Genomic DNA, 52225 nt, shown 5'->3' with positions numbered 1-52225 from the left:
CAACCCCCTGCTAAAGCAGGTTCACCTTGAGCGGGCTGCACAGCATGCGGTTCACATTTAGAGTAACATATAGGTGAGAACATCCCACAAAGGCAGGTGGTGTGTTTGGTGGTTTTGTTTGTGCCAAGAATAGTTACAGAACTATTAGCACCAGCGGGTTTTGGATCCAACAGGAGAAGCCATTGCATATAATTTACACTGGTGAAGTTTGGAACATTAGTTCACTGAATGTTGCTCTGGACTACTTTGCTCTCTGGAGACCTTTGCTTGCTTATTTAACCTCTTTAATACTCAAAGTGTATTTAATTGGAAGAGTGGTTAGTTACTACAGCAACTGAGAAGACAGCTCTATTACCTCAACTCTTGCATGCAAATCTGTTTTTAGGAAAAATATACAAGCTTTTACAACAGAAAAAATAGTACGCAACTACAACATACTGAGTAATTTCAGCTTTCATTAAATTTGACTGAAGGCTGAATGAACACTTCCTGGGGTTATAAATACCAAAACTAGTAACTGAATGAAATATAATTACAAGGAAAACTCAATTAAAAATAAGTATCTGACTAACCAGAACAAAGGCTTACAGGTTAACCAGGGAGAAATCACTGAAGCACTGCTTGGGTGAGTCACACAAATAAAGGTGAAATAAGTTTTAGGCTTTGTAAGAGTATAGCAAATGTTTACAGTAATTGTACTTCCAAGTACTTTTATCTGTATCACTTATTCCAGTAACCAGGAGTTCTAGCAAAATCTAAGCTGTATCTGAAAATGCATATTTCAAGTAAGAAGATAATGTAGTTTCTACCTGGAACACATAGCTATTTTAACAGCATGACTTATGATGTCTTTGAAAAATTTGAGAAATCTGTCTCTCTTCCACTTGGTGGCTTTGAAAAGTATAAAGTTGGAATATGTATTTTTGGAACTACAAAAGAGCAGTTTCCGTTTGTTTAGTAGCACCTGATTATTGGTTATCGAATCACAATCTTCATCTCATTCCAATTATGGCAGATCAAACCAGTTAAAAAAAAGTCCTGAAGGATATTGACAAGAGAAAATAGACAAAGATCTTGGAATCCAGGAGGAATGAATAACTTCAGAAATCCTTTTAAATTACTTAAATGCCCTGGCATGTAGCAATTTTATCTGCCTAAGTTTGCTAAAGGTGACCTGGAAGGACTGTGGTGGGTTTGGTTTAGTTTGGGTTGGTTTGAGCTTTTTGCTGGTTTGGGTTGGTTTGCTTTTGTTTTTGTTTTTCCTCCTGTTCTGTGAGGTTTGGTTTCTTTTATTTTTGTTTATTTTCATTTCAGTTTTTCAGATTTTTTCAACTGACTTAAATAATGTATGAAAGACTTTTTTGGTGTTGTTTTTTTCTTTGCTTATTTTGCTTTCACTGCTAGGTTTTTCACACAAGGAAAACAAATATCCAATTTCTCATTTTTCCATTCTACCTCGCAAAACCACTTCTGGGTATCTGGGAGCATAGCACAATCATACCTTTCTGGCAACAAGACTGAATTGAAAACTTCTTTCTTGACTTGCAGTACTTCACTGCCCAGTCAGAAGTGCTAATGTAACTGATCCTTGGGCTACAATGATGTAGTCAATCCAGTTTTATACCACAGTCATACAGAGGGTTGTATTTGCACACCTGAGGAGGAAAGGAGGAAGCAAGTGGCAAAGGAGAGGGGAGGGATTTTTTTCATAGCAGTTTTTTTTAATGCCTTAGTGACACTTGCTTGTTCTGAATTTTTTTTCAAGCTATGCTAAGTCTTTAAGAATACCTTTTTTTTTTTTTTTCAGTCATTGAAATTAAGGGTTAAGAACAAGTAAAAAATTTCAATTTCCTGATTACAATTAACTTCCTTTAGTTGCTTTACTTTAACTTTCCTTTTTATGGTGTCCTGACTTTTATATTTTTACCTAGTCAACTAATCCAGATAGGACTAGAATTTTTATTGATAAGAGAAGCGTGTGAAGAAAAAGAAGAACCAAGCAGAAGATTTTAAAAAGTTACATTTTAAGAAAGAAAAATTTTAGGCCTCCTTTTTGTAAAGAGAGAGAAAAAGGGACACAAGCCCAACTTTTTCTCCTTTGCAGGTCACCTTTAATGAAAAGGAACTGCTTCAAACTCCCAAGTGACAACAAGAAGGGTCAACAGCCCTTGTGTTGTAACTTCATTTCTCAGAAGATACTTGCTTTAAGAAACAACATGATCCAGAAGAATAAGCACAGCACTGGGAATCTGAAACTCCTCTATGTTCAGATTCCAGTTCTGTCAGTAACTTGCTATATGGCCTAAGGCAAGTTTTGTGCCGATTTTCCTCTTTTTCTTGAAGGGGAAACTGGGACATAGTTCTACATATATATTATCTGTCTGCATAGGATGTAAATACTTGCTTCCTCTTTAACTCAATCTATATTTATCTTGCTGGATTTGTTTTTTAAGGAAGCTTAAAATGAAACGAAAATCTGAACTTTTCTCCTTTTTGCTTATGCTAGCAGAATTCTATCACTGTGGTCTGTAGTATATAGCAATATTCAGACATCTTGAGGCTGTTGTTTGTGACAGTGCCAAACAGTGATAGAAGTGGATGGCAGTTACCTAAACAAGCATCTGCATAAGCATGTTCATTGTTTTTAACACCAAACAACCCTTGGAAGGTATGACTACCGAGACCTTGTAGAGGAGGAGTTAACAATGATATCACATTGGGAACATGTGAAGTGGTGTTGTCCATCATTCATAGCTTTTAACCTGTTGTTCAAATTGTGGATCCATAGGAATTTTTTCTTTTGTGTGTATTGACTCCATGCAGAGTGGTTTTGGTCTGCTATCAGGTTTGCTTTCCTTAATGTTTTTTTTTTTCTAGATCTCTTGTGTATATTCCAAAGAGTCCCAGGAATTAACAGGCCACAGTTTGAAAATTAGTGTGCATTGGTTGTATGTCTGTTCTGGGGTAGCTTAACTGGAATGTTATCTTTGAGTGGTGATGCAGAGGTTCTTGAGAAGAGCCCTGCTGCTCAACGCTTCGTGCGCTTCCTGAAACTCTAAGTGGGTGAACAGAAACTAAAATTAAAGCTTCTGTGTTAACTGAGGGAGGCTTCTAAAATCAGAGCAGTACTGATCGTGTTCTGTCTTTAGTAAATATTTCACAAAAGTCTGTAGTAAAGATTTTATAGCTTCTGAGTGTTGGGCAGAAAGTAATGGTTTGACTTTTATCGTGTCAAGTAAAGGTTTTAGAGTAACACTGACAAAATGACCACTTTCTTTGAAAAGTCACATTCAGTTACTTTTATGCAGTTATTTATAGTGGTCCTCTACCTCAGGCTGTTTTCCATCCTCATTTCACTGTTTTCAGAAAGCTGTAAAAGTGCACTGAAGGTATATGAACAATAGCTTGTATGTATATTCCATATTTATTTTAATAGCTACCTTTTCTTCCATACTTATTTTAATAGCTACCTTTTCTTCCTCATGTCAGGTCTGCACAAGCTGTGAAGACAATGCAGAAGCTAATGGGTTTTGTGTGGAATGTGTAGAATGGTTGTGCAAGACCTGCATTGGAGCTCACCAGAGAGTTAAAATCACAAAGGATCACACTGTAAGACAAAAAGAGGAAGTACCTCCAGGTAACACACTTGATTTAAAATTTCACCAAAGCATGTATGTCTGCATTGGAAAACTATTAGATCACCACATTTCTTTTTGAAGTGATAAATTTTAAAAATTGTGTTACTTAATCCTACTAAATGTAAAAAGACAGGTACGTTATGATATAACTCTTTGGTGTATATGAATGAGTGGAAGGAACCATGTTATTTTTCTAGTTGGTAATGGATATGTTTTAGTAGTTGCATACCTCCCAGTCACCTATTTCAATTTCTTTGCTGAAAGCTGCAACCGTTTGAATGAATTCTGGTGTTTCTTTGGCTGCACTCCATTTAAGTGGATCTCTTGAGTGATCCAGCTAACAAAAGAGAAAACTTTTATTTTAAGGATTAGATGCATTACAGGGGAGCTACTGACAGAGGGAGACTTTGTCATGGTTAGGAGTATGACAGCCATTTTTCTGTCAGATAAGCTGCGCAGTAAGAAACACTACAGGTAGGTTTTTCATATGATTTTTATGCAAAGTGTTTTAAAACTATAGATACACATATATTCTATCTTTCACCCCAAATGCTTGCAAATTATTGTCTAAATGTAGTGATCAGCTGCAATCATTTCCTTCTTTATACATTTTCTTCCTCTAGTTTTTCTAGAGGTCTACCTAATGGTTTATATGAACTTTATTGTTGTGTACTGCAGCAAAAGGAACACTAAAAGATCATACTTTTTCAGAACTCTGATAATAAAGTTTGCTCTGTTGGCAATAAAGCATGCCAGAATTCATGTTTTAGCTAAGTGTATTTTAAGTTTTAAATGTTTTACCATAGAAATTAAAGGAAAGTATGTTATGAAGTGGCATGGATTTCCTCTAGCAGGGTCTATGATAATTCAGGTTAGAAGGGACCTCAGGAGATCATCTAGTCCAGCCTCCAGCTTAAAGCAGTCAGCTCTGAAATCAGATCAAGTTGTTCAGGGCAACCATTTTGGCCTTGAGAACCAGCAAGGATGGTTGTGGTGTACAGTACTGCCTCTCTGAGAAATCTTGACTAGTCTCGTGATAAAATAGGTTGTTCTTTTATTCATTGAGAACCATTTTTGTTTCTGTCTATGTCCATTGTATCTTGTCTTTTGTGACATCATAGGACAATTATAAACAAACATGCTGACAAACATTCTTCTGACTCTACTAAGTCCATTAGACTTGCATGTTTTGTCTTGTAAAACAATAAAATATATAAATGTGAATATTAAAAATACATAAATTTATATATATAAAATATATAAAAATAAAATATAAAAATTGTTTGAATTATGAATTATAATATGTATTTCTTTAAATTCCACCATATCTAGCCCTGCAAATTTTATATATAATGTGGGCTTTCACTTCTCTAATCTTTGTTGTTTAAAGGGTAGCTTCCAGTATGATACTTCAGAGCTATACACTAGATTTTATATCCCACTTTCAGATACTAAGTGTACTTTCAGAAGGGGTCAAAAGTAGTAGGTCTGTTATGCTGTTATGTAGTGTCTGTTATGCTGGACACAATTTGGTGGTAGGAATGCTGTCTGAGCATCCAGGCCTTCTCCCAGTTTGCCCTGGTGAGTTTCAAAGAATTTTGACTGAAGGATACAGATCTGAAAATAACTTCTTCCAGGTTTCACGAAAATACTTAAAAGAATGGGTATGGAAAAGAGACCTTATTGGGCGGCAGTGTGAAGTCTATTTTCATTACAGGACATCTAATCCTCATTAAGTCAGTGTCCAACCTAACTAACAAGAAATTAGGCTTTGTTGGTTAAATTGTTTAAAAAATTGATTTTATTTCTGTCATCTGGTGGTACTTTTTTTCTGTGCTTTTTTTTCTATACTTTTTGGTATTTACTGACTGGAAACTGAAGGTGAGACCTCTTACCTGTTTAGAATCAGGTCCTGAAGGGACCTTAGTAATTTCTGGTTATTGTTTTCTGTATGCTTTACACTTTTAAATACCTGTGTTTTGATATCCCCAAACCTCCTGTCACCCACTGGACCGAGAATTTACCATTTAAGAAAGGAATTTGCTGGTTGTGCAATGTCATTTGCAACTGCTACAGTACTGGCTACTCCTTTTGTAAATAGTTTTGTGAAACCATAAAAGTTATAGTAAAATAGGTTCTAGACATTTTCCATGAGAAAGTGTGTTAGCTCTATGCCTGGATCAGTAGTGAGACATTGCTAGTTGAGCTTATGGCTGTTATGTTCTTGATTAGGTGGCCTGATACACACTTAGAATCATAGAGTTGTGTAGGTTGGAAGAAGACCTTTGAGATCATCAAGTCCTACCGTTAACCTGGCACTGCCAAGTCCACCACTAAACCATGTCCCTAAGCAATATATCTACACATTTTTTAAATACTTCCAGGGATGATGTCTCCATCACTTCTGTGGGCAGCCCGTTCCAGGGCTTGACAACCCTTTCAGTGAAGAAATTTTTCCTGATGTCCAATCTCAACCTCCCCTGGTGCAGCTTGAGGCCATTTCCTCCTGCCCTGTTTGTTACCTGGGAGAAGAGAACAGCACCCACCTCATTACAACCTCCTTTCAGGTAGTTGTAGAGTGTGATAAAGTCTCCCCTGAGCCTCCTTTTCTCCAAAATAAAGAACCTCAGTTCCCTCAGCCATTCCTCATAGGACTTGTTCTCTAGACCCTTCACCAGCCTTGTTGCCCTTCTTTGGACATGCTCCAGCACCTCGGAAGCAGGGCAACAAGAGAACTGTGCAGTCTTAAGGAATAACACCCCCTCCTTCATGTCTGTTTAATTGATTTGAGGGGTAGACAAGCATAGTCTTCTACATACATACATTTGATGATGCTAAACAAAAACTTTCAGACTTCTAGCATCTAGGTGAGGAAGACAGTAAAGAAAAATGGGAGAATGCAACTCAAATAATTTCAGGAGACTGGACTGACATCTTCTTTTATTCCACAGAGGCAGTTGGTGTGACCAGTCAGCGACCTGTGTTTTGCCCTTACCACAAAAAGGAGCAGTTGAAGTTGTATTGTGAAACCTGTGACAAGTTGACCTGCCGAGACTGTCAGTTACTGGAACACAAAGAGCACAGGTATTGGAACAAAGTGTATGTTTTATGCAGCTCACTTACAGGAAGAGAGCTTGAAGTTGATTGTAGCTCAAGCTGCATGGAATACAGTCAGGTGAAAAATGTGCAAAATAAAATTTTCTGCTCAAAAATGAAGTCCACAAATAAACAGAGACTGTATCCAAAGGAGGATGACTAATGAATGTTTGATAGTTTAGAATAAAATCTACTTCTTCCAGTTGATAATCTTGTGACTTAAGCACAAGACCTTTCTCTACTCTCAAGTGATTTGGATAGACTCAGTTGCTATGCAGCTCTTCAGACTCCTTAGAAAGTACAGGGGCTGTGTTATGCAACTGTACACTTACGTGTCATTTCGCCGTTTGTCCTTCAAGATGATGATTATATAACAGAAAACTACCAAACAATTTCAGAACCAAGAAAATGGGCATTTTTTTCTGTGATGAGCCTTTTAAAAGGAAGAGTAAACCTAAAGTTTGGCTACACTGTACTTTAACAACACTATTTATAACACTCAAGTCTTTGGGTTGCTGTTCTTTGGTCATCTTTTACCGGCCACAGAAGTTAAAAGGAGGATTACATATAACTTCTGAGTACAGTACAATGATCTTGCAGGGTAAGGAGTACAGTAGTGGCCTGGGACAGATATAGTCTTATGTTAAATATTAATACTGTTGCTATACCTGATGCAGCCACCCAAAGAACTTGCTTGCCTGGCCAGGGGAACAGCAGTAGGTGAAGAAATGTTGGCCACTGTTGCTCCTTGGTACAGACTAAACCTTGCTTTTGCAGAGTTGCAGCCTTCTTCAATTCTCCCTTTCTTAGGATTTATATCCCTTTCAGAATGTGCACCTCTTTATTTTTCTCGAATTGTTGATGATTTCACTTCCTTGATTTAAAACATTGGTGACTTATACTGACTCAGCAATTTCTCTTATTTCTTCTGTTTCTACATCCTTATCTTGCATGAAGTAATAGCATGCACTTTCACTTACAAAGTGATGAGTATGGCACAACATGAATTTTCCTTTTGCTAAAACTGGGCTATGGTAATGCAATATCCCTTCATATTTATGAAAATCATAAATTCTAAAAAAAATTTACAGGAAATACAGTATAAATTCAAATATATTATAAATAAAATATATCAGCATTGGCTGACATATGCTTCCATTATGACAGTTTAATTTTGTACTTGAGCAACATCTTTCTCCAATTAAAGAAATATTTTGTAAGGCACTTTGCTTTTTCATGACTGTGTCACACCTTTTGCATGTGTAAATACTCACTGTTTTTTACTACAGGTACCAGTTTATAGAAGAAGCTTTTCAGAACCAGAAAGTAATCATTGAGACATTAATCACCAAACTGATGGAGAAGACTAAGTACATAAAATACACAGGGAAGCAAATACAAAACAGGTATGTATCAGACTGTGAGGCTAAAACTGATGCAGAGGGCAATTTGGTATACACCGCAATGTCTTGAAATAATTAGATTAGTACATTTTGTACCTGTCTCCTTTTGTTCTTTCAGAGAGAGAAATTCTAAAATCTTGTTTGCCATAATGACAGTTGCCTGTTTAATGTGCTTGGTTGTGTTAGGTAACTCCTCTGCTCAACCTGTGAAATAAATGGGCAGCAATAGCTTGCAATTAGCAACAACTTATGCAATAAAGACTGTAGAAGGCAGTCTTCTATTATTCCCCACAATCAGCACACTTACTTCTTTACTGTAGAACCCTCTTAGAAAGTGAAAGGTTATGATTCATGTTTTAATAATGCTTGTGACACATGTTTGAAGATTTATGTAATGCTTTCATGCTTGGGGCTTTTTTTTTCACTTGGCACTACAAACCTAGAAGAAAAATAAATCTGCAAAACACGTGCTGCAGTAGGCCTTTGTAGCTGTTCCTTCAGCAGAGTTCAAAGGCCATACACAGGAAGATTCAGCACAGTATGGCATGCTGAGTACAACTTGAACTCTTCCTCTCTCTTTGCTTGTCTTTGAGAATGGTGGAGTTTCCAAATCCTGTTGGTAAAAAAACCAGCAAAGACCCTTCTCTTCTTTTGCTGCATCTAAGTGGTTATTCTCCCTTGCATCTTCGCAGTAGTGGTTTTAAAAATATAAGATTATGCTTTGCTGTTATGAGCTTAAGCAGTATTGTTGAAATAGCTAAAGTACAAAATTTATTTATTGGTCTGTTTCCAGAGTGTGATTCTACCTTAGATGAAAATTAAACAGTTTTGATTGCCATGGACCATTCCAGAAATGTGCTCGGCAATTAAAAAATCAAGAATTTCAATTACAATGAAGATGAAATTTTTATCAGTGGCAGGTGTCAGTAATTTTACAGACTTACTGCTTTAAATTTGCCACCAGTTAATTAATTTTGTCATAGGTCACTGCTACTTGCTTATTCTATTTTTCCCAGTAATTTTCCTGGCTATAGGTATCTGATAGTATATGTGTTAGTTGGTGCACATGATCAAGAAGTATTGTAGTCTCAGCAACAGAGTAGAGGTGGTTTTTTTTCACACTGTTTAGAAGGTTGCTTTGTGAGTCAAAGAACACAATTTTCTCTACTGTCTACTTACAGAATTCTTGAAGTGAATCAGAATCAAAAGCAGGTGGAACAGGATATTAAAGTTGCCATATTTACACTGATGGTAGAAATAAACAAAAAGGGAAAAGCTTTGCTGCATCAGTTGGAGGTAATTTCATTTATATCATAAGAAACAAAACTGTCAGTCTTTTTTTATGTGGGCTCATAATAAAATAAAATCCATTTCTAGCATTAGCCACCTGTCCTATCACAATTCCAAAGTGGAGAGATGTCCCACACAAGCCATTTGAGCAAGGGTTTGGTGTGGTTTGTAGTCGTTTTGCTTTGTTTGTTTGGGGTGGGGGAGGAGGAGGGGAGTCTGGATTTTGGGGGGTTGTTGTTGTTTTGTTAGCAATTATTATTTATCTATATACCCTGCTTTGTGAATCAGGGCTGTCTCCAAGCCTAATTTCTTTCTCTGTGCTTTTGAAAGTCATAATTTTATGAATGAAAAGTCTTTCCATCAGACTTTTTTAATAAATTCAGCAATTCAATAGCAAATCAAAGGAGAAAGAATAGTCTAGAATGGATACCTGGAAAAATTTTACCTCCCATTGTGTTTTAAAATGTGTGTGTGTAGAGAGAGGAACACATATATATGAGAATGTCTCATAAAAGAAAATGGGAATTTGCACAGAACATCCTGATATCTTGAATAAATGTATACTGACTTTGATAGCTGCAATCAGGGAGCAGGGCTGCTTTTTGGAAGAGCTACCTGAAACCACTTGATCATTGTGAATTACAAATAGGAAAGCTAATGACTGTTAACTGTAAATTGAACCCTTTGACTGGAACTGTTTTCTACTTGTAGACTCTGGCAAAAGAGCATCGGATGAAGCTTCTGCAGCAACAACAGGAAGTGGCAGGTCTCTCTAAACAGCTGGAACACGTCATGAATTTTTCCAAATGGGCCGTTTCCAGTGGGAGCAGCACAGCACTACTGTACAGTAAACGCTTGGTAAGGTTAGGAAGATGGCTCTCTGTTTACTTAGAGACTATAGTTAAGGCAGATGCACACATACATGCATGTCAGTAATTCTAGAGAATTGGACTTTTTAATTACTTTCTACTAATTTGGATATTTGTATATCATTTTTCATGTTTTTCTCTTAAATGTAAATGCACAATGTTTCTAATAATTTAGCTCTCCAGTCATGACTCTCTCCTGTTACACTGTCTAGAATTCTTGTAGATCTACAGAATCAGGAACAACTCCTTTTCTCTGAAATGAAAACCATAAAGATGGTGAAACAATGGGGGAAATGTTGCGTGTCCTACATCATCACTGAGGTTCTTTTCAGTACTTGCTACAGCTTCTGAGTTCAGAGACAGATGTATTTATATATTGTGAGTCTGATATCCAGCATTTTAGTGTAAAAACTAATTTATTGCTTTGTTCTGTCAGACTTATCCTCCAGTAAAAGTCTTCAAAAAATGATAAAAATGAAGCTGAGGCTTTTGCTTGTCCATGTCCATGCAAACAGTTATGAAGCTAAATATTGCAGTGCTATAATGACATTTAAGATCTGAGTGCATGTGGTCTCATTAAGCTGGCTGCTTATGGTGAACAGAAATCCTGAAAGACTTGAAATAAAAAAAAGGTGACAGAGATTTGTCCAGAGGTTACTAGATTGTACTAGCCTGATGACAGATAATATTTGACAATGTTGAGGAAAGATGTTAGATCCTTTTTTTGCAATTCCTATAACTGTATCACAGAGGGGTTTGTTTTTTTGTTTTGATTTTCTCACTGCTTATTTGAGAACCTATTGGGGTTTTTGTGGGTTTCATTTGTTGATGAAACTTAGTTTGATCAACTTACTTCAAGTAGTTATATTCCTTCAGCTTGCCATACACTCCCTCAGCAAGTCATATTTTTTTAATTGAATAGAAAAAAAAGGACATCAAACTGAGTCATGTTGTTTATAATTGCTTAGCTTTTCCACAGAGACTTCTGCTGTTTGAGTTAGAGAACAAGTTATATTGCAGGCGTCTTAATCTTGTAAACATTATGCAGTTGAAGAAAAAGACCATCTAGCCTCAGTGAATGAGAAATATTTTTCAAAAGAACAGATGAGCTTTAGGGTCCTGATATTTTGCTGGAAGCTGATACTATTTGGGAACTGGGTAGCTAACCTGTCTGTAGGCATCTGGAAAATCTGTTCCTGAACAGTGATGCATTGAGGAACACATGAGACCTCTGCTCCAGCATATCCAGCCACTTGAAACTAGGAGGAAGGAATGCCCAGCAGTCTTAAATGCAGTGTTACAGCTAGGAGGCAATGTCTGTACTTCAGGGAAACAGCACACTAAACCATTTGCAGGAAGCCATAAGTTTCCCAGCTCAGTCCTCTAGCATGAGCAGAACACTGCAAGCTGCCACTATTACTGATGGGAAGTAACTGGTCTAGTCATAAGTTTACAATATATGTGTGTGCACAATAAGAGGAATATATGGAGCAAAGAGCAAACTATGACAAAAACTGTCTGCAATCAGTATTGCTGACAGGACAAAAGACTAGAATTTCTATAGTGTAGTGATTCTGATAGCATACATAGAAATCCTAGGAGATCTATATTCAAAATAGTAGTGCATTTAAAATTTTCCATTGTTATTAAAACTGCTTAAGTCTTGCTCAATGTTTTTTTCTTAATCTGGTCTAAAACTCACCTGCCTAAAATTGAAAGAAAAAACTTGTGAGAAGTGCTAATAAAATTTCTGTGTAAAAGCTATCTTTTTAAACAGGTAAGATGATGTTACCCGCTGTGTCTCTTGAACTTTTCCCGGAAATAATCTATTATAAAAGAAAAACAAGCATTGAACTCTTAAGTTTTTTTTTCTGTATCTGCTCTGCGTTATTCTAGAATTAGTGCCTGTGTAAGATATTTGTGGTGAAAAAAATGAAAGAAAACTCTTTCCAGGAACTAGATAAATACTGAGCATTTTATCGAGCTTGTGTAATGTAATCATAGTCAAGTCTTTTGAAATCAAGAGGCTGGAAGAGTCTGAAAATATCTGTGAATCTCAGAGTTTTCAGAGGTGGAGTTTATAAAATCTGTTCTTTGATTCTCTGAAGAAAGCTTAAATTTATTACAAATAAAAACTCCCTGTTTGTTGCCAAAACGATGTGATACTTTGATAGAAAAATGAACGGACTAACACAGGGGTTTTTTTTGAATGGTTATTTGAATCTGTACTTTCATCTCAATTTTCTAGGGGCTTGTTCAGGGTTTCTTTTGTTGATGGTATTTTGGGGGGGGGTATGATTTTTTTTTTTTTTTAAGGCTTTTTATGCTGTTCAGATACATGGCTTTGGCCCCAGGCAAAAAAAAAATAAACAAACCTTGTTTTGTTCCTGTTCCAGATTACATATCGACTACGGTATCTTCTCCGAGCAAGGTGTGATGCTTCACCAGTGACTAACAACACCATCCAGTTTCACTGTGATCCTAGCTTCTGGGCTCAAAATATTTTCAATCTAGGTATGACGAAGTTTATTGGTCTTTTGGTATCTTGATCTTAGTTTGAAAGTAGCTTTCTTTTTGTGGAGACAAATAGACTGCACCCTATTAATTTCCTGGTTTACTTCATTAGATTTATTTCCTTACCTGTAGAAGACATTTAAAGTACGTTGTATGGGAAAAAGTATTATTTATGAATACTTATGATGAAGTACTAAGAAACTTATCCTGCTTGAATTGTATATGTGATAGTGAAAATAGCAGCTTTCAGTTTCCTGGGAAAAACATATGCCTTGTGGCTTCTGAAACAAGGAACACAATCTTTAACCCTACTTCACATCCTGTGAAAGGATTCCAGAAGTCAGTCTCATTCTGCATCTTCCAGCCCTTTCTTGTACTTCCATCCTGTCTTCCCAAGCTGAAACCCGTAACAGCAGCATACTATGTTCTAGAACCCCCATTTGCTCCCTTGTCATGCTGAACAATAAGCCTTGTAGAACTAAGATGTAGAGAAGGGGAGAATGCCAAAGAAAAATGAAAGAACGAGGAAGAGAACACTACTTTTTGACAGTTCTCTGACTTTGAGATTGTCTTTCCTGATGCCATGGGGTGGCATTAATGAGAAAGCATCTTTTTAACAGGATTGCAAATGTACTTTGTCCTCATTATCCTAACAGATTTTGATCTAGTCTCCAAAGTGGTATTTACATTTTTTTCTTACTGCTCTAAGTTGCTAGGGTTTTATGATACCGGTAGATCCCAGAACCTGGAAACTTTGCAGCTTGTGTGATTGCCTGAAAGCCCAAGTTTAATGGAAGTTCCTAGCACGCTAGGAACTTAGGAGAAGGAGTAAAAGGTTAGAGGGTTTTTTAGGATTTAGACTGGTGTAATGCTTCCTTTCTCTCTTCACTGTTACCTTGATGAGCATTTTTGGTTTTCTGTCATGTGCAGAATGCTTTTCAAGATACATGTGAGACCTTCTCTGCCTTCCATCAGAAAGTGCAGTCAGTTCTACAAATGTACAGAGAGGTGCAAATATTTCTCTACAAAGGCAGAGAAAGAGTTATGCCAGTGCTTTAAGGTGAACAAGTTTCTTTCCCCACACACCATAACACTGGATGGTAGCAGGAAAATTCACCATGTTCCTTCTTTGTAAATACTTTTCTTTGTGAAAGGAATCAAAAGTGAATTTCTTATTTCCAGAAACAAACTGTCAAGCTTTGTGGTGATAACTGTGAACTGCTCCTAACCTGAGATGATGCTTGTCAAAAGGAGGATTTTCTTGTGTTTGATTTTGGGACTGTTTTAAAATCTTTGTTGTTGTTGTTGTTTTTTAATGAGCTGCCTAAATATGTTGCCTTCAATCCAGAAAAGTTCTATACAATAGAAATAGCAGCTGTATAGATCAGCATAGGAATTCTTGTTACAGCTTATCTATTTAAGTGATAGATATATGTTTATCTCTCAGGTTTCAGAAGTCACAGCCTTTAGGCTATTATGTGTATGGTCAGACATGTTCAATTTCTGTAGATAAACCAGGTTTAAGAACCACTGAAGGCAAAATAAAATAAAGTCTGGGTAAAGTAACAAGTTACTTTGGGAACAGCTGCATGTTGTTGACAGTGTGAAAGCATCTTTACAGTAATAGGATGGATCTCTGGAATTTCAGAGTCTATTTGAGAAAAAAAAAAACCAACATAATTTAAAGTGTTTTAATTCACAAATTGTATGATAACACACGGTGTTCTAGAATAATGGAAGGGAATCGTGACCTTTGAGTAAGTTGCTATACCACAGATGTTAAGTCTGGAAAGACTTTTGAAGATGTAATTAAGGAGAGAACAGAGTAAAAGTGTGATTGGACTGATGTAGTACAGTCAATACCATTTTTTGTGAAGCTAATTCCTTTTCTAGAGAAAGAAAAGAAAACAGATCTGATTTGATTGTAGAGAAGTATTTTGTAATGTCGGGAAGAGGTCCGGAGAGACGATGCATACTCCATAGGGGTTCACAATCCAATCCGTTTATTGCAAAGTATTACAGCCTTTTATAGTAGACAAGAGACAGCCCCCTGAGCCCCATAAGTTAACAAGCCTATTCACACGCCTAAGTTGAGCCACAAATAGGTAAAAATCATTGTCCATCTGCTCTGCCAGCTTGTATGTAACTCATAGAATTGTTGTACTTAGCCTTGCCAATGTTTAACATTCTCGTCCTGGCAAACCACCAACAGAATCCCCTATCTTCTAAATATTTTGGTATTCTCCTGCTTCAAGGCCACTTCGCGGACTTTCTCAGGCCTACGAGAAACTAAGGCCTGTACTGATCGTTCATGCTAAGCAAAGCATCTCACCACACTCCTCAAGTCACGATTCCACATCGTACAGTCATATATAGGAAAGAGTATTAATTATTTGCATATTTCTCCACTGACTTAACGGGAAACATTGATTTGACCTGTTACAGGCTCAATAAATGGTATTGGGCAATAAGCTGGTTATTTTTTCTGATTTTGTTTAGCATACTTAATACTTCTGTTAGTGACTGACGCAATATAATCACAATTAAAATGTATGCAACATGAAAATGACCAGAGTCAATATGAAATAGTATTGTTGATGTTAGCTTTATACCCTGTACTGCAGTATGGTTTTTTGACTGGCCTAGGCTCCCTCTGTGCCTGTGCCTAGACAGGGGACTACAATGAGGCTACTTGCATAGCTCCTCAGCTCTTGGAATGAAACGGAGCAGTATAAAATGCAAGAAGTTTCCTCCTCCAAGCTAGACAGCACAGAAACTGATGGAGATGAGAAGTGGCAGAGGGTCATTTCAAATTCTGCTGTAACAGGGATTGTCAGATTGTCATGTGCTGCACCCAGGTGAACTCTCCTGGGAAGCAGCCCTAAGTGTCTGGGGAGAAGGGATTATGAGGTATCTCACTTGTGTTGGACAGCCATTGTATTTCAAAAAAAGAAAGTGTTTTTATCTTTTCCTGTACAAGCAGTGTGGTCTTCTCTTGAATTAAATCAAACTCTGTTCTAGTTGGAATTCAAGTTTCTTGGATGAGGTAGCCAGAATTTTATGAGAGTTTCATGTAACCACGCTATATATCTCTTCAGATAAGTCCTCTCATCTAGCATTAATCTCTAAAAGTTACCTATCTAGTCAAATTTCATTTTAAGTCATTAAAGAAAGATAAAACATCTGGAGGTGCCCATCACATTCTAGAACTGGTGATATGTAGCAACTGAGTGTCATTTGAGTATTCCATGATGTTGACTCAGAGACCAGAAAGGATCACAATACGTTTAAGTTTTATGATACAGTTAAATTTTTTATCAGATGATTGGATCAGGATACTGGAACTTTGCTCACTTGCTCTTCTGGAGAGGCCAGAACACCTTCCTAGAAGAATCCACCATATATAGAGGAGGCTGCAGCACAAGACAGTTTGCTATAAGATGCAACCTCTTTTTTTTTCAAGGAAACAAAGAAAATAAATGGAGTCCTCTATGTCATGTGTATCCATTCTTTACATTATAACAATAACCAATGACTGCATAGTATGAAAGAAGATAATTGTGAAAAGAAAAAAAAATTCTGCTAACTGCAATATTTTGGTATTAAATTTACTTTTTTTTTTTTTAAACTAGGTTCTTTGGTAATTGAAGATAAAGAAACCCCACCACATATGCCCAAGAGCCCTGTGATGGAAACAAACTTACAGCCACCAGGCAGCTTGCCTTCAAACCAGCTGTCTAAGTTCCCAACGCAGATAAGCTTAGCTCAGCTCCGACTCCAGCACATGCAGCAACAGGTCATGGCTCAGAGGCAGCAAGCTCAACGCAGAGCAGGTCCAGTGGGTTTACCAAATCCAAGGATGCCAGGAGCCATGCAGCAACCTCCTGTGTCTCATCAGGTAGGTTATGACTATTTCCAGAGCAGATTCTCTTTTTTTCATGGCACTGAAGGAGAAAGTAAAGAAAGATAAGAAAAAAGAAAATAACTTTTCTTTTGTAGACTTTCATAAGTCTACTTCTCTGACTTTGGATAGCTTAATTTTTAACACATGCCTATGTAAATGGGAGCATTTTCTTTACTGATAACTGAAAGGGCATTTTACCCTTGTCAGCAAAATGTGTAGTAGCACTCTGCCTATTTTTATTCGTTAAAAAAAATCATGTTATCAAACCATATATAGCGCTGAGCTACATATTTTGTGTTTTTGTCAAATGATAAAATAGTGAAGCTGTCATTAATGTTTTTCTGAGATTTTTTTTTAAAAAAAAACCAACTTTTGATTCTCCCACATAGCGTTCAAAGCTGGAAATACTCTGACTGGCTCTTGTGATGTATCTGCTTCATTGTATCTGCTTCATTGTATCAGAATAATTCAAACCCATCTACTAGATTTTGCTTTTAACATTGAAAATCAATGTTTTGTGTGATAATTCAGAAAAATGGTGTGGCCACTATTTGCTTACATCTAATTTGTTAAGAGTTTCAGAAGTTTAAATGGCTAATTAGTAAAAGTTTTACTTTGTGGAACAATGATTAGCAGCTAACTTGCAGAACTGTTTGTTTTCATGCAGGCACCTCCACGCTTGATTCATTTGCAGAATCATAACCCTAAGTCCAATGGTTCAGCTCTTCCTGCACAACAGATGAGATTCCCCCAAAATCAGAACCTACCAAGGCCAGCAATAAAGCCCAGCCCATTGCAGATGGCATTCTTGGCACAGCAAGCTATAAAACAGGTAGAGTTTCTTTTCCGTGTGACTCGCCATGTAGAAATAAAACATCAAGTGGGCTTTATATCAGTTACTTTTATGTTTCCAGAGTGCTTTTCAGTTAGAAGAGAGAATGCATTTTCTTCTGAAAAGATACCCGCAGTATTCTTAATGAGATAACTGTCAAGTTTCTTTCATTTTGACAGTTCAAAACAGCTGAAGCATTATAGAACTGAGCCACTGTATGTGCTGTGTAGGTGTTTCATTCTGTTGTTTGCTGGTACTGTGATTTCTGGTCACTTCTGTGAAACTGAACATAGCCATGGTCTGCACAGTACAACCAGTGAATAGACAAGATAGAAAATCCCGCGGTTTAGCTTGGTGTTACTGACTTCACTAGGAACCAGGCAAAATCTTGACTAAGAAGTTATAGCTGCTACCATTCTCCAGGGTATGCCAAATATGAACTTTTACAAATGAGGAGAGAAAAGGAAGTCCACAACTGTGGGACCTCTGCTGAGTAACGTTGATCAATACCCAGCTCACCAGAGCTGAACTGGGACAGAAACAAACACATCATACGTTTCCCAGATGTTCCTTATTAAAAAGCTTATTAACACGTGAGTTGTTAGGTGTGTGGAAGGAAAGAGAAATCCTTGTCACAAGAGGTAAGCAGGGAAGAGTCATTTGAATCTGATCTGTGACCTGAGGAGTGAAGTAATGCCACTCATGTTTGTAGTGCTTATGATGTCAGAGAACTATTTCCAACTAAACTGAAGACAGCTGTACAATATTTAAGAGAACCTGTAGTAATAAAAACTAAGTCACTTCTGTTCTGTGCTTCTGAAAAGACGATTGGCCTGCCTGCAAGCCTTTCTGTCAAGTATTTTCATTATCTGGTAATGTCTTTCTGAAACTAGAAATGAGTAAATAGAATGACTAACTGTAAAGAATTTGAGCAGAGTTGAATTTTGCCTACAGTTGCCATGAAATTCCATTAAAGTAATTGAAAACTGCTTATGTCTAAATGAGAAAGAAATATAGTCGGACTAAAGTAGACTGACAGTCTGACTGTGCACTTCACATCATGGTGTTAAACATCTCTGTGGGTGGAGATCCAGTCAGCATTTCAAATTCTTAATCATTTTAAGTTGTTAAGGGAAGCACAACATTAAATACTTGATGGCGTCCAAGTGGCACCATAGCTATTTACTTAAAAAAGCATTGGAGCAGTTGTGCGTTCAGCCTATTATCTGTAATGCTTTTATTGTACTGTAACATTTCTTCCACAACACTGTCAATGCAGCATGTAATATTAATAGATACTTAGCATTGAAATATAGCTTTGAATTTAAGAATTCACATTCGTTTCTTCTATTCATGGTTTTCAACTGCTTGTCATCCTCCCTTGTCTTGTAAGATTGGTTCTTGAAATTAGATAACTTCAGAGTAAATCAGGATTATTTTTTTTTTTTAAATTCAGCTTCCTGAACTAAGCTGCTTGCTTAACTGCTGAGTGAGAACCAGTATATGCAGTAGATGTGATCTCTTACTGAAAGAAAAAACAAAACAAAACAAGGGGAATTGTGTTTTATTCTTTTCTACTTAGTGGCAGATCAGTAGTGCACAAACTTCAACTACCCTTTCAACTGCAAGCAGCACAACATCTACTCCATCCAGCCCCACAGTCACTAGTGCTGTAGGATGTGATGGGAAGACATATGGCCCTCCTGTGTTAGATTTGAGTTCTCCAGTGGGTACCTCCTACAATCTACCATCTCTTCCTGATGTAAGTGTAATGTAAGAGCAATGTTTTACGCATTCTGTTTTGAATTGAGTCTTAATGTTTGTGAGAAGTGGAAATCTTTTAGACTGAAATTATTGCTCTGTTTGTCAAAATAAGACAGTTCTAGAAAACAACAATGCAGGGATGGCTGCATGTTGCTGGCAATATTCAGGACTCTTCTGGGAGACAGCTGTTAGGACAACTGAGAAATGTAACATTGCAGGTTGTAATTGTAATTGGACTTGTTTGTTTGGATGCTACATATTTTTACCCCAACCCTCATGAATGATACTAAGAAAAATGAGTTAGCTTAGCTTTAGTTTACCAGTGTCCATAAATGGCACTGATTTGCTGATATTTCTGGTAGATTTTTTTTTGCATTTAAAAAAAAAATATTTTTAACCCATTAAAAGGGCTATCTTAGATAGCTATTAATTGCTGGTGTACTGGATATATTCCATATACCTTTTCCTTTTGGTATCTTTTTTCTTTATATATCCTCTAACACCTGTGAGCCAGTGACAGAAGGAGCATCAAAAGATCATATTTTCTTAAGCTTTTGAACTTCTCGTTCATAGTTTCTTTTGATGGGTACTTGTTTGTCAGAAGTCCACGTTAAAGCTGTTGAGTTTTAGTCAGTTGACTTTATTCTTCCAAATAACTGCCAAGCCTATTTTTCTAGTCTACAGATACCTGAAATGTCATGGTTTCTAGTCATAACTTGTTGCTGCTCCCTGTTTCTCCCAGCTGTCTTTGGTTCTCACCAATAAACTCTCGGCTAAAAGTGTTCTTTTATTTAAACAGAGTACATAGAATATAGAATCACAGTTTCTGTCAGACTTAAAAGGTGAACTACATAACACGATCGTAAAGCCACTGAGTCTGTGAGACATTTTAGCACACTGATTTTTGTGCACAGTATTATGAACTCTTCTACTTGGATATGTTGAGTTTATGCTATTGAGATACGTGGCCCAATATGCTGACTTAGCAGAGGCTTCTATATACACTTTGCATAAGTTTAGCTTATAAATAGAAATTTCAATGGTCGATATGGTTGATGATGTATAATGTTTACAGAAAGCTAGAATGGTAAATTGGAAGCCCCTAAAATGGAGTCCAGTGTTCTGGCCTGGGCTGTGAGTGGAGAGGACAAGTGTTGGTTTTGTTCTTTGCTTTTTGAGTCAATATGCATGGCCTCTGCCCAGAAGGTGTGTGGGACAGAGGGAAATGAGTGTCCTCTGAGGTTCTTCCCGTCCTGTTAAATACTAGTGGATTAATGGGTAGTTTCTGTGTTGCTTATTATCTTTTTTAGAGTATATAACATGAGCATGTCAAAAGAAGCTGTGGAGATAAAAAGTCATCTCGTATTTAAATGTGTGAAATCTACTGTCTGATGTAAGCCTTCTCTGTATCTGAGGGAGAAAAACTGGCACTTAAAAAATCATCCAGTCTTAATGTGATTTTTTGTGATTTTTTTCCTACCCCCCTCCTAACCCTAACTGGTTCTCCTCTCTTTTAGATTGATTGTTCAGGAAACGTCATACTAGATAATGTAGTAAGGAAGGATGGCACTGCAGAGCAGAACCCTCCAAAACCCCCTTCAAACAGAACCGTGCAGTCACCAAATTCATCAGTACCATCACCAGGCCTCTCAGGTAATTGGAATGTGGTGCAATTTTCTGCTTAAATGGTTGTTTTGCCAGTGACCAGGCCTAACAAAAATGATAGCACCAGCAGGAAGAGAATCCAATACGCAGACTGTATTGTAGACAAAAACGTTATGATATGAATGACCGCCAGGGGTACAAACAGGTCAGCCAGCTGGTACACGATCAATGCCACCCCCAATGACCCCACAAAAGATGTGACTCGGCCCACAACAGGTGGTATAAACAGTGAGCCGAGGTTGCCCATGGTTGGCATGGCAAACAGCCAAACCAGCCAGTTAAAGACATAAGAAAAAGGTGCCCACATGGCGACTTTCACCCGATCGGCCCACGTTCACAAAGGTCTAAACAGACCAGGGCCCAGCTCCAGGGAGGGTCAGGAGGTCTTCCGTGAACCAGGAAGCTCTGTGGGGTGCACTCCACGGACAGACACTCCTGACTCCCTGCGAGTGGCCCCAGCTTTTATCCCCAAGCAGACACCTGACCTTTGTCAACTCAATGCGGGACCCCTGGGGCTCATTTCCCTTATGGCTCTCCCTGCAGGGCCGGCCGCACCCTGGGGGGAAGCTATAAGGCAAACTCACCACCTCTTTATGAAGGGCTGTGGGAATCACCCATATGTCAACCTTAATTCGGTGGCTCGGGGTTCAAACCCCAGCATTTCAATGGTGTAATGGAAAAATCTAATATGGCAATGTTAATGCTGATACCCAAATTAGTTACTTCTGGAAGAGTAGTGCAGTACTGACACAGGTTGACAAGACTAAATGTAGCTAAATGTGGTGGACTTGAAGGACCCAGGGGATTCATGTCACCATGCTTGGTGACAATCAGCAGCTGCTTCTTACTCCCGTTTCCCAGTTTGGCCTGTAGTGAGACTATGTGAGCATGAGTTTCCAGTTAGCACTCGAGCAATGTTCGTACACTCGTGTGGTGTTCATGCACTTGGGCAGGTTAGCTGAGACAGGTGGATAATGCGTTCACAAACAGTCCACTCTGGTGTCTCAGGACCAATGCCCAGCAAAAATGTCCTTCAGGTCTTTCAGATATCTAGTCCATGGACTTTTTGTCTTTCTTATCTGGCCCCCAGACCTCTTCCTACTCACCAGCTCATCTGGCTTAAAGTTTCCTTGGCAGATGTCCTGAGACATCTGCTAGAGTTTAATAAGGTAAGACAAAACAAACTGCAGTGATTAAGTGGAGGGGTCAACCAGGCAAAAGTACTGACCCAACAGCCTGCTTATGTGCAATGGGCTGCTTTTGAGTCCTCTGCTTCCCTCTGTTATCCCATGCTTCTCATCCTCTCATGGATTTGTATTAAATGAGATATGGGTGAAATAAATGACACTGCAGGATAAATTTTCCCCTAACCTGTATACTTCTATGAGTCGTATCTTGGACTTGGCACAGGTCTCTGTTTTGTTCTATTCTTCTATCCTAGGAGGAGTCAGTGTGACAAACATACACCCTCCAATTCGTTCACCCAGTGCCTCCAGTGTTGGGAGCAGAGAGAGGTAAGGAGAGAATGTGAGAGAAGAAAATGTCACTTCCACCCGCACAGAACATGCCTCAGTCTCTTCTCTCATTAATGCATATAGAAGTCAATTTGCCTCATCTTCTCTGTTAACAGGCCAGGCCTGATGGTTATTACAGCAGTGTCTGCATTCAAAAAGTAGTAATTTTACTTCTAACGTATTAATAGCACATCTAAAAATGTATTAACTCTGTAAATGATGGCTAGGTTGCTATTCCCAAAAGAATGCCAATTCTAAATTAGGGTTTAAGTTCAGAAATATCAGCTAAAGGAAAAAATTACATATTAGAAGTCCTTGTGAAACTATAAATGACTTCAGATTTAAGGAACTGATGTTGCAAAGAGGGTTATTAAGAATTTTCTGCCATAATACAGTTAGCTAAGTGACCATTAGATATCTACTGAGAGTCTACACAAATGTTTTTATTCCTTAGTGATGGAATATTAATGAGCAAATAGATTTACACGATGTTGTTTGTAGAGTGCAGATCTATTAGTGTGTTCCAATAAATCAGAGCATACATCTGACATAAGATTAATTTTTCAGGCAGAGAAAAATCAGATGACACTCATCCTACTTGAGTTGTAAATGCAGATGCTTTTTTTAAGATAGAATACAATTTATTCCATTTATGTGGTAAATTCTGTGAAGAACTCTTATGATCTGTTTAAATATTTGTCTGAAGAGTTTTTATTTGCATCTAAAATAACGTAATTCTATCTACTGCTGCTTGAATTAATTTTGTTAGATTTAAAATTCTTTATTATTATTAAAAAATGTAATAAGAAGCTGGTATTTTTGAGTTTGGTTGTCCACTCATCCTATTATGGCTAAACACATAAAAAGACAGATAAAGTTCTAGAAATAGGAGTTCAGTTTAGGTAGAGATCCAAGGCTGTAAGAAACTTTTTCAAGATAATATAAATATGTTTCATCTGGCTTATTCACACATGTGTTTTACAACAATCAGTTTAGCTCTGGAGAAACACTCATCTTACCCAAAATAGAACTGCATCTCCTTCAAAGTAAGATAATGTTCAGTGGAAGTGCTTTGACCTAAAAGAAATGGAGATTATTTGCAAATCTTGCATTAATGGGAAGTCAAACCATAAGTAATCCTCTAGTGCTGGAACTGCTCCATTAAAATGTTCCCTTTTTGTAATGTCTTTTCAATAAACATGAAAGGAAATAAACTTGGATGTTGTATTCTATAAAAGTAATACTGTAGTGCTCAGGATTCAAAGAAGCAAAGTGGATTAGCATCCTGAGGACTCCAAAAGCATCAGTGTACAAAAGATGTCCAGTTCTGAGTCTTAATTTCCTTTTTTCCTGCCTCTTTCTGTCATTTACAGTTCTGGCTCCTCTAGCAGGCCACCAGGAGCTGATTCTACGCACAAGGTCCCAGTTGTTATGTTGGAACCGATCAGAATTAAACAGGAGTCAAGTGCACCAAATGAGAACTTTGATTTCCCAGTTGTTATAGTGAAGCAAGAAACAGAAGAAGAATCCCGTCCTCGGAAAGTAATATTAACCTTCATAAAGATCTCCTTTCTCTTTGGCAGAGGGTATTTTGTATTTGTGGGGAATAAAATAATTCACTCATATTCTGTTGGGGATTTTTTCAGGGGAAAACTAGAAAGCTAAGTAAAAGCAAGATCTGAAATTCAAAATCAAGCTCACTCTACTGCCAGTTCAGTTAATTTACTGATGCAATCAGGCTGCTTTTCTCCATTGAAAACCTGGGAAAGCAGGAAATCACTTGCAAAAATCAAATTTTCATATGGTGCTAGGAAGTGCTTCTAATCATAGAGCAGTAATACGCTTTCAGGACATCAAAGATTATTTTTTTCTTAGTGGAGTGGTAAATAGCCTTTCATAGCTAATTTCCTGCGTTTAGTTGCCTGATGTTACAGTACAACAGTAATTTTTGTGTTTGTGTTGCAAGTTGCATAGCTGCTTGCATATAAATTTGTTATTCTGGTCAGATTACTTGTTGTTAGGGTCATGTAAATTCACAGAAACGTTATAATCTGGCTTCTTTTGTTTCTTCTTACAGACTACCTTTTCAAGAAGCATACTTACTTCATTGCTATTAGATAGCAATCATAATTCCACTTCTGATGAAGCTGTCTTAAGAACAGATGCTCCTGACAGCACAGATGATCAACCAGGGATACTGCAGGAGAAGACATCCAGTGGGAAGACAGGATGGATAGGCCCCTCCCACACTGGGGAGGGCAGAAAAGAAGATGATCCCAACGAAGACTGGTGTGCAGTATGTCAAAATGGAGGGGAGCTCCTTTGCTGTGAGAAGTGTCCCAAAGTATTCCATCTTTCTTGTCATGTCCCTACGTTGATGAGTTTTCCAAGGTAATTATAACCCTTTGAACGCCCTACAGACTTGCATTACAAGACATAAGCTTCATATTGTGCAACCCAGTACAAGAAGTTTCAACCTCAAAGGAAGCAGTGCCTTCTTTGGCTTTTTGAATCCAGAAGTTTTATTATTTGATAAAAATTGGAATTTGCATTGAAACTCCAGTTTAACATTACAGAGTTGCAGCCACAGTAATAAAACTCTTCACTTACTTGGCAATTAAGCAAGATCACTCACATGTAGGGCATCTGTTATTAAAACTGGGCCACAGAATTACCAGTCTGTCATAAAAAGTTGGAAGTGTGACATAAAATCTTTACATTTCTTTGTTGTTAGTAATAAAATACCTAAATAAAAAAATCTATGCTAATATAGTATTAGATACATTATTTATTATAGTGTTCAACATGGCTACAACTCCAAGCATGGGTTGTAGCAACTGACACCTAGAAATATCTCCCTCAATGTTGAAACTAGCAGTAGTTTTCTTGATTGGCTGTTGCAAAATAACTACTAAGTTTCTTGTGTTTCAAAATGCAGTCTTAATATGTTTTTGTTATAAGCATTACTGGCATTTGCTTCTGGAATTACTGTCTTTGATTAAAATAAATGGCATTTTGCAATGTTCCAACTTGGAAATGCCATTCAATATGCTTATTAGTATTAAAAGATAAAAACTTCTGTCATAACGCACTCATTGTTTAATGCTCTTATAAATATTAGGTTTTCTTATTAAATATTGGAATAATTTGCTGGTGTGAAACATTTGGATAGCAACTTAATTTAGGACATTGATCATCTCTGCACTACTCTAAGCATACTTCTCCAAGCACATCTGCTCTTTTAACATCACTAGAAACAGCACATAAAAAGTTTCTTTTACCTTTTGATACTTCAAGTCTCAGTTTGGGGTTTCTTTTTAATAAAATGATGCTATATTACAGTTTTGTGCTGTAAGCAAACCTCAGTAAGTTACAGTAAGCATTTAAACTAATAAACATTTGTGCCTTTCTGACAAGAAAAAAGAAGTCTTTAAGCAGATAGATAAGTATGTACAAGAGTTTGTTTCTATTAAAAATAAATCTGCAAGAATAAGTCTTCAAAATTTCTCTTTTTTACTGGATCATTCTGTGGAAGCTGAGATGATGTTCAGGGGCAAGGGAGCCAAAACCAACTTTTCTGACAGGTTTTGATATCTGTAGAGGTGCATAATACAAGTGTACTGTGTTCCTGGACTTCAGAACCACACTTAGCTTCGTTTTCCTCCTGGCTTCAGATGTGTCAGGTTTTTGTTCTCATCTTTTTGGGGTGGATTTTTGCAGCTGTAATAGGCTGCTTAACAAATTTTGGTCTCTTAACATAAGTTCTTTAAAACATAAAAAATAATGCCTTTAATATTATGTGAGCAGTATCTGTCTGCTTATTTCATGATTGCTTTTTGTTCTTGCTTCAGGTGGATAGAACAATTTCCCTTATAGATTCACAAGGTCACTGCATCTTTTTTCCTTCACTCAAACGCACTATACTTTCCCCAATTCTCAGACATTTAAATGCATCAGTCCTCCATCTTTCATGTGTTTCCTTACATCGTAAGATCCTTAGGTCATGGCTTGTATCTATTTTTTTTATATATCTACCATATAATTTTTCTGATGCTAGTCCAGGCACAGAGGTGACAGTGTCATATAAATAACTCTTCCAGGTTAAGTCAGTAGAAGGTAAAAAGTCTCTTTGAAGGAAAATGCTCATTATTCACTGCTGCATGCTATAGCTAGCATATGGTGAAACTCTCAGATGACTCTGAATAAAAAAACAGTAAGATTTCTTCTAACTTGGAAAGCCTTCTTCCTCACTATCAAAATAAACTAAAAGGTAAACTGCAGAAACAATTTCCCATTTATAAAGATCTTATTATTATAAGATGCTTCTGAGTAAATTAGATCTCATAACTGGTTACTGCTGAATTCTGTCTACTATGTGAGAAGTACAATTCAGCCCTCTTGTGGTTATCTGAAAGCATGCTTCATTTGTAAAGAACTCTTAAAAACAGACTATTCACAGGGTTTTCAAAACTTTGAGGTTCACAGATTGTGTCAGAGAATCAGTCAACATAGGTTACAGAACTAATTTTTTCATAATCTTACACTGTCATGTAAATCTACAGAATTTTTCTAGACTAACTGATAAAATCAGGAACATCTGAAAGTTTTAGGGAGTGAAGAATTTCCAGTTTCCAAAAAATCTTGTCTCAGGTAATCGATATAGAGTAGTAATAAGTTATAGGTTAAGCTTGTAAAGAGAATATATAGTTTTCACCATACAGAACTAACACTTCCCTCTGTTCAGCATATGTGATTCCTTCAGTCTCTCTGTAGGAAACAGAACTCTTAATACTGCTTTGCTTGAATCCTATGAGATTGAGTGAAAATTATCAGTACTAACACAGGTAGACACCATTTGTCTGTTCTGACACCAGTGGCATTAAAAAGGAAACAGAGTTCTAGTAAAGCATTTTTACTAGTAAAATGCCTTTTGTAGTGTTTAAAAAACCAAAACAAACAAAACAACTCATGATGCAGGAAAAAGTATCCCACAAATGAGGAACTTACTCAGAAATATGTGGAAAATCCTTTTGTCAAGTGTGGTACATCACTGAGGCCAATGTTTCTGTTGTTGTCTTTAGTGGAGAGTGGATTTGTACGTTCTGTCGGGATTTGTCCAAGCCAGAAGTTGAATATGACTGTGATAAACCCGCTCACAGCTCTGAAAAAAGAAAACTGGAAGACACTGTGGGTTTGGCGCCGATAGACCGTAGGGTAAGGATAAAATAAGTACTGTCTCGCTGCTTCTAGGATTCTGAAACGTATGTGTCTTTTAAAAAATGATGGTAAAAAAAGAAGTAACTTCTTAAATAAGCTTTGAGATCATGGTAGCATCCATGCAAACACACTGAACAACACATACTGTGTGTCTGAGAGGTGGTGACAATCGGTGCTCTGAACTAGGAATGTGTTCTAGGAATTACTCGGCGCTGTTTCTAACAGAGCTCTCCTACACAGTGATCTTACTTTGAGAATTCTTTTTCTTTGTGCTTTCCAAATTTGGCATAGACAGATGTTATCAGTTTTAGTCTTTAAAGCACTTTGTCAACAACCTTTTAAAAGATTTGACAATGAAGATAGATACACAGAGACACGATACCGATCCTGCAGAGATCAACACAGGTCTCTGGCAATAACTGCAGCGTGCAATGTTCTGGTGCAAAAGCTACAAAGCAAGCAGTGGGTCTCCAACTTTTCTTTTTCCCTTAAACATCAGAGTTAAAAGAAAAAAAATATGTTCTTTGAGCAGACAGTTGAACTGCTTGACAGAATCTTTTGGATTCCTTTGGGCTTGGAGGGGTTGTTTGCCTTTTTTTTAACTACTTTTTTTCCTTATTTCTTTGTTGGTTTTTATTACTGAAAACTTTTTTAAAGCAATTTGAGCTGTATTGGAAACTGCTAACAAAAAGCACTGTAGGCTTTGCAGTTACAGAGCAGTAATACTCAAATCAGGAAAAGTATTGCTGCTATCTCTGAATATTTATATAGCACTAAGAGCCACACAGGCTTTTTCATTCCCTGGAATGTCTGTGGGGCTCAGCAAATGCTGAATAACAGTGTTAGTGAGGTTTCACAGCATGAATCTGAAAGTTGATTATCATGTGTCTGTTGCAGAGAAGGAATACTGCGGGCCATGAGTTATTACAGTTATTCCTGCTCCCAAATACAATCTCTGTGCTCACTTTTCTGCTTAGGGGCTGAGGGAGTACTGAGCATTGGTTTGGTATTTTCTGTAGTATGTTATTTTAGAACAAAACATGTAGGATTCTCTAATTGCTTGGGTATCTTTTTTTTTGACACAGAAGTGTGAAAGACTGCTCCTATACCTCTACTGTCATGAAATGAGTCTTGCCTTTCAAGATCCTGTTCCTCCCACAGTATGTACCTCACTTCTTTCCATTTTATGTTAGTACCATAAGTGACAAGTTTCTAACAGTATTTTTAAGTCCTATCACAGTCTATTATGAGAAGTCAAGTTTCCCAGACATTGAGAGTATTAAATATGTTTAATTTTATTAAAACTCTCTGAAAGGGAGTTAAACGTTGAAGCATTGGTTTGGGAGGGGCTTTATCAGTAAAATTCCCTGAGAACAGCTTTTACCTAATACTTCAAAAATAGACAGAAAAAGTGAGTTCTAACACTGTCTGCTAGTTTCACAATGCTGAGTGATATCACTGAAAAGGTGAATTGAAATGTGCTTGGGTTTTTTAAAAATTACCTGATTTTGAGAATTACTGCATAGTAAATATGAAATTTGATTTATTATTAACTTGAAATTTATTAGTTTAAAATGGTAAATAGTGTGTGGATGCATTGGCAGTGCAAGGATACACAGAAGAGTTATCAACATGATCAGATGAAAAGTACCTATTTTATGTTCTTCAAGATATCTCAATGGGAAAAGAATTCATCAAGTAATACGCTCCTATACACCTTTTATATTCCATTTGAATAATACTTCTTTTGAAGAACATTCCACAGACTGTTCTAAGACACAATTTTTTTTTCTAATAAGGGCGGGCACAAGAGATTGGCCAATTAGTCATATGATGATCATGTATTACTAAATTCAGGTATTATAGCATTTCTTTTTAGATGTGAATCTAGTTGGGAAAAAAGTATAAAAACATTGGATTTCATCTCTTACTTTCTAATTTTTAATTCTTTCTCCAGAAAGAATAAATATGAATCCTACAACCACAGTTTGAGACGTCAAAATCATTATGTCTGAAATTTTTCACCATTTCCAAGGGCATATTTCATGACCAAAATTAATTTTGAGCAACCTATGTGCCGTCTCTGAGCAGGTTGTAATGTTGTCATGTGTTGGTCTTGAGAGTGAAACTTAAGAGGTAGTTTATTTGACTATACAACCAAAACTAATGTCTAAATAATCTCTCCGTCATATGCGGTCATTGCAGGTAGGGCTTTTATTTGTTTTCCTTTTATTTTAAAATAGGCATTGGAAGGAGTATATTTTAGCCAGCAAAATTAGCATATGTCACTGTGTCCAGAAACTGTCTGCATATGTGTTAAAAGAACAATTCCTATGTCTTAGAATTGTACTTTGAAGATGAGGCTAAATCTTGCCATCTCCATGAGAGCTAAAGGTTTGTAAAACAATGTAATGAACGTGACTGCATTTGGTAAAAAAGTTATTCTCCATTTAGGTTCCTGATTACTACAAAATAATCAAAAAGCCTATGGACTTGTCAACCATCAAGAAAAGACTCGAAGTGACCAATTCATTCTACACAAAGCCGGAAGATTTTGTGGCTGATTTCAGACTGATTTTCCAAAACTGTGCTGAATTTAATGAGGTTAGAAGAGTAAATGCTTTATCTGGATTTGCAGGCTTACTTGCTTTCTGAAAAATGAGTAGTGGAGGATGAACTTACAACACAAGATTTTATTGTATCTTATTGATGAGACTGCAATGAAAGCGTAGATCACATTTGAAGCTACTGTGGTGTTAGATGACAATGCAGTGGAGATCCTTCCATAGAAGGGAGGAAGATTCTAATAAACATGCTAGTTGAAGGGCAGAACAGCAGGTAAAGAATAATTTAGACCACAAAGAATAAATTAGACCACAAAATGAGAGAGAATTACAGTGGGAATAGAGGCTTATCTAAGTGGCCTCAGTGGGGTTCTCATCCAGTCACCCTTGATAGTTGATAATAGTTCCTGCCATGGTGACTGCCACTTCAAGAGACCAATCAGCCATGGTGTCTATGAATGACTTTAGGACTTTCTAGTCTTCCAGGTTACAATCATGTATCCTAATAATAATTGCACTGTAATTAAAAAAAGTCTGTAAGCTAGAGAAATTTGAGCATTTCATGCAGTTGTTCCAAAACACATTAACACCCTGAAGGCATACCTATATATTTCACAGCATACACCAACTTCTTTTTTTTTTTTTTCCAGTCAAGGTTTAAGAATTTTTAGAATCTCTCTATGTAGCTTTCAGAGTCCAGGCAGTATGGCTTTTGCAGTTGGCTTCTGTGATAATCCATCATAGAAAAGTCATTTGGGATTGTGGCCAAAAGGTGTAACCTTGCTCCCTGTTCTGCAGGCTTATGGTCTTTGGGACCATGTGTTCCACAAGTGCCATTCTTACTGCAGATTGGTTTTTTTATTGTAATTTGTAAGAGCAGCTAAAAGACCTAATGTGAGCTGAGTCTTAAAGCTATTTTGTGATGCATTGATGTTGGTTCCCCCAACAGCCTGATTCAGAAGTGGCTGATGCTGGCATGAAACTTGAAGAGTACTTTGAAGACCTTCTAAGGAACCTTTATCCTGAGAGAAAGTTCCCTGTTCAGCCCAACTGCCAGAGTGAAAAAGATAATCTAGAACTTACTGATGACTCCGATGATGACTTTGTACAGCCCCGGAAAAAACGTCTCAAAGGAGAAGACCGTCAGTTGCTTAAATGAGCCACATGTGTTACTAAGGAACACTTTTTAAAAACTACGAATATTTATCTCTGTTAATTGTGAAAAGAGGAAAAATAATGACTGCTTTGACTTGTAGGTTTGTGGATATTTTCTAGACTTTCTACCCCTTGTCTGATACACAAATCTAATGGAGAATAAGGCATGTGGAGAGCTTCTCTGAAGTTCCAAACTTTCATTATACTTCTGGAGCAGCACAGAAATTTCCATTTGCGTGGGGTGGCAGTTGTTTAACTTTACTTTGAAGGAGAAACAAAGTTTGTATAGAATTGAACTTTAAAACATTACATGGATTCAACATGTGGCTTTCTGTGTTTGAAGAAAATGTGATCTTACCAGACTTTAATTTTACCAAAGGCATGTGGCTGGCCATAATTTGATTTCTTTGTACTGTATTTGACACAAGCCATGAAAACAGATGGTGTAATATTATTGTCCTGCAATACTGACTGGTACAATGAAAGTGTAGTTGCCCCCAAAGAAGTTACTGCTGATTTTAAAATGTAAGGGAGAGTGTATTAAAAATAACTTTAAAAAAAAAAAAAAAAGGAATTTGAGAGTTTTTAACAGAGGAAGTAACGGACAGAATAACTTGTTTTGCACCATTTTCCTCACCACCAGCAAGAAACAATGGTATTCCTGTACTACTTTGTTTAACAGGTCTCAAGTGTGATGTGCCTCTGCTTAATGGAGTTGACAGCAAAGTCTTAAGGGTAAAGAATGTTTGCTTGCAGCTATCAGTCAGTCTTTGTGCATGTTTAGCAAGGGGTAAAAAAAAAGCATCTTTTCTGCTCACAAGCTCTTGTGTTTCCAGATTTCTAGATATGTTGTCAGAACGCAACCAGCATAGTTATTCACTTGGAAGCACTCGTTTGAGGAGGCAGAGAAAAAAGAAAGACATTGCTCTTCAACCCTTCATCTGTCCCTGTTAAAATCACCACAAGGCGAGGACAAATTACCTTTTTTTTCTTCTGTCTACTTTCCAGAAGCACTGACAACACTATAGATGGTTGTTTTTGCCCTCAGAGATTACAGAGTTAGAAAAGTACTTGTCTATGGTTGCTCCAGCTATTGGTTTATACCCTTCCTTTATGTCAACTTAAATGAAAACTTGGTTTTTGGGAGACCAGGAAGTCTTTTGAATTAGTTGAGCTCTGTTTGTGTCAGGACTTTGCAGATGGAATTGTGAAGACATGCAAGTGTACACAAGACTCATTTTGACTTGATGTGTGGCACTGATGTGGTGCTGTAGATAGATCTTTGAAGAAACTAGATACAAGTGCTGCTTGTGCCTGCCTGCTGTGTACATGTGCACTCAGAAAAAAGCCCTTTCTTGCCTCTCACCAGCTGCAATACTACCCACCTGCCTTTTTCGTAGGGTGGCACTGCACACCTAAATGTAGTGGACACTTCAAAAACACATTTGCAGCAGGCATTTGACATAGTTTTGAAATGCCATGATCATGTGGTGATTCTTAAGCTGCCCAGAGTAACTATTTATTTTCCCCTTTTGTTTTCTTTTTTCTTTTTTTTTTTTTTTGTTTAGGAGGGTTTGTTTGGCTTGATTTTTTATGGAAAGATTTTATTACCTGAAGAAAGTTTCCTGTACTAAGTGTTTTACCATCTCAGAGTATCAGAAAAAAAAAAATGGAAGAGAGGTAAAGGAGCACTGGATGGTGAGAGAGACCATTCTAACAAACCAGGTAGGATCAATGCACACCATGGTACCACATACTCAAGAAATAAGAGGTACTGCCATTGCAACATCTGAAGTCTTAAAGATATAGCAATGCCTACAAGTTCCGGATTACCCTATCACCAAGTTTAACAGTGCTTCCAGGCGAAGGTGCTTTGTCTTTCCCTGGTCCTTAAGTTGCAAGCACAGATTTATTAGGAGGCTTAGTGCATTCAGAGGTGAAGTTAAGACACCTACACAGCTTTGTACTCAAGTTGTTCTCCCAGTGCAAAATACTGGGAAGAGGAGCATAGCTGTACGCCTGCAGTCCAGTTATTTGTCTGTTTGCTGTAAACTGAAAATGTCTCTGTTTAAGCAACCTCCTGTAAAAATCTGACAAAGCTTTCATTTTTGTAGTCTTGAATCTCAGCATGAGAATCTTCAAGGAATTGCTACTGTAATGAGGTTTGAGATGTTAAATTTAACTACTTTAATGCGGATGATACGTTGCAGAAATAGTAGAGGAATGCTATTTTGGTTTTAAAGGGATGTACTGTATTCTTTCAAGCTGGTATGGCAAAGACCATATCTACTTTGTGTGTTCTCCCCATCTCAATCCACTGAACAGTGGCTGGTTTCCCTTTTGTTTTTATCAGTAGTGTGGAGTGGCACTAACAGTGCTAGTTGTAAAGAGTCTCCATCTCACTTCATGGGACAGGTAGAAAGCATCTTTTTATTGAATCATAAGAAAGGGAATGTCCCTGAGAAATCTGCAATTTTTCTATAGAAGTCATACCTCTTACACTGTTCAGTTGCAGCTTTTTACAAGGGAAATGGTATGGAGAAGCAATCAACATCAAATGCAGCATACAGGAAATGACAGATTCCAAAGGTTTATTTTTCTTTCCTACTCAATCCAACATCAAAGACTTGCTTTCATTTTACTTGCTAAAAAGGAGAAAGAAAAAGAATTACATAAAATTAATAAAATGCACATGAAAACCAACAGACGTGAATACAGAGAAAATAAAATCTGTTTGGATATGTCCAAAAGGTCTCAACTCTAATAGGCAATCCCCATGACTGCTGTGCGAGTAGACTGATGCCATCCTAATAAACTGAAACAAGGGTAGACACACTTTTTAAATGTCATTGTCTGGATTTCATAAGAAATTACTTTTTTACTTTGGTGGTTCATTTAGACGTCATTTTAAGGAACACATCTATTTCCTGGAGCCTTAGGAATAAATATTGCTACATGAAAAGACTTTTTACATCATGCATTTAAATTCTTGTATGGACTGGATGACTGTACTGTGTGAGGCCCTTGAACTATACATTTAGCAGTCATGACTCAACAATCCCTGAATAACTGTATACAAACGTAGTCTCTGAAATGACCACAAGATGTAACAGTTAACAAGTTGAATTTAAGATTTCATGGTGACTTCTCTGAGTGCATAACTTGTGGATTTTTATTTTCCCATCCCTTTGACTTGTGCTTTTAAAGGCCAGCAGCTGGAGCTTTTAACTTGTATTTGTAGAAAGAAGGATAATAATGCTATTAAACCCCAGGAAAAAGGGGGATTCCATTAAGGAATCATTACACTCCCATTTATCTCGACCACTGTTAGCCAAAGTTAATCCAACTGTAGCTGAATCAAAGCCTTCCTTTTAGGTCTAAAGCAGTTTTAATGAAGTGTTTTGCTTAGTATTACTGTAAATCCAACTGTTTGAAGGCCTAAGTGGCTCTGGCCTCTGTGCATGGGATTGAATTTCACCCACAAGGGAAGAATAAGTTGCTTTTTCCACTTCCTTTACTTAAACTTTGGTTATTTTTTTCTCCAGTCTTTTACAGAATATAGGAACATAAATAGCAAAATAGCATAAACCCCAAGCGTTTCTAGAAGACAAGCATTTAAGGAAGCAGGCAATGATCAATAGGTTGCTTTTCTGAAAAACCCTAAGCTTAACTGTTCCATGCACCTTAGGGAAACCTTAAAAGATGTGACCAAACAAAGCGCTCTCTGTGTATGTAGGTTTCTAAAGGATGTGGATTATTTAGCCCATGGTGCTCTGGTTTATACAGGTACACTGCAGTGTGACGTGGGCAGGCCGCATCCAGGAGGGAACGTGTCCGTGCCCCTGTACCTCAGAGCGACTAGAGCTGCACAACTGCTTCACCACCTCCTGTCGTTCAAGCAGCGTGACCTGTGCATGTGAAGCTGGCCCCATTTAAACTTTACCCCTTAATCTTTGTGCTTAGTGTTTTGGCTGATTGATTCGTAGGAAGCACTAGCCACAAGGGCTTAGCTAATGGACTGATGCAGTTGTGCCTTTTGATTTTAATTTGACTAAGAAATGGCTTCAGCAGTTTAAGGTGATGTCCTCTCTCCCTGCAGCACAGGCAGAGCAGAACACATGCCTGTGAGGCAGCCACTTCCAGTCAGGACTGGAGATACTGGCAAAGAAGGGCTTGCACTACCTGCATCTAACATGCTGGCAGGAGGGAGCAGGGCTTAGGGCAGGCCTGGTTTGATCGTTCATGAGAAATGAGCTCTAGGCAACCAGGGTGACAGTGCTTTAAGCTGCTGCAACTGCAAGTTCCTGTGCTTGCCTGTCAGGCCTTATTCTGGCTTATAAGCCCTCAGGAGAGTTTGGTTTGGATTCTGGCTCAGTCATAACCATCTAGTTTCTAAATAACATCTGGATGGACAGAAGCTCCTGGAGCAGTAATACAAACCTGCAGTGCCCTGCCCTTGGTCTCAATGGGCAGCGTGAAGGCAGAGATTGCACACACAGCACACACAGATGAGAAAAGGCACAGGGCCCCCGTGAAAGAAGCACTCATAAGAACCTGCAGGTAAATGAACAGTTCAGACATCAGCTCAGTGGGGTGGTGGAGACGGGGATGGTGATTAGTTAGTAATTAAAAAGTGGACAAAAGGTTACAAATGCCAGGGAGACTTTGACAGAAGAAAAATAAGGTCTTGTCAATCTAAGAGCTTTCAGAAAGTATAAAATACTGGCAAGCTAAGCTCTGGGAACAGATTTCTGCAGATCTGCATCTTGCAAAGACCACATAAGTACTCTTTTTAAACATCAGATAAAGAACTAATGAACTGGGGGGGGAAAATTGAATACATCTATTTTTCTGTGAACTTCAGGAGCGTCTTTCTGTATATTTGATAGCAAGGACAGGCACAATGTTTACCAATGTTATCAAGCATGCTCTTACCTGTGATATAAATGGGGCCACCATAGCTCCAACACGGCACAATGACCCACTTGTTCCCATCCCCAGGGCTCTCATTGTCGTGGGATAAACCTAAAACAGGTCAGAGAGAAATCAGATTAGTGCAACAACTACCTGTAATATGTGTCCTTTTTCTTTTTTTTTATTTTTTCTTCAGACACCCATTACATTATCGAGAGCAGCTAGTGGGACATGAAAAGAAATAAAGGTTCCTTCAGGTCTCATTTGTGCCACTATAAATCTGCCATTTTTGTGCCCCAGGTGAAGTTTTGAGGCAAGTCAATCAAAGCTGGATGTGATTCCTCTGCTGTTTGCTCCCACCCTACCCCCCCCCTCACCCTTCTACCAGCTGTGCTGAGCAACTCACACCAAAGTCACAGAGGCTGAGCAGGGTGCTAAAAGAAGAATTCAATTTATACTGACAGTCCTGTATCTGGAAAGCAGGAGGAAAGGATATTGTCTGCAGCCTTCAAGATTGCCTATTTGTATCAACAACACTTTTGGTTTGAAGGAGGAAAAAGAAAAACAAATCCCAATAAGAAACCTCCAGGCTTAGAAGAATGTGCTTTCTTTATTTTCTTTTCCACTTTCCCAAACACCTGTGCTAATAAAACACTTAAGCACGTTCTTGCTTAACTTTAATTAAGGGCCACAAATAGCAATAGATTTTAGCAAGTATACTCGTGGAACCCTTTGTTTAAAGACTTTACTGGGCCAAGCCAGTGGAGGTAAGGGATTCAAGAAGAGTCCAGACATGTGCCCAGAAAGGGGATTTCCAAGTTTGGTTTTGATCATTGATTAAATTGTGAGTAGTATTGCTTTATGATGTGGCCATTGCAGCAACGAGCTGTTAAAATGTTGATATATTTTCATGCTTGGTGCATACTTAAATAATATAATGTACTATTAAAAGAAGTATCAGGCCAACACAGGGAGCTACTTCTATTTGCTTCTTGTCACTTCACTTAATCTGTAAGCTGATAGATTTAACTCCATACAATTGTTTAAAAATAGAACAACAAAAGACTCCAACTATACACACTTAACCCACAGAAATCATGGCTCGCTCATGGCAGAGGGGTTGGAACTGGGTGACCCTTGTGGTCCCTTCCAGCCCTGACAGATTCTGATCTGTTTTAGCAGAGGACTTTAGAGCCCTAATGGCTCAATGGTTGGACTTGATGATCTTAAAGGTCTCTTCCAACCTAAAGGATTCTATGATTTGCAGAGAGAACACAGCAATTTCCATTAAGTGAAAAAAAAAATTATATATATATATACAAAACCTCACATACTACCCCAAAGACTACATCAGTCCCTTAACTGCTGGAAAAATTCCTTTTAGTAGTATCCTCTTTTCTAACTTTGTAGTGAGGGGAAGGATTGTGAGTTTTGGAAGATGGTGTTACACAACATCCTCAAATATAAAGTTTTGCAGCATGTGACCAACAGGTGGCTCAGTAAAGCATCCTTCCACCAGCTCTTGTCATCAACTAGTTACCTGATTTCTTCTCTTACCTTGCATACAAAAATTGTGGCGAGGAAGCCAGGGACACTTAAAAGAAAGATGATCCTTAACTAGCCAAGAAGTATGGCAGCATTGCTGGGTATAGGTAAATTTGCTTTTATGCCCCAGAGCAGCTCAATGCACCTATAGAAGGACCCACCTCTGCTGTGTAAATGTAGATGGTGTTGAAGTTTGCTGAAACCAAGGCACGCAGCATGAAGAGAAACCCAGTCATGCCTGCACTAGAGAGAAAGCCATGTGGAACAAAGTGTCATTAAACGGTGATCAGCAGAGACACAGCCTAATATAAGTGCTCTGCTAAAGCTTTTACCAGCTTAACAGAAGTGAAAGCATAAGGAAAAGATGGCTGCTGACAAGAGTAATCTTTCTTTAGTCCATTATCAAAGCATGTTTGACAATGGGCTATTGCATGTTAGGTCTCCTTTAGGCTGCTGTTAGAGGCTGGAGGGAGTGATCTGACAGGACCGTAGTGGCCCAACTGGTGCCTTCAACATGATGGTCAAGTCTGACTTCCAGCCTAGCCCTCACTTTTGGTTCCTGTATAAAATTGTTGCAAGCAAATATGATGGCCAGGCTTGGTTTGAGGGAAAACTGAATATAATAATAGCAGTACAGAGGCTGAAGCCTTACTGGATCACTGTAAGCTTCCTGACAGGGGTTTATTTAGTTTAATGACTCCATTTCCCAAGTATTTCAGCAGCCTGGGGCAGGAGGCAGGAGCGTACACTGCTGGCAAGAAGCCACATCCTCACAAGTCAGCCTGACCATGACAGCCTTTCTCTTGATGCCTTGAGCTCCCTGAAGTGCCCAACTCTAGAAGATAGAGATGTATGTCACCTTGCCAAAAAAGAAAGGGGAAAAAATTGAATGAAAAAGATAACTTCTTTCTGGTGGATGTGGTTCACATAAATTTTAATTTCCTAGAATGCCAGAAAGCAGCTTGGTGCATGTTTAGGGGACGCCACATGGGCTCTGTAATACAAGTGAGCTCCTCTGCACACTGCTGCACCACAGCATCTCCTGCCGCAGCTTTCCCAGGAAGAGAAGGGAACCAGTCAGAGGAGTTTTTTACAGATGTACAAGAATAACTGGCCTGACCAACTAGGGACCTGAGAGTAGCACAGGTAGTGTGGTACACTGCCCCCAGCATGGCACGGCCCCTCAGCAAGACTCATTCGCTGATTCAGAGTACCTTGAGGTGCAGATGTTAAGGAGCAGAAAGAACAGGGCTGTACACCCCATGGTGATACACAAGCTCTGTCGTCTTCCAAGGATGTTGATGCTGAGAACGTTCAAGGGATTTACTGGAGATACAAAGGAAAAACGTAAAATATTATATGACCTAACTGTAATGATTGTCTGTCTTGATACACATTATGCAGTGGGCCTCAAAATATCTCTCTGTGTCCCTAACACCTACCAAAGGCTCTATAAAATGCACAAACCCTATAATTCTATGAAATTCTCTTGCTGTACTAAGGCACCACACCAGTGCCTGTCCTGAGCCATACAAGGACACTGGGTGACCACCACAGGCCTGGGTGGTTTTGCTCCCTCTGGCCACAGCCTAGCCCAACACTGGGGCCCAGACTGCACCACTGGGCTGGTCCCACCCTGGCTGCACCTGCATGATCCAACACCCAGTTGCTTTGTCAGCTCAGTTGCTGAGACACGAACCAGGGAATTTGTTCACCTCCCAGGAGTACAGCAATACTACACCCACACACAGCATCAAGTTCTTTGAAGGATGCCATGTGAATGCGTTTGGGCCATCCTGCCATCCTCTGGCACTGCCAGGAAGGCTGCACCAGGAGGCATTTTGGTTTGCTGCAGATTCCATGGGCACTTAGCAGTCCTGTAGCATACGGCTTGGCACAGGACCCGCTCCTGAGGCCAGCATCGCTTGGAAACTGGGACACTTGTGTGGTGCATTCAATTAGATCAGTCTGACTATTTGCAATCCTTCCTTACTTGTGACTTTCCAAAAACCATATCTGGGAATTTGGGAAGCCAGGCTCGGTTCTGGTAAGTTAGGTGCAGTTTCTCCGGGAGTTGAACCAAGGCTGTTGGTATGTGCTAACTACAAAGGAAGTCTTTGGCTCTGCTGTTGGAAGGACCTGTGCTGTCAGCAGAAGCTGAATTATTCACCTGCTGAGCAATGCCTTCCCTTGCCCCTTGTCACCAGCTCATGGCCTGTGTCCCAGACCTTCATTTGAAGAGCCTGAATGCATGCAAAACTAAGGGCTTTGCAGTGAATATTGTGTGGCTCTAATAAGGGCATGGCAGAGCAAGGAGGGGAGAAGAGGTTACGTGCGATCTCTCCGACTGTGCTGATGATCATGGTCTGGTAGGCAACGGGCCCGAACAAATGGCAGTGGCAGGGGCTGTGGTGCTCCTCAGAGTCATCGCCAGGGTCCTGCTCCAGTGGTGCTGCAGAGCCACAGACAAGGTCCCTCTCCAGTAACGCAGTGCTGGCCAGGATGACCCCGTAATAAGCGAAAGCTATGCCAAGCCTGGCGAGGGAAATGCCACAGTGAGCAGGAGTAACCATGGGGAAGGGAAGGACACCAAAATGCAGCAAGTTTTGGGAGCACTGGGAGCCCTACTGAGCACACCAGCTCTGCATGATGGACCTTCTTAGCCCGAGCCTAGCTGTGACTCGGGCTTTAAGTGGACACATTTCCAAACCACCCTTTCCCAGGGGACCAGGGAGTCTCAACTCCAGGCCCCAGTGATTGCAGCTCACATGAAGAAACTGTCCAGGTCCTTTTTAGTCCTTATCATTTCAGCCCAGGGATTTTTGAAAGGAGTATTCATTAACTGGCTGGAGAGGCTCACATCTCACCCTGGCTGGCTGTCAAGAACATAGCATTAGTGATGGCAGCCTGGCTGTGTCATTATCAAGTCATTCAGCACACACGTAATCATAAGCAGGTCAAGAAGTAATTTTCATTTTTTTATGCCCCCCCAGCAGTTTCAGAAATGAGCAGCAGAATCTGGGCTAGCAAATGAGCTGCCTGGGGAGGCTGTGGATGCTCAGGGAATGGGGGGTGGGTGGGAATGCAAAGTTGAGAACACACCAGTGACTCCTGGGAGGACTAGAAGAGAAAGGAGGATTTAAAAAAATAATAATTAGGAAAAAAAGATATATGTTTCATAAAACTCATACAAGTTGAGGAAAAGAAAAAAAAAAAAACAAAACAAAAAACAAAAACACATAAAAAATTTAAGTCCTGATTTAGCAACATTTTGGGTCAATGAATTCCCGCAGACCCATTATTTATACATTTCCATTCCAGACAGCAAAATCAATGAAACGTGTATTACCCTTGCACACAGCTACCGGGAACATCACATATGAAACCCATCTCTCTTCAATCTTAATTTTCCCCAACCAATGGCACTGGTAAGGGTTAATGAGTTTCTGTTGGTGCTCTATTTTCCTGACATATTGGCTGGCCTGCAAAAGTGGTGCATTTCTCCTCATCTTTGGAAGAACAAGTTTACACCAAGCAGGGAAGCAGAGCCGTGGGTACGTGGTTGGTGTTCGCTTTCTCCTATGGCTCTCACCTGGTTCCCTCTCCAGTTCCCCTGAGCCACCCTGTCCTGAGGAAGGACTCGTGGTGCCCTACACCATCCTGTGTGTCCAGCCTTTTTCTGCCTATGCTAACACCAACTGACAAAGGGTGGTAGGAGATCAGGACAAGCCTATGGTGACCCATGCCCACATACACTCCCTCCAGCTGCCAAGGATCTGCAGCCACCTTCTATGGCAGACGTGGTGCCTTGTAATGACAAAGTCAACAGGAGCCTTCTGCTCTCTGCACATGTTCAACAAAGAGAATGAGCTGATAAGAAAAAAAAAAAAAATTACCATATGATCCATATTTGCAAAGTGGTTCTGAGGTATTTGGGGTGGAAAAGGTCCTTGAATCTTCCTCTCCTTTCCTGCAAATCATTGGTAGTAATAGTTTTTAAAAGGTATCTTTCATACAGAGGTAAATGTTCTGTGGCAACAGCTGGCACCCCAGAGCCCCCTGTCCCCACCCCAGGCTGCTGATGGTACAGACGTCTGATCTGTACAGACAGACTGACGGAAGGGGTAGCACAGCATCCCATCCGCCTTCCAGAGAGAAAAGACTCTTTTCCCAAAGGATGCCCACAGAAGGATGCACTGTAAAGGATGGAGGGGAGGAGAAGAGAACACCCTGAGCTTTCCTGGCCCCAGCAGGATCCTCCAGCTCTCAGCAGTGAGACCATCAGGGTGCTGGAGGGGGACCTGGTTGCTGCTGGCAGTCAGCACTGCTGGTGCTGCTGGCAGCTCCCGTTGCCCCATGTGCTGGGGAGAGGGGCCCAGCACCCACTGCTCTTCCTGTGGAGCAAGTTTGTGGTCATGTACATCTTGCTGGGACACCTGAAACGGCAGTGAGCAGAGAGACAAGAAGGCAGTGGGGGCTCTGCCTGCCCTGTCAAGAACTGGCAGTTGCCCCAGCATCCCACCACTGAGGGGAGATGAGTTCACAGGGATGGCTTGGGTTGCCTTTAATATTTTCCTCATCATTGGTTAAGCCTGAGATGGTTCACAACTAACAAAACCCCTTTCCACAGCCAAGGCGGGTCCATTACATAAATTCAATTAAATTACAGGGAAGTTTTAATCCTAACTAATTCCAATACAATAGCACCATCTTGCATTAATTGCTAAGGACAATACTTGGTGCCTGTGGGATTGAATAAGCAGCAAAGAGGTCCAGGAAAAGGACTTGAAAGAGTTGGATAATAATTTTGAGGCCCCAGACACGATGGTTTTATTCAATAGTCCTCTCTCGGGGGTCAAAGGAGGCACCTGAATAAGTCCTCCCACCCTGCAGTCATCAGGGCACAGCCTGGCAGTAAGGGGGAGCAGCCTGGGGTCTCTCTAGCCCCCAGTTCTTATGCCCTGCCTGCAACACCCACAAATGTTTTGGGGCATTTCAGTTCAGTAGTGTTCAACTCCTGAGTTGTTCAGTTGTTTAGAAGTGGAAATGGTGGTAGCAGTGAAATGGTCTTTCCTGTTTTGACCATCTACTGCTGGTCCATGCCTCCATGCTCAGGGACCTGGGATCCTGAGGATGAGCCCAGTCAGGGGCTGGGAGAAGTCTCTGAGAGCAGTGGGTTGACCCCATAGCATGCATCCTTGCAGCCTGCCTGGGCACAGCTCTGAGAAGGACTCTGAGAGGCAGGTCTCAGGTGTCATGGCATAGGGGACACCTCTGGGATGGGCAATAAGGAAGAATGCACTTTGCTAGCAGCCCTTTTTGTAGTAAAGGGAACAAAACTTCTCTCAGCATGATATTTTTCTAAGTGAACAAAAAGAATGTGGAAAAAAAAAGCAGAAAGCTCAATTCCATTTTGAGGGCCAAGATTATTATCTCTCCAAAAGAAATACAACATCTTCATCATCCCGTTCAAACAGTTGCTGGGAAAAGAATCAGGTGAGGAAGGGAAGAGAGGCGGGGTGAGATGTGCTTGGCAGTCCCAGTCATCCCACTCCCTCCCCAAACTGCAGATGCTGGCAGCCTTGCCCAGGACAGGGGGCTCAGGCAGTGCCAGGGGCTTGGCTTACCTTGGTGGGCTCTCTCAGCACCCCTTCGGGCATCGTTGCCCCATTCATCTTGGCTATCCTCTGCAGCGTGGACAGGGCAGCTGCCATGTTTCCCGTGGACATGTGGTACCGTGCTGACTCTGGGATGAACTGGAAGCAGAGTGGCATCAGAAAACCCTCCTGCACCTCTCTGTCCATGCAACCCTCCTCAGAGCTTCCTGTCATGCCCAGCAGCCTGGACAGGTTAGCACAGTCCCTGAGCTGGAGCAGATTTTTGCCTGTCCTCCTCTCCAGCCATGCCCTGGGGCACTCCTGCATGTCCCAGCTCCCCATACCCCATGCTGGGGGGCTCACCCTTCCCAACAAACCCATGTCTTGGTCCAGCTGCCCAGGGTCTGCTACTGAGCTGTCTGTGGCAAACACTTGTGAGAGATGGAAGCCAAAGACACAGGTTTAACTAAAACAACCCTTAATATTCTAAAATTCCGAAATGGCATGAGGCACATGTCACTTAAGCAAAAGTCTTGGAAGACTCAACAAGGCTGTTTAAAAAAAGGAAGACATGGATGATATTTAGGAACAAACTCACTCATCACTAGCATTTGCAATGTTCACCCACACCTTGCTCTTTTCAAAATAAAATACCTTTTCATTAAATGATAGCTCTATTAAATTATAAGCAATTACATCTGTATCACTAAAATATGAATTAAAGACTCCTTTTTTAAAAGTATGTATGATGATTGTGCCTTTTTTTCTTCTGAACTTCAGACTTTTGCTACCCATTTGTTTCTGGCAAAATAATCAGGGAAACCAAATGTCAAAGTTACAGGGGTGGATGTTCACAGAAGCCTTGCACCTGAGTGCCCAGGGAGCACCTCGGGTGGACTTGCACGCTTGTTCAGCTCCAGGAAGGGCTTTCACATCTGCACGGCTTGCAGCAGCCACAGCTTAGTGAGTTGGGACTTTCCACATGAATCCCCACAAATAAGGTGGTCCCTACGTCTGAGGCTGACGTTTCTGAAGCATGAGTAAACCTGGGGAAATCACAGTTGCCCCTGACACCCATTTGCTCTGTGAACATTTTACTGAGGTTTCCTTCCTTAGCCCTAGCAAATGTAAAGATGTGCTGTGGGTAGCACTTGATTGAAGATATTACTTGTGAATTTTTGCATACCCTGGCTAGCCCATCTTCTTCTTAATGCCTCATCACTGTGGTCCCTGGGTACCACTGGTAGCCTGGACACTGGAGCCTGGGTGCTGGAGGGCTCCAGCAGGGCAGGAAAGCCAGAAGCTTTGCAAAGCAAAGCAAAGCCAAGCCATCTCCTGCAGGCTGACATCTTCCCAGAAGCTGGTTTGCAGGCTCCCCAGGCCGTTAGGACTTCCCCAAGTCCTGTGGTGAGAGGGCTTTGATGGTGAAAAGAGGACACCAGAACAGGCCCAGGCTTGCAGGGTGTGAAGGGCAATGCCTCTTGGCGCCTGGGGAGACGACAGGTTGGTGGCAGTGGGGTGGGGAGCAGGTGGAGGAGTTCTTCCTACCTTGAACACCAGGATAAGAAGGATGCCAGGGATGGAAGCAATTCTGATCAGCCACCGCCAGCCAATGGTTGTATTCACCACTGATGCCAGGCCAATGATTAACAAGGATCCTGCTAACCAAAACACCTTTCCAAGGAAAAGAAAGGGGTTAAAACATGAACATAAGACAACAATTCATTTATTTTCTTCCCTTCTGGTCTGTTTCCATGGATAGGTAGAAATCTGTGCTGGGGAGCACTGTGGTTAAAACCAAGCCATGCCACCTCTGATTGAGAAGCTGAGCTTGGGCTGAAGGAAAGACAGACAAGATTTTGGGGAGACAGTCTTAATTAGCTCCAGATGCAAACAGATAACTTGCTATGGCTACCATTGCACTTAAAGCCACTTCTTTGTCCTTCCAGTTGCTTCTCTGCTAATGTCCATGCATTTTTCCTCTTGTCTAAATCTCTACAGGGAAGCAGCACATTTACAAGCACCAAAGGCAAAAAAGGGCCAGATTTCCACTCCTGGGAGTTACTGGGTCTCCAGCAGACTCAATGCCAAGTTACACCAATGAAGACTCCGCAAGTACATTCCCCCACCAAGTTCACTTGTTGCCATTAGGAGATGCATCCCTTTCCAGAGGACCACCCAAGGGAGCAACAGCCAACACAAAGCACAAACAAATACATAAACGTCACAGCAAGTTCATGAGCAATCCGTGGGCAGAAACAACAAATTTGTGGGGAGAAGTACAAAATTGTTCTTTTTTTATAAATCTTTGTGTTTCTGATGACGCTTTGGTAATGGAGCCCTGGGATCAAACAGGCAGTAATTAAATACCACCAAGACTGTGTACAAACACTTTTGTTGCGACGATCAGATGAATTTATGTGTTCAGTGAGGCTTCTGCAGATCATTTGCACATGTAGCAAGTGTCCATTGCAGAAATCTGGAGTAAGCAACAACCAAATTCACAGCTGCTGTGGTCTTTGCCCAGCAAGTGGGCACAACCCTCCCAACATGTTTCAGGCCAAATTGGGGGCTATTTATGCTAGCCCTATCCTATACAAAGCCCTGTGCCTTCCCTGAGCAGAGACAGAGAGAAGTTCAGATAAGGACCTCATCTGAGAATCACTTTATTGACAAATTGTTATTAGAGTCCAAAGACAGAAGGGATGAGCTCCAGCCTGGACCAGGCCGGTGATGCCTCTGGCCACAGGACTTACCAGAAAGCCTACCACCATTGGCCCCTTCAGAGCAGTTATTAATAGGGCAATTGAGAGGCTAGATATTAGCTGTCACTCGGTCTCCATGCACTGTTTGGAGCATCCCATTATTTGAAAAGGAATTTCCTGTCTTCTGCAGGCAGCTGCCTATGTACATCTTTAATAATTCAGACACCACAGTCCATGGCGCAGGAGGCAGCAGGCACGAGTGTCAATAGTCTGGGAGAAAGGCTGATGTGCTGGAGATCCAGCTACCAAACAGCAGTGGGACAAATCTCCCAGAACTCGAGCTTAGCAGCAACAGCAACATGCTCACTCTTACCTGAGATAGGGGCAGCATGTATCCTCGGTATTTGGTGGGTAAAAATTCTGTTTTTATGATAAGCCTAGTAAAAAAAAGGGGAAAAAAAAAAAAAAGGCAGAAATACATCAACAATGAGAATTGCTACACTAATCAAGTAGCAGCTCAGCTCAGTGCTGAAGGTTGCTGCCTGTAGACAGAGTAACATCCCTCTTCCACCACTGAGCACCCAGAGATGGTGGATCCCTGCTCAATATGCTTTCCACGTGGGCAGGCACCAAATTCATGCAAAGGAGATGCGTGACATAAATCCTCTCCATGCAATGGTTGTACGGTTGTATGAGACAGGCAGGTAAACACTGCGGTCTGTGCATCAGAAAACCTACAAGAAAGTCCTGTGCGGTGATTGAGGTGCCAGCACAGGCATAGACAACAATGTGGAAAGGAACAATTTTTAGTAAACTATTTTTTTATCATTTGATAAATAAAACACTCAGTTCCATTTTTTATCAAATGGTTGGGTAGCCCTTGGGGAAGGGCCTGGCACTGGCATCTCTCAAGCTCACAGGTGTGAACTGTGCTTCCTTGGCTGGAAAGAGAGGGAGTGGGGAGCAACTGTAAAATAGAAACAGTTCCTTCTATCTTAGCTATTGAAGAGTTTTATAAAACTGTGCAATTTCTCTTCACCCCAATTAGGCTTATTATCAGCTTTCATGGCCTGGGAACATGGGCCGTTCTGCAAGAGAGTCAGCACCGTGAGCTCTGTGGGTGCATGACCTAGGCACAAGGTACCTTCAGTCAATAGCACCTATCTCCCTCCTGTTCCTCACTTCAGCAAGGGACCCTTGGGTCAAAACAATTGGTTTGGGGATTTTCTGCATGGGCAGCAACCAGGCTTCAAGGAACAATGGAAGATGCTGAAATGTTGCATGTTTCCCTAAGAGAGTTCAAAGAAATAAATTAACTATTTTGCCAAGCTCCTAGTGAAGAAGTCGGTAATAGTGTGAGTTTCTCCTCTCCTCCACATCCCCCTTTCCGCCCCAACAGGGCAAGAAGTTTCATTTAGGTGGGAATGTTTTACATCAGTCCAAGAATTTGCCACTTAAGCAGAATTGTTGTGACTTTTATACAAGAAAGCAGACTTTGCTCATCTGTTACCTGTCTAATTGTTTTTATAATATATGTGCTTAATAATCCCTCTGTCACTGGCTTAACATAAACCAGATGCCCCTTCTGTTCCAGGGCTCGAGAGTCCTGGGGAACTGCAGTTTAGGTCAATTGACTGGGATTCAGTGAAATTACAGAACAGCATTTTGTGTTAGGGCAACGTGGGAAATTGCTCTCCTTTCCACTTCCAGCCCCTGTGGTGGCCCCCTCCTTGTCATCTCCTCCAGGTCACGGCGTGGCCATGGCTTATCAGGCTCAGCACAAGGAGAACCGGACGCTCTGCCAGGGTCAGCCAAAATGAGGCAAAGGATCTTTCTTGCTGTGCACTTGGGAACTCAGTCCCCGTGGGTCCACGGGTTCCTGCACTAACCTCCCTGTGAAGGCAGTCTCAATGCTGCCCATGCCACAAGGCACGAGGCACAGCCTTACCCTTGCGCGTGGCCTGACACGCCACCTCCTACCATGCCCCGCAGGAACACAAACCAGGCATAGGATGGGGCAAATGAGGTCAGCAGGGAGAAATAAGATGCCCAGAGGAATGAAAGCAGCAGAATCTGCAAAAAGGGAAAAATTAGGGCTATCAAACCATGGGCTTAGCCAGGTTCATGGCTCCTGTGGGGATAAGGAAAAGGACACATAGCCTCTGGCATGCACTCACCTTCCAGCGTCCGTACCTGTCAGCCAGGAGCCCGAGCACAATGCTGAAGACCATGTAGCCAAAAAACACCATCTAGGGGAAGCGAAATAGCTGTGGAGGGCCCACTACCAGCAGCACTGGGAAGCTCTGCTCTTTGAACTGTGGGTGAGTTGAATGCTTTTGGAGCAGCAGGATGAACTGCAGTGCCCAGATCTATGAGCAGGGTGGCTTTCAGGGGTTGACTTCTTCCATATAGACACTTGCTGCTTCAACCCACAAAGCTGGCAAGGACTTCAAAATAAGAATGTGGAAGTGGGGACTTGCTTTGGCATTACAGTTCTAGACACAGGTGTGTGCTCATGTCAGCTCACTTTCTGGTTTTCTACAGTTGCGGTACTGTTCCCAAGAGGAGGCCCTAGGAAGTTATTTGGTCCATTGGGAAATGTACTTTACAAAGCTCATAGTGGTGCCCATGACAATGACCACACTGTGGATGACCTGCATGGCGGGAACACAAGTCACTCACCGTTGTCACTAAAGCCACCTGCCAGTCTTGAAGCTGCCACTCGCATCGAATGAGAGGGGACACAACAGCTATTAGCATGATCTCCATGGCTTCAGCCACCTTTGGGAACAAGCATGCACATTAGCAAGAAGAGAAGACACAGGGAGTCCACAGGGGAAAGTCCTTCAGTCCTACCAAGCCTGCAGCCATGGCAGTTCCACCATGTCAGAACAGCTCTGTGAAGCCATGGTGCCTCCTTAGTTGTCTGAGCCCTGTGCCTGATATAGAAGACGTGCGTGCTTGGAAACAGGGAGAGGTAGGGAGGAAGGTGCACCTAGACAGCAGATATCTAGGTAAAGTGCTTATCTAGGAAGGCTGCAAAGACTAATCCTTTGCAGAGGAGACTCTTAACCAGATGTGCTAGTGGAAGGTTTTCCAAGTATCTCTGGAAACCAAGCTGCTTGGTTAGGCACCCTGCTGTGAATTTGGGCATCTAACACAAGGATAACCTCTTAAAACTGTTTTGGATTAAAAACTTTATTGCTCCACTGGCTGCTTGCCCCAGCAGCTGGCTTCAGTTAAGAAATAAGTCTATCATTTACATATTGCTAGAGGCTTCTACACTTCAGCTGTAGTGATCCTTGTGGATATGTTCCCGTCTCGTCTTTACCCCAGCCTGGGCTCAGGCTTTTGCCCCAGTTCCCAAACCAGATACACCATTAACACAAGATCCTGCCAGTTAGGAGATTTTTAGCCAAGGGTAACAGGAGGGTAGTCCTCCCATACCAGGTTGTACAGGGCTTGGGTGCCTTGGGGACAAGGTGAAAAACACAATCAGGAGACTGACCCTAACCTTCAGGCACTATTGAAGACATGCCCCATCAGTGCTGCTTGACAGGACAGTGCTCCAGGGCAGAGGCCAGGCCTTGGTGCTCCGGGCCAACCTCCTCAGCTTTGCAAATAGATCTGATATCAGTTGTAGCCAATATTGGTTTTGGCCAAAAATGCCAACAGCAGATATTTTGCTTGAGAAGGTATGTGTGGAAAAAAAAAAAAAGATGTGCTGCAATGTGTGCCTGTGGTGCTTATGGTTGTTATTTCCCAATAACAAGGCAAATGAGAAAAGTGTTTCTTCAGGCCAGTGCAGATGGCTGCAGACACTTACTCCAGTGCTGCCCATGATCAGGAAAAGCATGATGTGAAACCTCCCAAAACCAATAGTTTCCACAGCTTCTTCCACTGTAAATGTCTTCTGCCCTGAACATCAAAGGGAAAGAAAGACAAGAGGCAAAAACCCAATTAGCAGTCAAATTGTACCTTCTCTTTATGAAATGTCAACATTTTTCGTGCCACTGTGAGACCACACCAGGAAAAAGGCTGCAAACACCTACCAGTTGTGTGTCCACTGACCAGCCACTGGACATGCTGGTGGCTGAGCACATCATGGGGCTGCTGAAACAGCAGCCAGCAGGGAAGAGGGTAGGCTGGGCATGGGGGAAGGACAGCCTTGTAATGAGTTACTCCAGCTGCTTCAGAACCCATGGCTGGGTTTCAGGTTAAGGGTCTACTCTCTTCCCCACCCAAACTGCCATGAGGCTCAGCCCCTCTGCACCCCAGGGGTACAGGTCCACTCCCAGCACAGTGGTGTGAGCTGGGGGCTGCCTCAGGCCTGAGCCCTCCAAAATGAGCACAGCCAGGGACTCTGGGCTCAGTTTCGCCTTTATTCAGCCATTATTCCTGACTTTCTCACCCATTTCAGGAGCAAACAAAGCATCTCAAGATCAGAGATGCAATGGCTTTATAAACAGACCTGGCAGAAAGGTTTCAGTGTATATGTACTTCTAAGCTCTTAGGTAAAGACATAGCTGCATAAATTTTTCTGTCAGATCATTTATCTCCCAAATAAGTAATCTCAAACCCATTAACATTACCTCTGAAATGGAACAGAACCCACTTCAGAATTCCAGGAGAGCACACTTTTTTTTTTTTTTTTTATTTTCCAGATGCAGAACTTTTCTGTTATGCTTTTCTAGATTTTATTTCACTTTAAAATGCTTTTGAAATAAAATATTTTTTTCTTTTCAAAAATAAATTAACCAAAATGAAAGAATTCTTTAGTTACAGGTATAATAAAATGTTTAGACAAAGGGAAGACCTGAGGAAAAAAACAGAGCCAGCCAGCTCTTCCCTCTGCCATAAGTAGCAGCCACCAATTTGGTAGCTATGATGAAGGAGGAGAAGTATGGAGCTGATACTTGTGGCTCTATGTACTGAGGTTTAGGCAGTGGGAGTGCCAGGACTGGGGACTCTCTTTCTACCCTGGCTAAACAAGGACCCAAATTTCTAGTCCTGTCAGTACAAACTCACCTCTTGGGGGTTCTTGTTTCTCTGTGTGGATTTCCTCTAATCCAATTGCATTTTCTGCTTCTTTTGGTGCAGTGGCCATCTCGGGTCCTGCTGGAGTTCACTGTTACTGTCAGGAAGGCTGGGATTTAACTGTGAAAGCTCTGGATAGTCACAAAGCCATCAGAGCCAGCAAAGCAGCATCTCCTACTCGAGTGGAAACATTCAGATGGGCTCAAACATGGGTTTGCTTCAGGCAGCTGCTGGGACATGTGGTGGTGGTACGATTCTCCCCCACCCTTGGGCCACTCAGTACTTGATGTGACTCCCTCTCCCTGGGCCACACAACAATCCACTGGAAAGTCAGGTATGGATTGTGAAAGGCAGCACACCAGAATGTTGAGGCACCTGCTTAGCACACCTGGCTCCTGTTTCCTTTAGTCTTTGGGGACAGTAACAACCACCTATTACCTCCTGACAGCCTTGACTGTAAGCAGTGGACCAGAGCATTAAGGTGTCTTTTCATGACACCTGTCTCCTGCTCCCTGTGTCAACTGGGAATGGTAACAACAACCGATAGACCTCCTGACAGCCCAGTACCCATGTACTTGGGTCGTGGTTTGAAGTGAGGGATACCAGGACCCTATAACCTAGCAGGTTCTGGGCATACATAACTGGTGGAAAGTACCAGAATATTATATCATCTGAGTGAGCTGAAATAGAAAACTACTTGATAAAAGTCAGTTATCTTGGACTGGATAAATAGCAATCCTAAGTGAGACCCTTTGTGCTCTCCTGGATTGCACTGGGTTGTGACCAGCATCTCCTCTGAGCTGAGACACGTCTCAGGATCAGTGGATGGAAGACCAGTGTGAGTGAATCTCCCCCAAACTCAATTATCACCTGCTGAGGAATGCTGATGCATTATGAGTATTTACTCCAAACTTGTAGAGGGAAATTTTACCTATAGGCTAGTCTCTTCTACCCACCCATCTACCTATCTTTGCATTTAGAATCATAGAATCATAGGGGTTG

At 40.4% G+C, this 52225-nt stretch overlaps 2 protein-coding genes across 2 annotated transcripts; one reads left to right on the top strand and one right to left on the bottom strand.

The window, feature by feature from the left end:
- Nucleotides 1-3489: 3489 nt before the first annotated feature.
- Nucleotides 3490-31987, top strand: TRIM24 (tripartite motif containing 24; the record flags this gene model as incomplete). Its single annotated transcript, XM_008948314.1, has 17 exons — nt 3490-3637; nt 6590-6722; nt 8024-8140; nt 9319-9433; nt 10139-10285; nt 12693-12810; nt 16443-16708; nt 17382-17546; nt 19129-19308; nt 20828-20963; nt 22417-22489; nt 23863-24031; nt 24567-24880; nt 27571-27703; nt 28792-28866; nt 30161-30310; nt 31220-31987. Coding segments are annotated over 17 exons (2649 nt in total), but the record flags the coding sequence as incomplete, so codon positions are not given.
- Nucleotides 31988-34058: 2071 nt separating this feature from the next.
- SVOPL (SVOP-like) lies at nt 34059-51293 on the bottom strand. The gene is made up of 15 exons (XM_008948203.1): nt 51215-51293; nt 50013-50104; nt 48869-48967; nt 48364-48435; nt 48135-48259; nt 46560-46623; nt 45030-45155; nt 43512-43640; nt 41781-41854; nt 40217-40419; nt 39099-39210; nt 38046-38127; nt 36361-36450; nt 35866-35979; nt 34059-34070 (listed from the first exon to the last, which is right to left on the bottom strand). Exons 1-15 carry the CDS (start codon nt 51291-51293, stop codon nt 34059-34061), a joined length of 1473 nt encoding a protein of 490 aa, XP_008946451.1.
- Nucleotides 51294-52225: the final 932 nt, after the last annotated feature.

This window comes from Merops nubicus, unplaced genomic scaffold, assembly GCF_000691845.1.
Source record: "Merops nubicus isolate BGI_N331 unplaced genomic scaffold, ASM69184v1 scaffold14320, whole genome shotgun sequence".
Lineage (NCBI taxonomy): Eukaryota > Metazoa > Chordata > Aves > Coraciiformes > Meropidae > Merops > Merops nubicus.
This window is presented reverse-complemented; position numbering and strand designations above follow the sequence as displayed.

Excerpts from the sequence above, each read along its gene's own strand:
- SVOPL (XM_008948203.1), bottom strand. The coding sequence starts at position 51,293 with ATGGCCACTGCACCAAAAGAAGCAGAAAATGCAATTGGATTAGAGGAA. Across the intron at positions 36,451-38,045 it reads TCTACATTTACACAGCAGAG|GTTTATCCCACGACAATGAG; the intron begins GTGGGTCCTTCT and ends GACCTGTTTTAG. Across the intron at positions 35,980-36,360 it reads TGGCCCCATTTATATCACAG|GTTCTTATGAGTGCTTCTTT; the intron begins GTAAGAGCATGC and ends ATTTACCTGCAG.